General features: G+C 40.6%; 3 protein-coding genes across 4 annotated transcripts; 2 read left to right on the plus strand and 1 right to left on the minus strand.

The window, feature by feature from the left end:
• The first annotated feature begins 9,582 nt into the window (after positions 1-9,582).
• Positions 9,583-15,046, plus strand: LOC131694593 (uncharacterized). Its single transcript, XM_058983073.1, has 2 exons — positions 9,583-11,330; positions 13,909-15,046. The coding sequence occupies exons 1-2, from the start codon at positions 9,583-9,585 to the stop codon at positions 15,044-15,046; spliced, it is 2,886 nt and encodes a 961-aa protein (XP_058839056.1).
• Positions 15,047-20,786: 5,740 nt separating this feature from the next.
• On the plus strand, positions 20,787-22,890 carry LOC131694594 (mitochondrial genome maintenance exonuclease 1-like). Of its 2 annotated transcripts, XM_058983075.1 has the most exons (3): positions 20,787-20,892; positions 20,963-21,664; positions 21,722-22,890. In XM_058983075.1, the coding sequence occupies exons 2-3, from the start codon at positions 21,129-21,131 to the stop codon at positions 22,017-22,019; spliced, it is 834 nt and encodes a 277-aa protein (XP_058839058.1). In that variant the 5' UTR covers positions 20,787-20,892; positions 20,963-21,128; the 3' UTR covers positions 22,020-22,890. The 2 variants fall into 2 exon arrangements, with proteins under 2 accessions (XP_058839058.1, XP_058839057.1); XM_058983074.1 differs by having other exon boundaries at positions 20,796-21,664; positions 21,722-22,889.
• A 22,094-nt stretch (positions 22,891-44,984) lies between these two features.
• On the minus strand, positions 44,985-47,589 carry LOC131694592 (uncharacterized). Its single transcript, XM_058983071.1, has 9 exons — positions 47,407-47,589; positions 47,152-47,352; positions 46,696-46,983; positions 46,328-46,628; positions 45,931-46,144; positions 45,678-45,861; positions 45,478-45,618; positions 45,255-45,421; positions 44,985-45,184 (listed from the first exon to the last, which is right to left on the minus strand). Exons 1-9 carry the CDS (start codon positions 47,486-47,488, stop codon positions 45,065-45,067), a joined length of 1,698 nt encoding a protein of 565 aa, XP_058839054.1. The 5' UTR covers positions 47,489-47,589; the 3' UTR covers positions 44,985-45,064.
• Between the last annotated feature and the right edge of the window lie 24,500 nt (positions 47,590-72,089).

The raw sequence follows: 72,089 nt of genomic DNA on the forward strand, positions 1-72,089 counted from the left end.
TTCATTCGTCGTAAAATAATCAAAAAATCCAGTCATTAAGCCTTCCTGGTAGAAGGTACACATATTCGTAGATTTGATATCACTATATGATATCTAGCAAAACGTTTGAATGATAAAAGATTGTATTATCGCGAAGGACTCGAGCGTTTGTGCGTTAACGTTGTTAACGTGCTTGTCGCGTGTGCTTGCGTGTATGTGACCTCGCGTATATAAATTCGATTTTGTGATCGTGTAGACATTCATATAGAGCATGTGCTCTTGGATGGTCACGTGGACCGACATTGTGATATTTAGTTTTCGGTGTACGGTTCACATTCTTACAGGGAGTGAGTTATTCCATATCACTAGAGTTCCCGGTCATGTCGCCATGGAGCGTGTTGTCCAGTAGATATGAGAGCTTTCATTTTTCTAATTGGTCCAATTGAATGCATAGACCTAAACTGCTAGTACCGAGGATAGAAACTTCTGGAAATGATCGGTCCATGATCGTGTGAGCTTTACGTTGAAGACCACGTTTGAAAATTTATAAGTGCTGAGACGTTCACCTGATCACCGGGGTGTTATGTTTGCAAAAAACGCGGGTATAGATTACGTGGATGATCGCGAAGAATTCGAACATTTGTATGCTAACGTGTTTGTCGTGTATATGTCGCATTGCGTGCATAAATACGATTTTATAACCGTATGTCAATTCGCATATTCGCGTGTGGTTTTAGATGAGTGCACGGACCATGAATCTCATAATTAATTTTCAGTGTGCGGTTCAGATGCTAGAAGGATGTGAGTTCTCCCATATTACTAGAGTTCCTGGTAATGTCGCCATGGAACGTGTTGTTTAGTTGATATGGACGTAATTTTTTTTGTTTGACCCACATGAAGGCAATGTACCTATGCTACTAGGGCCGAGGGTAGGGACTTCCGGACTCCGGTTACCTCACACAAACACGGACGTTTGTAGGTTCACTCCTGAGACCGCTTTGTGCATGTATAAGTGTAAAAATGTTCACTTAGTCTCCGGGGTGCAATCCTGTTTGTGAGATCGCGAGCGTAGGTGTGCGTGGATGATGATCGCGAAGGACTTGAGCGTTTGTATGTTAAAGTTTTTGTCGCATGTGCTAGCGGCTATGTAACTTATAAACGTATAAAAAGTATTTTCCAAAACCGTATGGCCATACACATGTGCTTGAACGTTCGCGCGCGGACCGTGAATCTGATATTTAATTTTTAGTGTATGGTTCATATCGCTATGGAAGGTGTTGTCTAGTGAATACGAGCGTCATTTTTTGTTTGGTACAACTAAAAGCATGAGTCTATCCTGCTAGGATCGCGGATAGAGACTTCCGAACGTGATTCATGATCGGGTTAATGCTTGAGACCACGTTTGTAAGCGCTAAAACGATCACTTAATTATCGTGGTGTTACTGTTGGCAAAATCGCGAGCGTCAGTATGTGTGGAGGATTGCAATTTAATGTTCGCGCTTGTGGCCAGGTTTGTGTTATCGCGAAAGCCACGAGCGTTTGTACGTTTGGAATGGGAGAGATTGTAAGTGTATCTGAGAGAATATACATTTCATCGTGTTGGTGAGTGTTAGTATAAATCTAATTTAAGATATAGTAATAAAAAGAAAAATAACATACCGAATGAAGAAAAAGGAAAGAAATTAAGTAGATGCGTAAAAATTGGACAATATTACTTTTAGTACACATGAGTAGTGGAAAAGCGAACTACCAGAAGTACATCAAAAACACCCAAATGAAGTAGAAGAAAAGAACACATTAACATGCAATCAAACTACTTATTTTTTCATGCTATGCTGACCGAGAATAGATTATTCACGTGCGTCGGTAACTTAATCGTACTTCAATTTATCCAATCCGATCTTCCCGAATGAATCGAATCGAATGCAGGAATTGAACGCCGTTAAAAAGTGACCAACGAATCCTAGGAAGAGGCATCCACTAATCTGTCATATGCGTTCTGCATCCATTCTCTGACCCAGCTATCACAAATAAGTACTCAGACGAACGTATACACACTTAGTTGTACACTAGTGTTAAATATTATTCTTATTACAACACAACCACTAACAACTACATTTACATCTTTTTTAAATTACCCTGTGCATGATGACGAAGTCGATCGATAAATCGACACACAATGACCCACACTACAAGTCGTGCTCACAAACATTGCCATTAAGCTGTTGAACAATGTTTGCAAATACAGCCTACAAAAAAGTCAATCCACGGCGACTCGCCAGTCGGCCATGCCAGTGTGCACAGACTGTTGGCTGACCGTTAGTTTGGGCTGGTGCAGAGTATGAAAAAACACAAAACATAAAAAAGGCCCATAAGCCGTCTCGGTCTCCTCGATGCACCACTATCGAGGCGTAGTGCAATTACCATCTTAAAGCTGTTGTTTGTCAGAGGTTCTTTGAAACTAATGCAAAAATATACCGTCAACCTAGGGGAGGGACAAATTATTTTTTTAACGTTGGACTAAAAATTCTATTTTTGAAAAACATTTTTAATTATATTGAATAGATTGTATAAAAATTTCAGAATTACTTTCGAAGTTCTTTATTTCAATTATAATAGATCGAATACTGGTGTCTAGTGCACATACAATTTTTAATGTTATAATTGTAATATCTCGCAGTGTTTTAAGATCCGCTTCAAAAATTTTACACAACCTTTTAAGCATAATTCTTAATAATTAAAGGAAAAATGAGCAAAAAAATTGGCCCAACTTTAAAAAAAATCAATTTGTTTATAAAAATTGTAGAATACATAAGTTGTTTAAAAAACAAAACGTAATTTTTTCCGGCAAGGTCATGAAAAACGCAACTTTTTTCATTCAATATTTTTTCCATGCATCGAATAGTTAACAGTGATTGAATACTTTTCAATTTTATAAAGCATAAGCATAAGCATAAGCATAAGAGATCGCCCGTAGTTGCTACTCCGTTATTGACCAGAACCAAATTAGGTTGCAAAATGTGGATTGGAACAACATGCTTGGGAATAACATGATGAGCCACATTGTACAATCTATTCCGATCCCTGCATGCTGATCAATACCGACGCCGGCCACGTCCGAATGCAGATCTTCTGGGAAAGGAAGGAATGTTAGTCCGATACATGTTGCTACTAGAGACCGAGGAATCCTCTGCATCTCCACATGTATCACGGGAAGGGGAGAGTTGTTAGTAAGTGTGCCAATAGCGTTATCATGTAATAATTGCTCTGGGCAGCCGGCTGCCGAGAATTTGGGAAATTTATCATTTGTTGTATTAATACGATTAGCAAAATAAGCAACTTGAACTCCGGATAGCCGGCTATAAGGAGCACTGCTTATATTTTTTAATAATATTCAATCACGCGACGAATTTATTCGTGGTTTCTATCGTGTCGGTGCTGATTTTACCCGGCGATCGTTTGAATAAAATGAGGAATCTTATACCGGAGGTTCATCAGACTCTTCCATAGGTGTCGCGGAGTTGGTGGTTTGGAAGGAAATAGGGTCTAGGATTCGCTCCAAGCAAGCAATGCGACCTGTGAAGCATAGTTTATTAGGGATCATCCATAAATATTGAATACTTTTCAATTTTATAAACTTCAAAAACTCATAACTTGAAAAAAATATGATTTTCAGCCAAAACAAAAAATGTGTCATTTTTTTTAGCTATAGAATGCAAGAAACATTTTTGAAAGGGATTAAAATTTTGGTTGTAAATTTGACGCGGGGGACCCATATGTTATTCATATTTAATGCTTCGAGTAATCTCGATGTTTCGCGTTTAAGCCAATATAAAGCCATACGTGGATTTACATATTGTCATAACTGGATCACCAACCCTAATTATTACCTTAAGCTACAGGCAACGAAAGGCCCGAGAATTGCTTTCTTGGACATTTTTATTTCCGTTTGTTAAATTTCAACTAAAAAAACCCCTTGCAGTCATTTTACGGGAACCTTTAAGTAATCGTTAAACTTCTCTAATATTAATAAATTTGAATATTCAAACACAGCTGGTCCCATAAATTTTCACTAAACACGTTGTACTTAATTCCGTCCTCCTTAAAATTGACGCTAGCTCCATAAGAAGAAACATATTCGAACAATAAAGAAATAAATAATATATTGTTACAATCACTACCTCAAATGAATCCCCAGGGAAACATAGTTAAATCACATCATTTCTCCTCACCATAACGGAGAAAGCAAAAAAACGCTCACCATTTCCCGCACATGTTGCACTTTACGACCCTTCTTCCAGCGTCCGTAGTAGCGTAGTCAGCACACAACTTCCGAAATCCTAGCGCAATGATGATCCCTTTTCAAACACATTGAATCCAAAGTTCAAGCAGAAGAAAGGAAATCCACTGTCGGCGGCTTATACCCTGTACATATGTAAGCTACTTGAACGTTCCACCAATTCAGTTCACTAAAAAAACAATTTTCTACTCTTCGTCAGTAGATTCAGAAGAGCGCCAACGAACCACAGAAAATGTTATGGAACGAAACAGTAATGTAACACAAAACATATGTGACTCTGTTATCTACTTTATGGCCCGATCGTTTTTTCCCATTTTCACTTAGTTTTCTTCCATGCACCGTCTTCTTGTAAAACGCACAAAACTCATTCAGAATACTAAACTGGTCTTCCTTTCTTGGCCGGGGCACGTACGAAAACTTTCAATCGGTTTTTTGAACACAAATAAATTTCTAAACTCCACGCTTGCCCATTCATGCTAAAACATCATCCTGAACATACACTGTAGTTGTTATGTATGGCGTTCAAAACCGATCTTCAGCTTTGTTCACAGGAACGCACTCTCGCGAAAACCGAAACGCATAATTTGCCCATAAATCACCACCCAGAATGGTTCCATTGTATTCAAATAGCGTGAGCATGAAATCACAACCGGCATAAGTGACCGCATCAGCGTGAAATAAAACGCCCCGATCTTATACGAACAGCAAACACATCTACTCCGATCGACGGTTGCAACCGAACTGAAAACTGTTTCCCCTGCGTTGATCGTCACATGAGTGGTACGCAAGCATGCTTGGTTAGGGGGACGTGTAGCGTAAAAACAAAGCAGTGGTAAACAGCTGCGAATGCAGCATAAGTCGAGCATAAATTGAACAAGAAACTGGAAGCACAAAGCGGAATCAAAGAAAAACAGAGAGATAAATGCTACGATACTCTCAGTACAGCTCTGCTCGGCGATTGAGAGCGAGAGAATAAAAGGAAATGGAAGGGATGCCAAATAAAAAAAAATATTATTTATGCCAGTCACACAGAACAGACGTTCAACAGGTTAAAGACCTAAATGAAATGGCGACGGAAACGAAATGGTAAGGTAAGTAGAATCGTCGCGATCTAATATAGTCGTGATTTATTAGTTGGGCCACACCCCCTGATGAACTAGTTGGACCAACTGACAGATGTTAAAAACTCTTCAAAGAAGCAGTCTAAATGTATCTGTATACATCTACAATTTAGGCACAGACAAACAGACGTAACAGCTAGAAGAAAATTCTCAAAAAATCATCGACCACGGTATACTAGCGACATCTGTTGAACACATTGCACAAAATGGGTTTCTGGCAACTGTTGATACTGGCAACACGTCTCATTGAGCTACAGTAGGAGCTACGGACTGTCAGGTCGACGGGGCTATCTCGGTGACAGCCGGAAATACAACAGCAGACGGGTGTGAGGAATTACTAGGTTTGTTCCAGTACCAGGAGAAACTGGAAGTACTCCGGAGCAAACAGGGAGAAAAACGTTCCTGTATTATCTTCTTCCCTTTTTCTTCTTTTGGTAGCAAACCGGAGTGAAAAGGAGCAAGAATTTTTTGCTCCGGAGCAACAGGGAGTAACTTCCGTGTACTGGAACAAACCTACTGTCACTTTGATTTCATCACCAGCGCAGAACAAACGTGTCAGCTAGGAAAATCTTAAAATTATATTATTAAAACTAATGTTCTTACTCTAACTTATAAACTAAATGGAAAAAAACGTTATTGCTATCGGTTTGGTTTATAGGAAAATGTATTATTGAAATTTGTAAGTTCCTAAATTGAATTTAATGTAAACCTAACCTAACTTAAACATGCAGAAATAGTACGGATAAAGAAGCTAAAACTAATTGTTCCATAAAACTACACGGATAAACTGATTTGTAAGTAACACATAAAATGAAACAACAATGAAATTAACACGAAAATAAAATTTACAGCTAAAGCTACAGTTACAACAGACAACTACTGTCGTTGTATTCTTGCTCGAAACAAATCGGACCTATCAGAGTTTCTCGCTCTCAACGTTTGGGAACAAACTTTAGAAATCATTGCAGTAAAACAGATATGCAATCGACACCGGAGATGCCAACCGACAAACCTAGTCACAACCCGCCTACACCTGATGACGATCGACTAGATTGCTTCCGTTGTAAGCGCCCCAACGGTGTGGAAAGTATGGTGCAATGTGACAACTGTCAAACGTGGTGGCACTTCTCTTGTGCCGGGGTCTCGGATTCGGTTGCGAACCGTTCATGGTCCTGCTCGAAATGTCATGGCGATGACTCACTAAGTGTTGCCTCCATTTCTCGCGCATCTCACAACTCTGATGGTACGAGAAAATCCAACAGGGTGAATTTGCAGCTTGAGAAGCTGGAAGAGCTCCATGAACTACAAAAAAGGTTTGTCGAAGAAAAATACAAGCTGCTTGAGTCCCAGCTGGATTTGGAAGACGACAACGCAAGTGGAGGAAGCAAATGCAGTCGATCAGTAAGCGAGAGAGCATTGCCAAGGTTGTGAATTGGGTAAAAAACAGTGCAGAGCAAACAAAAGCCTTCCAAAATCCAAGCACGACGATGGAAGGTCCTTCATCATTGCCGCCAGTACCCAACAAGGACGATCGAAATGCTACGACCATAGAGAATCAACAGTGTCCCATCGAGCATCGTGATTTGCTCAACCAGCAAGCAACACAGCAACCACCGAGCGTTATTCCAGCAACAGGTGGGGATACAGAGACGGGTCTTAAGCAAAACTGAAATTTTTCGACCCGGCATTCTCAACAGAATCACAGGTACTCTGCCATTGGCAAGATCAACGCCAACGCATGTACTGCTTCCCGGACCGGTACCAACTGCAACGCAAGTTCCTCTACATGGACCAGCAACATTTCTTGTCCCGCCAGGTCAGCCTTATTATCCTGTGACTGGACATTTTCATGAACCAGCAACATTGCCCGTGCCACAAGGTAAGCCAGACTATTATACTCTTCCTGGATCTGTTCCCGGACCAGGAACATTTCCCGTACCACCCAGTGAGCCGAAAAATTATCCTCTACCTGCAAATATACCACCAAATAATGATATCAATCTACAACATCTGTTGAAGCAATTTGGTAGCATTGCCTTATCGCCATCGCAAGCACCAATGCTTTATACAAATATAGCCTGTTTTGCCCCCTCGCACTCGCAGTTAGCCGCTAGGCAAGTCATGCCGCGCGATTTACCAATCTTTTCGGGAAATCCCGCTGATTGGCCGGTATTCATAAGCAGTTTCATGAATTCTACACTAGCTTGTGGGTATTCCAGTGCCGAAAACTTATGCCGTCTTCAACGGTGTCTAAAAGGCGCAGCATACGAAGCTGTGCAAAGCCGATTGCTTCTTCCAGAATCGGTGCCTCAAATTTTGGAAACGCTGCATATGCTTTATGGAAGGCCAGATTTGCTAATATCAGCCCTACTAGAAAAGGTACGTTCTGCCCCTGCTCCGAAAGCCGATAAATTCCAATCAATTATCGATTTCGGGATGTCCATCCAAAGTCTCTGCGATCATTTGGTAGCAGCGGGACAAACCGCGCACCTATCAAACCCTTCCCTTCTCGCGGAACTTGTCGCGAAACTCCCTCCACATCTTCAAATGGAATGGGGAACGTACCTTCAGGCATTTCCGGAAGTTAATCTCAATACATTCGGAAGCTTCATGTCCAGCGTAGTAAAATCAGTGAGTCAAGTGACAGTGTATGCAAGCAGCCATGGAAAGTCTAGTTTCGTCGAGAAGAACAGAGCAAAACCCAAAGGAAATGTCAACGCTCACTTGAGTGTTTCGGAATCCAATACCGCTGCCAGCTCGTTAGCTAATTCGGATGACGGGAAACCATGTCCTGCTTGTAAGCACATGGGTCACCGTATTCAGGAGTGTCGAACGTTCAAATCGCTTTCCGTCGATGGGCGCTGGAAATGTGTGCAGTCCGGTGGGCTGTGTCTAAATTGTCTGAACTCCCACGGAAGAAGAAGCTGTAGGAAAGTTAGTTTCTGCGGAACGAACGGTTGCCAGTTCCGTCATCATCCGCTCCTACATTCGTCTCGCAGCAATAACGAGACGACTTCACAGGCAGTTGTAAATATCGTGTCTAGAGTGAATACCGCGGAAAACTACACGCTCCGTGTGGATGAACGGTCGTTACTCTTTAAGATTCTGCCAGTGACGTTGCACGGACCCAAAGGGAAGGTGGAAACCTTTGCATTTCTGGATAACGGGTCATCGCTAACCCTAGTCGAGGACAGTTTAGTCGAGCAACTAGGTGTTTGTGGAATAAAGAAGCCGTTGTGTTTGCTGTGGACAGCGAATGTAACAAGAGTGGAGAAAGACTCTAAACAGCTTTCGTTAGTTGTTTCAGCAGCTGGGGGAAGGAAGTATTCATTAGAGGGAGTGCAAACTGTGAAGGAGCTGTCCCTACCCATACAAACACTGTCATTCGGGCATCTAACTGAGCGGTATGCTTATCTGAAGGGACTTCCAGTTACGAGTTATGCAAATGCGGTCCCGAAGATACTGATAGGAGTCAACAATTTGAGTTTGATGGTCTCACTGAAGATAAAGCAAGGACTTAAACGTGAACCAGTAGCTGTGAAAACTAGACTGGGCTGGTGCATCTACGGAGGTGAGGGAGCCAGTGGTCAGCAATCTTCAGTCAACTGCCATGCTTGCGGCTGCGCATCAGATCAAGCTCTTCATGAGTTGGTCAAGGATTTTTTCACCAAGGAGGACGTCGGAATGCAACTAATCACTCCGCTACTTTCGGACCAAGAAAAGCGCGCTTCTCGGATACTGGAAGAAACGACAGTTCGTGTCGGTGCCCGGTATGAAACTGGTCTTTTGTGGAAGCATGACCACATAGAGCTTCCCGATAGCTACAACATGGCTCTTCGACGACTTGAATGCTTGGAACGAAAAATTAGCCGTAATCCAGAGTTGAAGCAAGCTTTACACAAACAAATAGAGGATTACCAACAGAAGGGTTATGCACATCGAGCAACCGTAGACGAGCTAGGCGGTGCAGATTTGTGACGTGTCTGGTATTTACCACTCGGAGTAGTAGTGAACCCACGGAAGCCGGGCAAGGTTCGGCTGATTTGGGACGCCAAAGCTACTGTAAACGGAATATCTCTCAATTCAGCCTTACTGACAGGTCCAGATCAACTCACGTCTCTTCCAGGCGTTCTAGTTCGTTTTAGACAATTTAATGTGGCCGTTTCAGCCGACCTAAAGGAGATGTTTCACCAGATCTTCATACGTAAGGCAGATCGCCACTCGCAGCGGTTCCTTTTCCGGGAGAATCCGAGAGATGCCCCGGATATTTATCTAATGAACGTTGCGATATTCGGCTCAACTTGCTCTCCAGCATCGGCTCAATATGTCAAAAACAAGAACGCTAACGAATTTAAGGAGCTGTACCCTCGAGCAGTGAACGGAATAGTTCAGAATCATTACGTAGATGATTCTATAGAGAGTTACGAAAGTGTAGAAGAGGCGATAAAGGTGTCCGCTGAAATGCGTTCAATTCATAAGCATGGTGGATTTGAGTTACGGAATTGGCTGTCGAATAGTAACCAAGTCTTGATCGGTTTGGGAGAACCATTGCCTCAACGTAATAAGAAATTTACACCAGATAAGACGAGTGACTATGATCGTGTCCTTGGAATGCTGTGGTCAACTCATGAGGACGTCTTCAGTTTTTCAATTGAGATGAAGCAAGAAATTGAAGCGCTGATCCGTAGCAATGAGCGACCCACGAAAAGACAGATGTTAAGGTGTTTGATGTCTCTTTTCGATCCGTTAGGTCTATTAGGCCTTTTCTTAGTACATGGCAAGATCCTATTGCAAGAAGTGTGGAGAGCAGGAATTCAATGGGATGAAAAAGTGAACGACGATCTACATAGAAGATGGATAAATTGGACGAATCTGTTCGAAGACGTTCGCAATCTTAAAATCCCTCGCTGTTATTTCCCAAACGCAAGCAGTATACGTTATAAGGATCTTCAACTCCATATTTTCGTCGACGCAAGCGAGTCTGCGTATTGTGCCACGGCATACTTTCGTACACTGAACTCTGCAGGTATGCCTGAAATTGTGTTGGTCGCGGCGAAGACTAAGGTAGCCCCCCTGAAGACGCAGTCTATCCCACGCTTAGAGTTACAGGCCGCAGTTCTTGGGGCACGGCTGAAGCAGTTTGTCGAAGAAAACCACACTGTGCCTATCACGAAAAGGGTTCTGTGGACTGATTCGGCTACTGTGCTTTCCTGGCTCCGAGCCGACCATCGTAGATATAAACAGTTCGTTGCTTGCAGAATAGGAGAATTGCTGACATTAACGGATGTGGAAAACTGGCGTTGGGTTCCCTCAAAGCAGAATCCGGCTGATATTGCGACCAAGTGGGGAAAAGGTCCCAACGTGGTTACAAATAGCGTTTGGTTCACGGGTCCTGTATTTCTACTGCTTACGGAAACTGAATGGCCGAAGCAAGTGACTCGCTCGTCACCGACAGAAGAAGAGCTCCGTCCTTGCTATTCTCACAAGTCAGTAAAATTTCCAACACGAATCGTGGAGCTCGAACGCTTTTCGCAATTAAATAGAGCTATTCGAGCCGTCGCTAACGTTTATCGTTTCGTCGAAATCCTGAAGCAGCGTACCAGCGGTCAGAAACCATCGGCAGGCCCGCTGACGTCTGAGGAACTACAGAAGGCTGAGCGCCACCTTATTCGAGAATCACAGTGGCAAAGCTTTCCGGACGAGATGGTGGTGTTGTCCCGCTACAAGCTAAAGCCGGTGGATGAGCAGATTTCTATTGGGAAAAGCAGCAATATTTATCAGTTATGTCCAACCTTGGACGAAAACGGCATTCTTCGCGTTGATGGTAGGATCGGAGAAGCTCCAAACTTGAAGAATGAGGTGAAGTTCCCAGTCATCCTCCCGAACAAGCATCCGTTTACTGTTCTGTTAGTTGATAGCTACCACCGAAGGTACAGTAGGGTGACCATATGTCCTGGTTTCCCAGGACATGTCCAGGTTTTGCATCGACTGTCCTGGTGTCCTGGGAAGTCGAAGAATATGCTTTATTTGTCCTGGTTTTTCTCCTGTAAGCCTAATATATCGCAGTTACGACCGACCGGAATCATAGCTGCAACGTATACTCATCCTCAATCGGAATGCGACAAACAAAACTCAATACAGTGGAATCTGCCACTGATACCTTCTGATGGTTTCTTTTAATCTCTCAAGAGTGTCTCGTCAACATCGATGAAACAATGGTTACCAGCGCTTCTTTTCGGCTTAATTCGTCTTTCAATCCGGGATCCGAAGAATTCCCTTTGGTACCTCTGAAAAGACACATCGATGTTTTGGTGTTTCTGCTTATACTTGAGTTCTCTTGCTAGTGGTTTTTTTCGTCTTACTGGAAACCCATTCCATAAAAAGAAAAATAGAAACTATAGTAGTATAATTTCATTGAGCACTCTCTCGAGCTGGGGATAATGGAATTATTATAGGGTCGATACCAGTGCCTATTCAGTCGCTCTGCTTGTTAACAGTGCAGTGAATCAAACGAACGTTTCTACCTGTAGTATGCTGTCTATATATACCGTGCCAGTACTATAAACAAGCAATGCAATCGAAAAATAAAAGTCGTCCAAAGCCAGTGTGAATACTAAAGCACCGTTACATGTACGATGTACAATGTACGATGTACATTTCAAGATGTTCGAAACTCAACAGCATATTTGCAAATGCAGTTTAGACTAACGGAAGTCGTCGTTATACAAGCCCAACCACACTCGTTACTGATAACGTTTAAAACTTTAGCCATAACGCTATGGAAGACAACATGCAATACGTCGTTGAGCATGATAATGTTAGGACCACGATACCCGTTTATATTGACAATGATTAGATTGATATGCGTCTGCGCGATCTACACCTGGGTACTATCAATAAATTTATTACCATCATGTCGGAATACGTAACGGTGGAATCCTTTAAGTTTGCCTAGAGAAATTTGAGAATGTGAGTGACGGAACCTATTCCTGAACTTTCAATTCAAAGCAAAAAGCGTGACCAAATCTCAAATCACGCTGTGCCCGTATGAAGGACAGACTCCTGCGTGCCCTACGTTGTTACACAAGAAGACACACTACGAGAAACCATGTACACAAACCTCTAACGAAACAATATCAACTGCAAGCATACCCATCACACAGCCCTTTATCAACATCAACTAAATCACGCACAGTGTGTCCGATCATTGTGATGCGCCTACTACTTCTCTGACAGCATCACTGATAATAAAGTAAATAATAAAGAACACGGATACGCGATTGTGACCCGCAGCCCCCACAAACAACTCAAACCAGGTAATCGTGAAAGCCCATACAACATCAACAGCGAGGTCAGCATGAACGAAAACGATAAACCGAGAGAAAGCGGACTAAGTGATCCACAAGCAACAGAGGCAATGAAGTTAATGGATCTTCAACAAGAAATAATATCTTTACGCAAAGTAACAAATCGCGTACACAAGATTCGATTGATATGCAATAAAATTTGATTTATTTATTTGTATTTACACATTGATAATATTAAAAGATCAAAAGATGAAATAGCTAATGGACGATAAACATATCCTCACGCATGGACGCTGAACAGCGACTAACCGCCGAGTGTAGCGTCCTACATAACAGGGAGTATGGAATGTCGCGCTCAAACCAGTGCTGCGAAATTTCAAAATCAGTTACTTATTTCTGCTTGTATTTACCGAAACCAAAATTCAGATTCACCGCCTCCCTCATTCATTAACTTTCCAACTGACTGAAATTTCATGTAGAATCGAATGCTTGAGTGCAGAGGAAATATAAATTCCTTCACCAACCAAAGCATTCATTTGATATTATGTGGACTGTTTGAACTGGCAGAAACTGGCATCTTCTACATTGCCGAGCATAAGTGAAACCAAACATGCCCGAACCTGAATGCGCTGTGTCGGGAGAACGAATGATGAGGGAAACGAACCAAACCGCGACGGACATGAATTGAATTTTGTTTTTTTTTAAGCTCTGGCTCAAACTAATATTATTTACACCAAGGTATCTGTCAGTTTTCATATAACAATCGATAAAACGGAGAAATTTGGTAACAATGGCAGGTTTTGCAGCTCTAAGATCGAGAGATAATGGTTGTCATTAGAGATTGCCAGACATAGCTCAGGGAAGCTACTTGGGATCGCTGATGTTTCTGATTTACGTCAATATCGTGTTATTAGTGCTGAAAACTCCTCGCCGGTCCTGCACAGACCATATCAGTATGAAACGTTTGCTGATGATGGTGTAGCAAATCCGAAAAAGTTCTTGGTGATCGAATTCCGACGAAAGACTTAATGGCAGATCTCTTCCTCCCAGAACTTTTTACTATTGATGCTCTACCTGCCGAACCCCAGAACCTTTTAACTGCCGAAAACATGCGGAGAAGGCAATTTCGATTGAGAGGTAACGGAGGGAAGTACTCTTTCGTCTGTCCTGGTTTTTTACTCGTCTGATATGGTCACCCTAGGTACAGACACTGTAATCCGGAGACCATCGTGAACGAGATACGCCAACGGTATTACATTCCGAAACTTAGGATAGCGGTGAGAAGAGCAGCCAAAGCTTGTCAATGGTGTCGAATCTACAAGGTTTCGCCAAAGGTTCCCCGAATGGCGCCGCTACCACTTGCTAGGATGGCGTCGTTCGTGCGACCGTTCACATACGTCGGAATAGATTTCTTTGGGCCGTTGGCTGTGAAAGTGGGAAGAAGTAATGCAAAACGATGGGTAGCCGTGTTTACGTGCCTGACAGTGCGCGCAGTTCACGTTGAAGTTGCTCACAACCTTACTACGGAATCCTGCATCAAATGTATTCGCCGGTTCATCTGTCGTCGCGGTTCTCCGGCCGAAATATATTCCGACAACGGAACAAACTTCCAAGGGGCCGCAAGACTGCTGAAAGAACAGATCGATCTGCTAGCTGTTACGTTCACTGGTATCGATACGAAATGGATATTCAACCCACCGGGAACTCCCCATATGGGCGGCGCATGGGAACGAATGGTACGCTCCATCAAAACGGCTGTGGAGCTGGCATACAATAATAACCGTAGACTGGATGACGAAGCGCTCGAAACATTCATGGTGGAGGCTGAAGCAATCGTGAATAGTCGTTCACTAACGTATCTACCGCTTGCATCTGAAGAACACGAAGCTCTCACACCAAACCATTTCCTTTTGGGCAGTTCAAGTGGCGTTCGCCAGCCGGCGATGGAGACTACCGGTTCTTCGAAGGCTTTACGATCTTCTTGGGATGAAATACAGCATCAACTCGACGTATTCTGGAGAAGGTGGACAAGGGAGTATCTCCCTACGCTGACCAAACGGCCGAAATGGTGCGGCGAAGCAAAACCAGTAACAGAAGGGGAGCTGGTGTTGGTAGTTGGCGACGGCAGAAGAAATGAGTGGACGAGGGGTCGTATAGCTCAAGTGATCAAAGGGGTGGACGGAAGAATACGGCAAGCTATAGTACAAACTGCGAGGGGGCTGGTGCGTAGGCCTGTGGCTAGATTGGTGGTATTAGAGGTTGATGATGGTGGTAAAACTGGACCTGGTGGCCAGTGTTACGGGGGAGAGAATGTTGATACTGGCAACACGTCTCATTGAGCTACAGTAGGAGCTACGGACTGTCAGGTCGACGGGGCTATCTCGGTGACAGCCGGAAATACAACAGCAGACGGGTGTGAGGAATTACTGTCACTTTGATTTCATCACCAGCGCAGAACAAACGTGTCAGCTAGGAAAATCTTAAAATTATATTATTAAAACTAATGTTCTTACTCTAACTTATAAACTAAATGGAAAAAAACGTTATTGCTATCGGTTTGGTTTATAGGAAAATGTATTATTGAAATTTGTAAGTTCCTAAATTGAATTTAATGTAAACCTAACCTAACCTAACTTAAACATGCAGAAATAGTACGGATAAAGGAGCTAAAACTAATTGTTCCCTAAAACTACACGGATAAACTGATTTGTAAGTAACACATAAAATGAAACAACAATGAAATTAACACGAAAATAAAATTTACAGCTAAAGCTACAGTTACAACAGACAACTACTGTCGTTGTATTCTTGCTCGAAAGAAATCGGACCTATCAGAGTTTCTCGCTCTCAACGTTTGGGAACAGGCAACCATAGTAAATAATTTTTTTCAACCGAAATCCTGGCATCAATGTCCACAACACTTGTCAAATGCAAGATGATAAATGAAAGGTAAGCATTGTTGCAGTTGTTAAGTTTGAAGAGCGGAATAGAAAAATCGGCTATGTTATGTATTTCAATTTTCCATGGAATAATGATTGTAATTGGCTGATTTACAGAATGTAGAGTAACGACTGCATTTTTAAAACTCAACACAACCATTTATTGTTACGGGAAATTAAACAACACCAAAATTATTTTTCTTCCGTGCGAAGTAATCAATTCTAGTCGTTCTTTGGCCGATTCTTGTCTCTGTTTACTCTTTTCCTTCGCTCTTTTACCACTGATATCTGACATACAAGTCAAGTTCTCAATGTGTGTAACCAAAATAACTGTCGTTTTGAAAGGACTACAGCAAGTAGATACTTGGCGCTGGTCGGCGCTACGATCGGTTAGCAGACTTCCAGCAAGCGGTATACGGACATGGCGTGCAAGCTTGGATACGATGATTATTCACGCATGCGAAACTGTGTACAACGGTGATTTGTAACGTATTTTTATCCGAATGTTTACACAGGTTTTCCAAAAAAAAGTTCTAGCTTATGGGCCCTATTCTCACAGTCACGTCACCTAGTGACTAGAAGAAAATTTCCTTCTAGTCACTAAGTGACGTGACTGTGAGAATAGGGCCCTATATGTCTATTCTCTGTGGTTTTACCGTCACCGACCGGTATCGTGCGGGACACTATGCAGTGATTTTGAACAGTTTATGCCTTGGACACTTTAACAGGAATACATTTTACGTTTCCGGATCATTTTGTTAGTTTTGGTTTGTATTAAAGATGCTAAACGCCTTTAGAGAAAGGCTTACCATCGTTTGTTTATCTGTCAGTGTCATTCCAATCAAGCGCGAGACCTGTCAGAAGCACTAAATCCTAAAAAAATCGCTTTGAATCCTTCTCGAACGAGGGCCATTGACAGGTCTCGTGCTCGATTGGAATCGATAGAGATGGCGAGTTGTTATCCAGAGGGATTCAGTGTCGATAGTTTGCATAAGATGAAAATGGTGATACCCAATGTTTCTATGTATAAGTACAGTTGTCATTTTTCTTCGAAAAAAACGATAAAACAATGAAGAAAAACAAACAAATGACGTTACAATTATTTTTATCGGTAGATTCGAGATAAAAATGTGTCCCTAAGTGTTCGAATCGGAATATCTGAGGTGAAGTTCGACCTTTTCTCATTCGGCTTTTTATGCTTACTTCCAGGGTCGCGGACGTCATGTTTAATTTTACGTGTATAAAAGTATTACACTTAAAAGTGACGAATGTTCCCACCTTTCTTTCCCTTCATCTTGATTTTCGGGTGGTGTTAAGTGACGCATTATGGCTACGTGTCAAAATCGCGTCACTAGCGCCACGCTCGGTGAGGCGTATTTTTCATAATTTAAATCGACCGTTTTTTCTGTGGGCGATGAAAATTCTTCTCGTGTTACGTCTGTTTGTCTGTGACTGTGCTTTGCAGCCTGAATCCAATAAGCCATGAATACAGAGATGCCAGATTTGCAGACATGTCTGCAAATTCGCAGACTTTTGATTTTAGCTGCAGATTTTTTCGAAGACGCAGATATTTGCAGATTTTTGAGTTTGGTTGAAGATATTTACAGATTTTTTCGTTTGGTTGCAGATATTAACAGATTTTTGAGAATAAAGGCGTTTGGTTACACTAGTTTTATTACAGATTTATCTACTTCAGGTTTTTCCTCCATAAACTATTTCTCTCTACTAATCTTGGGCGATAAATGCACTATTTTCATTTAATATAACTAAAGTGACTAGAAAAACAAAGAGACGCCATCTTAATTCAGTGAAAACAATTCAACTAGTAACCAGGCTATAGGTCACAAGCAACACTGCAAATGTGCAAGCCTCACAAGACTTTGTTGTTATTCCGTTTGTTTCTTCTAGCCAATAAAAAACTGATGCGTCTTCTGGTCTGCTGAGTTTCTCGATCAGCTAAAACATAGTTATATCCGCAGGAATGGTATTTTTCGGCGGCAAAACCATATTAGAACAAAATTAATCGTTTGCATCATTTAGTATTCGTTACCCTAGTGCTAAATTTCGTCCTCCCATGGAACCAAGCCATTTTCTCTTTAGCGTTTCTAAACACGATGATATTGTAACAAACTTGGTTTGAGGATATCATTTTTATCTTTAAAATATTTAGTAATTTTAATGAATTGCATAACAATACTTCCATAAAAACAATGCTACATAATGCTAAAAATTTACGATTGACAACTCTCTTGTTCGTTTGGAATGACATTGACAGTTAAATTGGAATTCCAAACGGAACATGTCTCTTTGTTATTCTAGTCTCTTTAAATATAAAAAGTTATTTTTGGTCGAAAATAGTTTTCTTGGCATATTTGGTACTTCCCAGACTTTTAAAATTATTATTGCAGACATTTGAAAAAAGTATCTGGCATTTCTGCATGAATATCCGTATGGTGATGTTGGTCAAGATAGGGGCTCGAGCAAATGCAAGCGTCTCCTACAAAAAATGATCGATCATTCAATGCAAGAAGTTTATGTGTTGGGGTGTTCAGCAACAGTCAACATGGCATTACGAGTTATCAGAACTAAAATCGGTTTTTTTTGTCAAATACATGCCTAATTACATCACTAAGAACTGACATCCGAATTGAGTTTTCAACGTAAGAAATAACTCTGTCACATTGAAATGACAACAGCAATTCGAGACTGCCTGTGCTGTAATCGATCAGCAGACTTTCAGCAACCGTTATACGGGTCTTGTGTGCAAACTTGAGTAGAATCCTGATCCACGCGAGCGGAATGGGTGCGATGCTGCTTTGTAACGTATTTTTATTTAAATATTTTCACAGATTTAGGAGAAATCATCGTGCTGGCAGCAATATCTTATGAAAACTGGAAAAACAGTATCATACAAAAGTATTATTTTCAATAAAGTAATTGTTTCACAAAGGGCATGCCTTATTTCATACACTCAGTGAACATTCAGGTCAAATATAAAATCGGCGCGTTTCAAAAAGGACAATCGGGGCGCTGATCATTTATTTCTGAATTCGGCGGCTTGTGAAAATCGTCGGCGGCGCTGCGCGGCAGCGCTCACCTCTACGGTATAATGAAGACTAGAACGCTTAGAGCATGTTCAGGAGTGTTTCAGTTCTAGATTCATAATTTTGATAGTTCTATTATATAAAACTGAAAATTTTAAAACTAAAACTTGCTGGCCCCAGCAGCAGTTTTAGCGGATGTTCTATTCAGTTTAAAATTCATGTCTCACCATTCCTTCAGCGTTACTGCATTCAAATTTATTTTTCCCCAGTCTATCGAGTCTAAGTGTCTGTGCAGCAAACTTTGCATGTATTTAAAACACAGTTCTAAACGTGTTTTAAAATCAGCAACAAATAAAACGGAGTCGTATAACAGTTTTATATTTTGAAACAAAACTGTTCGAAATTATAAAACAACACGCTCTGCGGGGGATGTGAATGTTTCAGTTCCAGTTCTACTTTGAAACTCCTATACAAAATAAAACGCTCCTGAACATGCCTTATACTGCTAACGGTTTATTTTCTGTGAATACTTACAGGTTAGAGGTGGAAATCAGACTGATCTTAAGCTTGTTAGTAGTTTTCCTTTTATAGCGTTGATGGTGATAAGTGGTACCAGTTTTTCGTTGGTGGGCTTTCCTTTCTGTGATACCGAACACTCTCAATATGCATTATGCCAAACCCCTACCTCTCAATAAGCATTATGCTAAATGTCCATTATGCCAAACCCGTTGTGCCAAACTTCCATTGTACTATATCGGGTACACCCTATTTGCAGCACATCATGTGATTATTGCATAGTTAACGAATATCGAAATCAAATCGCGCATTATACAAAAAGTCGTAAAATTTTCATGATCATGTTTTGAAATTTTGTACTCCAGATCTTTGAATGGACATACATGTGAAATATTTCAAAGCTTCCATGCAGCTGCACAGCTGTTCATATGCGTCTTTCAGAAACGACGCAAGATTCATTTCATTCTGTGTTTTTCCCACTGCACATAATTACCTACATATTAAATATACCTACACTCAAAAAAAAGTAAACGTTATGCCCATTGATTTTACACATAGATTTTTGCAAATAACGGAGGCATATAGACACTATTTGCTGGCACATAAACCTAATGTGTGTATTCACAAGAAATATTAATCTTACATTCACATTTCATAACTATTAGGCACATAAAACCCCATTCTATAATAATATGCACATATAACTTATGTGTGTGCATACATAGTTTATACAGTTGACACATAGAAGGTATGTGTGCGCGTGATAACAATAGCATTTCTTCTTCATATGAATTTTAAGCGGTTTGAAGCAAATAGAATTAACGTTTGGATTTCTTTCAGTGTATGCATCAGAAAAAAATGTTTTCTTTAGTTCGTGCGACCTATTTTCTAAGTTAAATTTGGCAAGTAAAATAACATAAATTATAATTGAAAATCTCATTTATTATGAAGTAACGTGTCTTTCATTGATTTTAACCACTCCCTACTTATGTTTATTTATTATAAACTAAAGTTTATCGCCAACTTTTTCCCCAAGGTTTAAATCCAATGTAACTATATGTACCATCGCAATATAGAACATTTGTAGTCCCGTGCTCGAAAATTTTAAAAATAATCAACATTCATTGTAAGTGCCACTTTCGGAAAAAAAAAAAAAGTCTTATGTGCAGCGCCACATGCGGCAGGATTCTTCGGCCCGAATAGTAGACGTATTTTTCATACATCTTACAATTTTCAAAAGGATGCATCTTACTGAAGGGCTTTAAAACTACATTAGCATTAGATATTGCATATGTATTATGTCCTTAAACAACATAGTCTATAGACCATCTTGGTACAGTTGTTCCATCAAAACACATACTTGTTCTCAAAAGGGATTTTTTAAGTCCATTAAACTTGAACCTCGTTTTTCTCACTTCGAGCTGAATGTGACATGACTTAGGACTTTTCGAATAGGTACTCATGAAATGTTCACATTCGTCACTCTTGCCATAAAATATGAACCAATTGCAGTGAGAAGCGCCTCGACGTGATGAACATTTGAACCTGATTTGACATTTTCGTTTTTGTTTTGTTTGCATTTTCGTATTGCCCAGTGCATTGTATTCATTAATGTTCGTTGAGTTTAAATTTTAAGTATGATTCCGGTAATAACTTCAGTTTCACTAAACCAAATAAGTCATCATTGTGAGTATCGTCACATAAGTAAAACTATGTGGAAATTGTTCAATGTGCGCCGTTTGGCAACATCTACCAGAAAGAAGCCTGCTCCAAAATTGCCAACCAGCCCCAGAGCGCGCGCCATTAAAAATCTGAACTATGAAAACAAGGCACTGTTTGGCTCGGTAATCAAAAGTCCTGCTAATGCTGTGACAGCGGGCCCCTCAGTGGACAGCTCAGAACATTCATCCGAATTATTCTGGATGCTTCAAGGGAACAGTGCGCCTTATACGAAGATCCAAAGCAATGAGTGCCGCGCTAGTATGGAAAATGTGTTAATACCGTTCAAAGAAGCAGAACTTCGTTCGATACCTTCATTTCCATTGACCCCCTCGGATTCCGGTATTCTGGAGCAACGATGGACCCGGCACCAGCAGTTTGAAAATGATCAGTACAAATCACCATCGGTCAACAAAATCCTCAGTGCAACTATGCCGGAATTTGCGCGGCAAGCACTTTTGAAGTGGAAAGCCTCAAAGATAGCCTTGCTGGGCGAGGCTGGTTTTGCCGAGCTACAGAAAGCAACACTGCAAAGGGGTAGCAATTTTCACTCTTGCCTGGAAAGTTGGTTCAGTGGGGAAACTCTGGATAACGATAAATTGCTAAATGCAGGTGAACTATGGACGAGTATAAACCCTCAGTTGGACAAAGTTCATAGACCAGCTCAAATAATTGAGCAAAAGATTTATCATCCATTTTTGCATTACAACGGAGTTGTTGACTGCGTGTCATCAATAGAGTAAGTATCGATTAACTCGGTGCATGTACCGAGAGAAACTAACAATTATATTTTCAGAAACAAAATGCACATAATCGAATGGAAGACATCAGAGAATCAAAAATTTAGTCTGTCGGCGACCTTTGATGCTCCACTGCAATTGTGTGCCTATCTGGGAGCGTTGAGGACCGACCCCCTGTATTCGGATTTGAACATATCCGACGGTGCTGTGTTCGTTGCCTACACCAACGGTAAGCCAGCACATGTTCATCTGATCAATCATGCTAAGCTTAGGAAGTACTGGTCAGCATGGTTGCAGCGGTTGCAGGAATACTGGACCCGATACCGTGACAATACCTTACCGGAACCGATTTGATGCGTGGAATGATTAAAATATATGTGCTGAAGCGTTTCATTGTGGGCATTTTGGTCGGTCAAGGAATACTGTCAAGGCAAATAAATGGAATGTTGATTCATGGTATGGCTGTCATGTCAATTCATGAATCTAGTCATATAAATCTGTAGTATTTTCAAAAATGGTTGCTGCACTGGCATAAATTCGTAGTTATTACTGGAAAATTGACCATATTGGCCACATAACGACTTTCCGGAAGTTCTGGAACATCCATACTCCTTGTCCTCAAGCTTTGAGAAATTTTCTTGTCCTGGAGCGTTGAGAAATTTTCTTGTTCTCGAGCGTTGAGAAATATCAGTCGCATAAATTCGTACTTATGACTGGGACAGGGGCCTATAAGGTTTTGTTCTGGCCACATATACGACTCTTTTGCAATAATAATTCTTTGAAAAAAAACAAGAACCTTCAGGAATACCACACACTTTCAGCGCCAGTTCCGGATATTTCGGAAGATCGCTACGTTACCAATTGGGTCCATATCCCAGCCACAACTACGAAATTACGCGAATGATATTTCCAAAAATAAAAAAAATTCTCGAAACTATGAACTTATGCCAATGAAGCGTGAATAGATGTTTTCGAAAAAACTTCAGAATACCAGAACTAGATCATGAATTAGCCAGTTTTACGAATGTTACAAATCTTCCGGATGAGTTTCACGTAGAATTCAGGGAGAGTATTTGAATTGATATTGTTCATTTTAGATGGGATGTTATATAAGCTTTCAAGAATATTATAAATTTTTGGAATCAGTTTCATTAATTGACCACATTATCGCTTGTTCAGTATTATGAGGAATACGATTGTATCGCTGGAATCGGAATCGTAATGCGGAACATCCAGCATGACCGATGTTTCATGTACAAGACTGTTATGTACATTCCCATTTTTGTTTTGTTTGTGTTTACTGTTAGTATTCTGTCAATAAACCTGTGATTTATGGTGAGGGTTCTGCATGTATCTATGTATGCCAAACATGACCCTGTTCGACACCAATTCCCACTGGCCGACCTGGTCAAATACGGTAACATTAACCAGAAACTGAAAATTGAAACACTAACAAACAATTTGGGTACAAGTACAAATAGATTTGGCTGGAAATGAGTTCGAAATCCGGGTCAATATGACCCGCTAACACCTTATTCGTAACTTTGTTTATACAGCCCATACGGAATGTCCGCAAATTTTGAACTCTATGGAAAATCGTTGCTCTCCACGAAATAGAAAGTCAAAAGATTCCAAACTTCTAGATGCAAAACTTAAAAAGTTATCGCATTTTGAAAGTTCATTTTGGGTCATATTGACCCCAACACCTCAAGAGGGTTTGACGTGACAATCGCGATGAAGTGCTCATTTTTGGAGAGATTTGATGCAGTCTTCTATAAAACTTCTTTTACTTTTTTTTATTATATGAACTTTAACCAAACAGAGCCGTAGCTCTTTTATATATCACTATCTAGCATCTATCCAACAATAGGCATAATAAAACGAGCTTTAATGGTTATCCGGCAGATTTTGCGCAAGCGCTTAGCTATAGCACCTTGCAGCCATTGCCTATTTACGAGACGGGGAATTTTTTTTTTTCCTCGCCAGCTGGGTATTGGGGGTCGTTTATTTCTATCTGGCTCTTGTACACTTCCGCGTCATCATCGTGCTTGCTGCTTTTACGTTCGTAAACATCTGATTTCTTCCTTCCTTGTTACCTTTACGACTATGAACTTCTTCAATGATTGTGCTGGCTGTAGATTTTGAGGTACTTGACGCAGCTTTTGTCCTTGTCAATATTACCTGAGTAGGTGTGTGTGTGCGTGTGTGTGTATACAATCCATTTCCCACTGTCCGGCAGTGCTTTTATGGAAGAAACTTATCTGCATCTATGTAATGATATATTTGTTTTCATCGATAGATGGCGCTGGAAATGAAAGGCGATAGCTCTATTGTACATCCAACGACCCATTTCAAGAATGCCTGTTCCTACACGTACATTCTGAGGCCGCCTTCATATACAATAAGCCCCGCGCAAATACATCCACCTATAAATTGGATATTTGCAATATATTCGCGTTTCCAGAATGAAAAATATTTTTGATTCTGGCACGTACAAAAAGGAAAATATTTATGAAGGTAGACAAGCATTGAAAAATGACATGAAACGATCTCACCAGTTCTGAATAAATAAATTCATGAGATTTCTGTGAAGAATTCTCCTTCATCCGTGAAATTGTTGCATCAGCTACTCAGGTTCAGGCGGCGCTGCAGACGCTAAGCGGAACGAACGGGCGTATTTTTTCGCGTCTTGCTACACATACTTCAATGGCAAAGTTGTGACGACAAACTTCTATGCAAAATTACACTTTTCTCGCGATATTTCAAACTACTAACACGTAACTTAACAGAAAAAAGTTACCTACTAAACGATTGACTTCATTTTCCTGGTGAATATATTGTATATCACTGAAAAACATTGGACGTTAACGACAAGACGTACGGGCGATTCGCCAGTGCTGCCACTTCCCCCTTATCAATATTATCTGAGCAGACGCCACAAAATTGGTAAATGTTTGTGTTCAGCACAGGCCAGTACGCAAGGGAAGAGTTTTGGGGGTTCAAACCCCTCCCATGAGGGTCTAGGATAACTGAGAAATAACCACGTGAGGGTGGTCGGATAGAGATGTAAGTCAAGTTGGTCGACATCTCTGGGTCGGTTCACGTTTTCACAAGTTTCGATATTAGTAATAGTTTTGGGCTGGATGTTGTTGGCTCGAATCAAAACTTGTCGAAAGTAAACAAAGTTCATTTCATATCGTCAACCTGGTGCCCAGGTGGTGAAATCAACGGGGTGCTGGAGCGTTGCCAAAAAATTTTTATTTCCAGATTAAATTTTACTAAACTTCCCAGTTTAACTCAACCGGAATGCTGGCTGGTTCTAATTCGTATTCCGGCTCCGGTGACACAACCGATTCAAGTTAGAATGTTTAAGGGGTACCATTTCGATGCGGCTTAGCCGCATAACCGAGGCCTAGGAACTGAAGCGGCGCAAAGCCGCTGAGGATCCGCAGGGCGAGGTGGCCACCGACCGGCCGTCGGAAGCAAGCGAACCTGTGATCCACTCGTTTGCCCGGCTCACTCAAACATAGGGGCTATCCCTAGTTTAAGTTCGACTGAGCGGTAGCGAAGTCGGACAGCACGCGCAAAAGCGATGTGGCGTAGCCACATTGGGTGGTGGACACAAAATAAAATTGGCAACGCTACCAAAATGTAAACACAAATGAACACTCCGGATGAACCTATCGTCAATTGACATTTCGACGAGTTTTGATTCGAGCCAATAATATGGGCCCATAGTTTTGAGTAGATCAGTTACATAGCAAAGGGCGGTCAGCGAGCTTCAACGGGAGCTAAGGAGGAAAAGCACGAAGTCGGAGAGAATCGGTATATCGTTGTCTGGCGAAATGTCAGCCCCGATGATCCCTCCATCGAAGTGGCTGACAGCTAAATGGCTCGCAAAAATGGGCATCGGTATCGGCAGAAATACCGACGCCGAAAAATTCTCAGCACCAGCTAGCAAATAAATCGGAACGAGTAGCGCCAAGATGGATAAGTAACCCTGCAAAGTAGGTTGAAACGAGAATAATTTACATCTCATGGTCGACACCTTCGGAACGTTTCGTGTCTCACCAGATGTCGATATTGGCAGCAGACCTGAGCAAGTCAGATATACCGCGAAGGTTGAACAGCAAGCAAGAAAAATCAGCAATGAAAAAATATGAACGATTAACACAACCTAAACGGAGCAAGAGCCCAATTACTGCTGAAGTAGTACCTAACGGTTGCCTCGGATGGACGAGGATGGCGAGATATAAGATACAAAGGTTTAGTCGGAAGGCATACTTAACCAGAGTCGAAAAATGTTTTTTTCGTTTACCAAAATCTGACGAAAATGACGAGCGAGCGATGCTAATTTCTAAACCACTAGAACATTACGAAACCGAAAATGAGACAACGGCCTACGACAAAGCATGCGGGGAAATTCAATTTCATTATTTCCTCCACACATTCGTTTTCGCTTCGAAATTGAGAACGACATTAGTCGCTTCGATATTGCACATAGCGCTGGCCAAACGAAAAGAAACTAGTAACGATATTTATTTGCCGTTGTTCGATTTGAGAGAATTACAAGCTAGCAATGATATTGGACGACTGAAGGGGCAGTGGTGTGCGTATTTCCTGTGTTTGCGACATTCTAGTTGCATGTTATGATGCACATTGCTATAATTTCATTTAATGAAAATAAAAATCAAAATTACTGATTTGAAATTTAAACGAGATTGAATTTTCGTATTGCCATAGGAAAACGAAAGTCACTACTTCTGCTACTCGCTTCCATAGAATCGAAAGAAGAAGGGGCGTTGTCGTTATTGTTTTGCTTTGTGTGAATTTAGTAACGAAGGAGGCAGCGAAAAGACGAAGGTGAATTCAGTGAATTTCATCGTTCATTGAATCGGTATGAGAATTTTAGGCCCTGTACTTAACTACTCGATAACAGATATTTATCCAATTTGTTGAGCTGAGTTGATTGCTACACAAAACTCTTCGGACCTTATAAAAAGTTGGAGGGTTTCTATACCTACCTTTCTTTTATAAGAAATGTAAAAAAAATCAAAACCCTCGCTTTGAAAATTTTCTGCGCACGAGCCTGGTTCAGCGGTTTGTGATTAGGGCAAACCGTAATGTACCGTTTTTTTCATGGAATGGATTTAATTTCTTCCAAATGTGACATAAATCTGCAAGTAAGCGGTAGCGATCTTGTAATCGATATATGGTCGGTGTTAAGTTAGACCGGACTAAGTCGCAAAACATAAAAAATGAGATATTGATGAGTTAGATTATAGATTTTGTCCATCGTGTGTCAGAGTGACTGCCTCCCGGTTATCGAAAGTGTGAATAACGGTGCAATTTAACGACTATACAAAGTAAAGTGGCTTATAACAAAGACTCCATATCAAGAAGACTGGCAACTCTGTCCAGAATCCGGAGACAGTAACAGCAACGCCACTTGCGGGTAAAGGTGGTACTTTCCATAGTGATGCACACACACATATACATTTTTACATAAAGCTTCCTCCCTTCTTCCAATAGAGGCGCTGTAACCTCTGTCGCTTCTCGTTTGTATGGGGGAAGGAAAGAGATATCAGTCTTCTTGATATGGAGTCTTCGCTTATAAACAGCCCCGTGAAAACTGTTTGTTGCCTGAAGCTGCCATCAAATACCAGTAGCGCTAGCTACGTTTCAAATGTTCAAGGTCTGTTCACATGAATTGTTTAAAAGTTGGAATCAAAACAAGTAATTAGTAACAATATATGAGAACTCACGCTTTCTCTTGCATCGCTTCTTCTCCACAAAATCCGAACGCTTTTATAACCTGAGTACCAATTAAGCACATCAAAATGAAGTTTGTTTGCATTCGAAAAGTTTCAGGTCGAGTTAACAACATTGGCTCGTAGGAATGTGAACGTTGCTTAAAGCGCGTTCGCTGTCATTTTTGACAACTAGCCGAGCCAGAAAGCCAGCTTATGTTGGCTTTTCAAAGAAACGTCAAAACATTCACCCTCTCGCTTATAAAAGCATTTTTCGGCATATTTTCGACAGACGCGAGTGGTGACAGTTTGTGAAAATCGAATTCCGGCAAATGAAAAAATATCTTTTCCTCGCATTACGGGCCGTCGATTCCCGATGCAAGGACAAAAAAAGTGCACAGAAAATGTCTAGAAACACAGTGTGCATTGTAAAAATAGTGGAAAATGGTTTTTCAGAGAAAAAAATTCGATCCAAAAAGTGAAAAAATATGGCAATAAGAAAAATTGACATATTCAAATAATTGGCGTTTCACCAGCGACTAGCGACTACCAGGTGTCGCCCCAAAATTCTACACCCGAAAAATAGGTGGCAAACCAGCCGGTTGGTGCTCAGCTAATTTCACCGCGTCCCTAGTCACCTATTTTTATTGGGTGTTTCATCGGCGGTGCTATCGTTGAAAATAAACCGCCTTGGATATTCAACTGTTTTTTTACTTTCTTATTGCAAATGAGTAGAGGTTTTGAATCTTTTATATTCGGGATTGCAAATATTTTGTCGCATGTAAATTTTGGGTATCCGGCGCTGTAAGGGAACACGTATCTGCCGGTCGGTAAACTAATTTCTATGTTTGTTTAGGGATTGTTTTACCAAGGGGGGAACTGATCCACAGAGCATTCAATGTGCTTAGGGAAAATACATGCCCTTATTTAAGTGGAATGATGACTTCAATCATGTATAAGGTTTGAGAATTGACAATTCGCGAGAGGGATCGGGGACCGGTTGGCAATTTCCTTCAGTTATGTTAGCACGAAGAATAAGTGTTTTGCTGTCATTTTCATTGGTTAGCTTTCAATTCTATCTCATGCCTTCACGCGAGTCTAAGTCTATTGATGTCATTTGGTCCTTAGACCGGCGACGACTGGGAGCTATCAACCTTCTGCCGATCGTAGCGGAATGGGAGTGTGCGGGCGGGTCTAGCCGAGAAAGCAATACCGTGAAAGTTGTTCGGAAATCAGCTCCAATTAGACTTTCCTCCAATCCTCTGTATTTCCTTTCAATGTTCGATATAATCGTTCGTATACGTGTATTTCACAAACAATCCGATATTAGAAATAGGAAATACTTTCGTTGATTTATAACATCTAGAGCTATCATAACTCTTTGTCTGTATAACGTGTTATCACTCGGTAGTTTGCAACCCAAAAAATATATCGTAGAGAAGGAATAGCGAAATTAGCCTAAATAGTGTCGCAATAAATGGTATCCGGCCCATTACGCAGATAAGATTGGTTTTCCTGGGCAGTACTCCAACGATCGGCTGTGTGGAGTTCCAATTGCTTTTGTTTAGAAAACAGGATACTCTCGGTAGCCGGCTACCCAGATTTTGAAAGAACAAAAAACTATACAAGATCTTATTTTTCGGGCAATCGTGTTCTCGAGAGCTAACTGAACTACTAACTAATAAACTATACTTTACAGGTCGCATCGCTTGCTTGGAGCGAATGCTAGACCCTATTTCCTTCCAAACCACCAACTCCGCGACACCTATGGAAGAGTCTGATGAACCTTCTGTATAAGATTCCTCATTTTATTCAAACGATCGCCGGGTTAAATCAGCACCGACACGATAGAAACCACGAAAAAATTCGGCGCGTGAATGAATATTATTAAAAAATATAAGCAGTGCTCCTTATAGCCGGCTATCCGGAGTTCAAGTTGCTTATTTTGCTAATCGTACTAATACAACAAATGATAAATTTCCCAAATTCTCGGCAGCCGGCTGCCCAGAGCAATTATTACATGATAACGCTATTGGCACACTTTTTAACAACTCTCCCCTTCCCGTGATACATGTGGAGATGCAGAGGATTCCTCGGTCTCTAGTAGCAACATGTATCGGTCTAACATTCCTTCCTTTCCCAGAAGATCTGCATTCGGACGTGGCCGGCGCAGAGTTAAAAATATTCAAATTCATTGAATGAAAATTGACCATATTCAGCCGCATTCATTTACAATATTCAGTGACGCAGCTGAAAACGTCAAACGAACAAACCGCCCATTCATCCATGCAGATTTTCATTCGTCTCCGATTATTACACGAAGCGACCGTGAACAACGAATCAAACGCATCAAAGTAGGCCCTGGCACAATGTACGCGATGATGATTGTTGTTTCATATGCTTTATCGGCATTTGAAAACATTTTCCTAAATAATTAGTGAAATGAATATATTGTACGATATTCAACTGAATGATTAACATGGATATTTGAATGAATATTTTTTCTACTCACCGCGAGTCGCATCAGATTCATTTTCAGTCGTCAAAAGAGAGATTCGATTATTTTTAACTCTGGGCCGGCGTCGGTATTGATCAGCATGCAAGGATCAGAATAGATTGTACAATGTGGCTCATCATGTTATTCCCAAGCATGTTGTTCCAATCAACATTTTGCAACCTAATTTGGTTCTGGTCAATAACGGAGTAGCAACTACGGGCGATCTCTAATGCTTACGCTTATGCTTATTAAACATAAAAAATGCGATATTGATAGCACTGGATAAAGAATTTCTTTGACTGCACTCGATTTTTGCCACATTTGAAATATGTAACAATAAACAACAAATTTGGCCAAAATATCGTAAAGGAAGCTGCGATTCAAACTTTGAACTCGTTTGTCTCGAAATCAATACTTTGTCACTTAGTCCGGTCTGACTTAACACCAATCATATATGAAGCTCTTAATTATAGCATTGTCATACACAACTATGTGTTTTAAATTATTTAAAATGAATGAGGGGTGGGCGTAGCGTAGTTGGTAAATCGATTGCTTTGTGCTCAGCGCACCTGGGTTCAAGTCCCGACCCCGCACATAGGGTTAGAAATTTTTCATGAGAGATTTTTCTAACCCGAAGAGACGAATGACCTTAAGGTTAAAACCTCTATAATCGAAAAAAATGAATGGTTTCGCCTAGGCCAATTTGTTGAACGCTACGAGCGCTGAATACCTGGCACGGTACAACTCGATAAAGGCGACTTCCATAAGTTTAACCTCCATTTTCACCTTCAGAAAATGTTCCTCACCACGAATGCTCGGTCTAATGCGAGTCATCACTAATCACCGTGTTCGGCTGGAGCACCACTTCTTGTTTCTGCCACTCACTCATCTCGACAGATTTCTAGTAGCAGTTTACTTTGTTCTTCAGACAAGGCACACAATATAAAAGTCACTATATTTGTAGCTTTCCTCGCACTGGCTCGGACAGAAGTATACCTACACTACACTGAGTTTTTTGACCATTGTTTTGGTGGTTAGAAACTTTGACTTTTTCTCAATAATTTGTTCACACCAGCTACAAAATTGTCAAAAGTCGCTGATAATAATGTTTTTTAATTCTTTAAAACATTTCGGGAGGGGCTTTAGCCCCTAGCCCCCCTCTAGCTACATGCCTGCATCAGATTTCCACCGCAAGTGAGGATAAGAAAGATTTCCTTAATCTAGAACTTTATACGACTGTAAATCAATCCTGCTTTGTTAGAAGAAGGTACTGAGCTTTTATCGTAGTAATATCTGCTGAGCCAGTTTTGCATGGGCCCCAAGAGCGCATTTTAATTTACCTACTAATTTTTAAAGTTTTCCAAACTATGTCAACCAAAAGGCCTACGGCCTACATTTCATAGGACTCAACCCTAGATGTGCCCATATCAAAACAAGCCCGGTCATAGTGCGCGATGCGTTACGCACTTTTGATGATGTACGACACGCCGATTGATAAATCTTCGGTGGGAGTGGGGCCTTATTTGAATACCAAACAGGTATCTGAAGAAGATTTTATGTTATTGTTGGTCCGTCCTTAACCAAATTAAAGCCACGGTGAACAGAACGTTGGATCGCAGTGCACGTCGAACCTTCGATTGTTTAACATCTTACATCGATCGCATAGAGAGCCATTAGAAAGCGTGACGATGACACCTGTACGGGGACTAGGTTGGGCAAGCGCTCTCCGAGTATGGATAGTTTGCATGCTGCTTGTGGCGATGGTGGAAATGCGTCCTCAATACTATCAGTACCAGCAATATACGCCTCGGGTGATTCGTGATGCTTCTTCAGGTGAGGGCAAAAGTTGTGGAAGTTTTCCAAATCTGTAATTAATCGTATTTTTTTTCTATTTTTGTTAGATTTACCAGAGAACAATTTAGTTCGAAAGGACTTCTACATTCATGAATTTCCACAAGAAATGATCGAAGATGAGGTTCAAGAGCAGGTGGACCGTATGTTGGAATTGAAACGAAGGAAACAAATTGAATTACACAGGATTGTGCTTAAGCTGTATCAAGAGTTTCGAAGACAAGAACAGGACGGGTCGCTGAATGTGTATCGTTTGTAGAAATAATTATAAAATTGTGTAAATAAATGTGTTAATACGGTGATAGTTAGTCTCAGGTGTCAGTAATACTTTTAGCAACTTAATGCGTTGGTACTACATCTCGCGGAATACGATATCGTAAACTCCAATTTACCGAGAAATTTTAAATCAAATCGTGTGGTATTTCTAATTACAGTAGCTGTTACTGAGATGAAAACAAGTTCATTTAGACAAAAATTTCAATTTTTAGGATAGGCAAACTCTGTTCATACGTGAAAACCATTTTCGAAAAAAAATTAAAGATCCATGCACTTTTTTACAAGCGCATACAAACATTCAAATATTATTTCATACTCCAAAATTGCTGATGAGAAAATGTATAATAAATGCGAATGATTAGTGTATTTTAGTAGTATTTAGTAGATTAGAACACGGAAAAAGATTGTTCCCAAAATCATGAATAAAGTGTCATGAATTCTGGAATAATCACGTTTTTACGTTACGAAAACAGGACCATGAACAAAAACATGTGTTTTTTAATTATGTTCAATATCCCTTCAGTGACCTCCGTAACGCTTTTATTAGTGGAAATGTTTGTTTATTTTATGAATTTAAGCCACTGTTTCCGCGATGTCATTACCGAATCGATTTTCTGTACGTGAAGTTGTCGCAGCCAACGATGCTGTTCTGATGGTGAACATAGTAACTTGTGCGTCATTACTGCAGTTTTATTTAATTTTTGTTGTTGTGAAATACAGTCTTATGGTGATTAAATTTGTGTTGAACAAGAAGCCAAAGTGAAATTAATTCAGATGAGATGTGTTTAAGTATGCTACTGTCTGTGTTGCGTTTGATTTAATTATAATTACAATTTCTCGATCGACCGTCGCACAGTGGCGGCTCTTCAAACAAAAGTCGGACAAAACCTCAAATGTTACCTAATTTGGCTGAAAATCACAATTTAAGCTAATTTTGAGGTGCTGAGCTCATTTTTGATGCCAAAAGTCGTAAAATATTAAATGCATTTTTCCATACAGTGTCATTGAACCTTTCTTATAACTATGATCCCGTTTTCATGGTAGATTTTCCGTTACTGTTCACCAATGTCAGCAATCTCATAAAAAATGAAGAACACTACTTTAAATCCATTGTATAATGTGTTGGTTTACTGTAGATTGTCTAACTATTTTACACAAAACACCATGTGTCTCCATATCAGCAACAAAGCTTCAAAATCGCCTTAAACCTTTTTGCGCACCTAGGCGCAGAACGAGACCATGCCATTCGAAAAGTAGAGGTAATTTCACGTAGAATGTATACTATGTGACCGTTCCGAAATGATTCCGAAATTTGTACAGAATACATTAGTGAAAAAAGTATTTTGGATCTGACCACCTTAAACATATTTAAACTAAAAAGTCATAGTTTCAAGCAAATTTACCAAATGTATTTTACCCATTAACAAAGTTCTTTCGTTCCTCTACACAATGATACTAGTTGTGCTAAAATCGGACCAAAATCAAAAGAGCAACATGCATTTGAAATGAACAGAGCAATGGTGGTTTCGGAAATGAAAATCATTAAAAAATCCGGACTTTGGTACGTCTAAACTCGTGTTAAAAATCGTGTTCTTATCCAATGATCATAAAATTTTGAATATATATCATTCAATACATGAGAAATTTAGGAAAAATATAAAATATCAATATTTCAAAAATAAATTTTTGAGGTTTTGGCCAGCCTCCGGCCACTGTGCGTCGCCCAAATATAGCGTCGTCGGTCGCAGAGTTCGTTTCATTGTTTTGTATTGTTCATTGTGCCGGTGCGTTTAATTTGTCTGTTTGGTATGGGGGAGTGCAGAGGCAATCTATCCGTATCATACAATGTTGCTTGCTCAATATGCCTTGATCGCTTCCATCAGCGGTGCTCTGGGCTGACAAAATCGATGGTCACTTGGGTTACCGACAATGAAAGTCTTTGCTTTAAATGTGCGAAATGTTTATCGGTCCAATCTTTTGGCGCGCTAGGTGGTGATTCGATCATCAGTGATTTGAGAAAAGAGATGGAACGACTTGCTTCCATTTCTGAATCTTTCGCTGCTGTACGAAATAACATCGATGCGCAGATAAACATCGCAATAGGGAACGGGATGGAAAAACTAATCAGATCTTTCAAAGAGACTCTAGAGAGTAAGGTGGCATGTTTGGAAAACAGTGTTACCAAAAAGTTGGAAGATTTGAAAAGTTGCTTGAATAGAAATGTTTATCACGAAAATGAATTAGCTATGATGAACAGAAAGCGGAATTTTACAGAGAGAAAGGTTCATTCTGAATCTGATGGTAATCCCAGTAGAAAACGAAAAGTAATAGCGAATAGAAACGATAAACCGATACTTATTGAACTTGATGATAAAAATGATGACGAGGTTTTCGCTAATAATTCAGTAAAAACTTACGCGAATGTTTTGACGGGAGCTTCTGGGATCAAAAGCCAAACGAAACGTAAGGCTCGTCCGGTCATTGTTATTAAACCAATCGAATCTTCCCAATCGAATGAAGATACGCGAAAAGCATTAAAGGAAAAATTGAATCCAAAAGTACACAAAATTAGTAACTTTAGAAACGGTAAAGATGGCTCGATTATTGTGGAGTGTGCAGCTGGGGATAACATTAACTTGATGAAAGAAAACATTGTAAGCAATCTGGGTGAAAAGTATAATGCTGTTATACCGGCACCCGGTAAACCAAAGTTAAAAATTACGGGAATGAGTGATCGATATTCGCCGGATGACTTCATTGACTTATTGAAAAGTCAGAATGAGGGCATTCCGATTCAAGAGGTTAAAGTAGTTGCCAATTTCCAAAATCCACGCTTCAAATATAACAAATACAATATTATAATTGAAGTTGACAAAGACATTTATAGCGGCCTAATGTCAGCCCGTACGGTGAACATTGGTTGGGATAGGTGTTCTGTTTTAGAGGCCTTTAACGTGCTGCGCTGCTTCAACTGTGGAGAATTTGGTCATAAGAGTACGGGATGCGTAAACAAAGAAACATTCTCCAGATGTAATGGAGCACATAGAACATCTGAATGCTTGTCAACTGATTTTAAATGCGTAAATTGTGTTAAAAAGAATAGTGAACGTAAACTGAATTTGGACGTAAACCATGCGGCATTTAGTAAGCAGTGTTCAGTATATCGGAGACTGCTGGAATTTAAAAAAAGTAACGTTTTGTCAAGTGAATAGCAACTACCAAACGGGAGGCTGTCTGAAATATTGTATTTAAATATAGCCGGGTTGTCTACAAACTTTGTTGCAATGCGACATCTTGTAGAAAACAAACGTCCATTGTTGGTTTTTCTATCAGAAACACATATAGTGGATGCAGATGCATTTGATCAGTATAGTATTCCGGGTTATAAAGTTGCTTTTTGCCTATCGCATTCCAGACACACTGGTGGAGTTGCTATTTACGCCAAAGAATCGATTAAATTCAACGTTCGGTTAAACGAAGCAGTTGATAATAATTGGTTCTTGGGTATATCAGTTGAAAGAGGCATGCAGATGGGAAACTTTGCAGTAGTATACCATTCTCCTAGTTCAAGCGATCGACGGTTTTTAGAAATTTTAGAAAACTGGTGGGAGAATTTCGTTGATTTAAGCAAAGTTAATGTAATTTCGGGCGATTTTAATATTGATTGGCTCAACGATCAAAATTCGAATCAATTGAAGCAGTTGGCTGAGTTTTTCAATTTCAAGCAAACGGTTAGTGAGTGTACAAGGATTTCCAGACACAGCAGAACATTGATAGATCACGTGTATTCCAATTTTGATGAGGTTCATTCGTATGTAGAGGCCAATTGTAAAATTTCAGACCATGAGACGATTTCAATTTTGCTGGAGAATGAGCCTAACCGTGAGGAGGATAAAGTTAAAATTAAGTGCTGGAAAAGATATTCGAAACAAGCCATGTCTCAACTTGTTTCGAGAAGCCTGGATTTTACGGAATTAAATGGAAATTTGGATAACAAGGCAGCTATTCTAACTAACGCGTTAAAAGAGTGTACAAATAGTTTAGTTTCTCAAAAATATGTTAACTTAAATAACTCGAACAGCTGGTACTCTTTAGATCTTTTGCGCCTGAAACGTAAAAGGGATAAAAAGTACAAGAAATTTTGCAGAACTAATAATGAACGTCTTTGGAATGGGTATACACACGCGCGAAACATGTATTCACGAGCTTTGAAAAAGACCAAATGTGAGTATATTCAAAGGAAGATCGATCAACATCAAAACAACAGCAAAGAGTTATGGAAAATTCTAAAGAATTTAATTAAACCTAAATCTAGTTCCTCGTAGTCCATAACTTTCAACGGGGTAGAAGAGCAATCTGAACAAACAATAGCTGAAAAATTGAACAATTATTTCGTTAACAGCGTGCAACTGATCAATCAAAGTATTGAGCTGGTCGGTGAACCTGTGGAAATAACACAGCCGATTAATGTTAACTGTAGATTTGATGGATTTCACCCAATCACTTTTGAACAGTTGAAGGATATTTGTTTTTCTTTGGGAAAATCGGCTGGTATCGATAATGTCAACGCAAAAGTGATACAGGATTGCTTTCATGTCATCGGACACGATCTGCTGGACCTTGTAAATGAATCGCTACAAACTGGGCACGTGCCGAAAGTTTGGAAGGAATCACTAGTGATTCCTATTCCCAAAGTTACTGGGACGGATAAAGCCGAAGAGTAGCGCCCTATTAACATGTTGCACACATTAGAGAAAATTTTAGAACTTGCTGTTAAGGGCCAGCTGATGAAATATTTGAATAGTAATGATTTGCTAATTCCGGAGCAATCGGGATACCGAGAGGGACACTCTTGCGAAACCGCTTTGAATCTAGTGTTAGCAAAATGGAAAGAAAAAATCGAGATTAAAGAGACTATTTTTGCAGTATTTTTGGATCTAAAACGCGCTTTTGAAACAATTTCGAGACCTTTACTTTTGCAAACTTTAGAACGATTTGGTATCGGAGGGATAGCACATAAGTGGTTTGAAAACTATTTATGTGATAGAACTCAGAAAACTAGTTTTAACGATTTTGTATCTAGTCCTCTCGGCAATCCTCTTGGGGTGCCGCAAGGTAGTGTTTTGGGTCCTATTTTGTTTATTATGTATATAAATGACATGAGGCGGGTTTTGCGATTTTGTGATTTAAATTTGTTTGCTGACGACACTGTTCTGTTCATTGCAGCTAAAGATATAAATGAAGCCGTGGCACATTTGAACGAAGACTTACATTCTCTAGCGCATTGGTTAAAGTTCAAACAATTAAAGTTAAATGTTGCTAAAACTAAATATATGATTATCTCTTCGGCTAATACTAGGACCGACGTTAACGTGGAAATAAATGGTGAGACTATTGATCGCGTTAGTGAATTAAAATATCTTGGAATAATCATTGATGACAAGTTAACCTTTAAGTCTCACATCGACAATGTCATCAAAAAGATTTCTAAAAAGTATGGTATATTGTGTCGTCTGAAAAATGATTTAACAATTAGTAGTAAAATTTTATTATATAAATCTATTGTTTCACCACATATTGACTTCTGCCCATCCATTTTGTTTCTTGCCAATCAAACACAAATATTGAGGTTACAGCGACTGCAAAATAGAATCATGCGATTAATTTTAAAATGTAACAGGTACACTTCCTCTTATTTCATGTTGGACGCATTACAATGGCTCTCTGTGAAGCAAAGGATTTATTATTTGACAATGGTGTTCATTTTTAAAATTATGAATGGAATGCTGCCTCGATATTTGTGTGATCGAATTGAAAGAGGAAGTGATGTGCATAGGTACAACACTAGAAACGCGTCTGATGCAAGAACACCGAATTTTTTATTCAGTAGATCACAGAACTCTTTGTTGTACAAAGGAATAAGTTTTTTCAATTCGATGCCAAGACAAATTAAACGTGCAGTAACATTGATGCAGTTCAAAACATTATGTATTTCACACGTAAAATCTGTTTTGTAGTCAGATTTTTATGATTTACATTTATTTGAAAAATATGTAAAATCATGAAGATTGTTTTTTTATTCCTTTTTAGGCGTACTAAGTTATTATGTTCTCTATGATGATGATGGATTTTGTTATTTGTTTTTTAACTTAAAAAAAAATATAATGAGATGTCTACAAAAGTCTGAGCCACGCGCGCGTAAATCAGATAGAGGCCATCCTGAAATTGACGTAGCGACCAGAACAAATAGCTTATCGGGTTGAATATAAGCTTTTGGACATTTGTAGTAATCGGGGTCTGGAGTAGATGATGGAGCTGTTTGGGCTTTGCTCGACAATATGGCTAATTTTGGCATCGCTGCGATGGTGGTAATACCGGAGTTAGTTCGTTGGGAGTGGCCTTGATGATTCTTTCTTATATGACAAGACTTCGGGTTCATTTCCCGATCAATCTAGGATATTCCCAGTTGGGAGTTTCTCTTGACTGCCTTGGGTTAGTGGTAGATTAGTTTAAGGTCTGACGTTGATGATATAAATCGGCTAGGCTCTGCACTGCCACCATACTCGATACTTTCCATCTTTGTATGTGGTAGTAGCGATATCTTGGTCAGGCGGGAGGAGTCTTGCTTGTTATTGTCGAAAATTTCGGATATTGGGTTCAATTCCCGATTCCATCAAGCATCTTCCCGGGATGGAAATTTGCTTGATGGACTCTGGTTGTTTGCGAAATATTTGAAGCCTATCTGGTTGCGGTCTTTTGGAGGAAAATCTATGTCTGAACTGTTAACCAGTCCGTATTTGTTTTGTTCACTGGTTTAGTCATGTGTAAAAATATCAATTATCTATTAGATAAATCGTCCAGCTCACACCTTTGTAGGGGTATGAGGTGGGACCATCATCATCATCATCACTAGTACACAACTTTATGAACATTATTCATAAAAGCATAAGTTGGTATGGGGCTTGAATTTTGCGGTACTGGTTTTAGAACCAGTCCGTTGGCATCCTCTCGTTCCGCTGCTACAGCAGAAGGCTGATAGCAGCCAGCCAATGCCGGTCTACGGACCAAATGTCATCAATAGACTCACGTAGACTGTAAATCATGAGATGGGAAACTTGTGAGTATCTCACCGTTTAATGTCCATCGGGGCAGAAACCCCGCCACGCAGCCCAGTTAAAATCAAGAATGCCTATTTTTGTCAAAAAAAAATGTTTGGCTGGATTAGGCTGACGATTTTTAGAGTGATGGTATGAAGTTTATGTATGAGAGGCAAAAATATGTCTAAACAATCAAGTCCAAAAAAGTCAATCTTCGTCAAAAAAAATTTTTCTCGAGATTACATCAAATCTCGACACTCAAAATTGCAAATTCGATTTCTAAATTTTCCTTTACAGCCCTTTTATTGCTAACTTTGGCTTTTAGTATGTATTTAGAAATGGAACACTTATCCTGTCTATGCTTTTAAAGCAGGTAAGGAGTTCAGTGCTCTCCCAAGGCTGGCGTCCGTGCCATGGGGCTCATATGATTTCACAATGTGTAAAATCGAAAATAAATAACTCCAATTATATCTTGTCTGATGGATGCTGTTTCTTGGTGGAGAAACCTTAGCAGCATTATCCACTACAACTTGGGTGTCAATCGGTCTGCCTTCTCTCGCGTTCTTTTCCATATCCTCATCGCGTCGACGTCGCTAAAAAAAAATTTACCGGCCCTGTCCAAAATTTAAAAAATTTATGACGTTTGTGTGGGTTTATTGTTCTTTCGAATCGCTATTGTGTAATGGTCTTCTTCGGCTTTTCCTGCTTTGGTTTTGCAAGTTTTTGCAGTCGTTGTTGAGGAAGTGTTACTTTCTGATCCACAATGAATTGGGTAATTGTTTGATTCTGTGCTGGTGTCTATTGAAGTTGATGAATTTTCCTTAACTGCTGCGCCCTTGGTTTTCCTTGTTGAGGCGTCAGACTACAGAATTAGCACATAGGGCTTTGCCTATACTGAGCTCCATTGAATTGATTAAAAGAGTCAGATAGGAGGGGATAGGTTTTGTCGGACGCAATCTCAATCAGCACCGCTAGAAGTACTTGAGAATAAGTTCCTTCAACGGAGATTACCTCACCGTAATTTGAAAAGAGTTATTCAATTACGGGATCAGAGGTCAGGTCGAACCTCGATTAAATCATCATCCATATATATGGGAATGCTGACTTTAACATTTCGTATTCATATTCACTTTTAACAACTGTTTCCCTTTCTGAAATAGAGTTGCGGAGTAGCTATTTGCTCAAGGTCGAAACTTTAATAGGTAGAAGCAACGATATTTTCTGCTACAAAGTAGACAAAGCGACCCACTGTTAGATCCACTTGTCTGCAATCTGATAGCAAATGGGGTTAGTTTGCTTCTGTTTTGAGCGAGATCTGATTGCAGACTGAAGTTGCGGCATTTGTCAACACTAACAGTATTTTCAGTGAATATATCGCAGTGAATATAAAGTCAATTGTCTGGAAGACAATTTAATAAATGTTACAATGTCCCTGAAAAAAAACTTCAGATTTAAAAATGATCAAATTAACATACATAAAGGAATATCACAAAAGTTGTATAGCATTACACTGACTGGATAAGGAGGACCAGTAAAAGTATCGTTAGCCTTGCTGTTATAAACAATTACTTAAGAAGTTTTGCTGAAAGCGAGGCAGTTTTGGTTAAAAATCATTTGGATTGACGCCCTTTGCAGACTCCCAGAATTAGGATTTTCTCGTACAATTTGCACAGAAGGCGAAACGCACGTATGTCAAACTGAGCAGAATTTACACGTTGCTCGGAGAAATTTCAATCAATTTTTATTCAAATTCGAAGTAGAAAATAGCAATAATTTAAAAAAGGCGGTAATTAATTTTCACAAAATTCTTCGCAAGCGATGCGGAATGCTGAAATTTCCCAGCAACTAAAGTGGTGTGACATTTTCAATATAAGTTCACTGTAGATTGGTCATTACTGCGTTATTTGAAGGCGACGCACGGAATATATTTCCGGGAGACAGTAAGTGCAGATCAACTTACTGAGCAGACGATTTATTGGGGAAAACAATCTGCATCGTCCCCGATGGCAAATATTCTTCGTAATCGAAGATCTCACCTTCTCGGTTAAAATCAATCAGATTGAACTCCTGCGAACCGAATCGGATGCTTTCGGATCAAGCTCGCTAAGTAGCATGTCTCGAAAGTACGAAATTCTCAGCTTAGCTACTGAAAGCAATTTATATTACTAGCGATAAATACACCCAAAACTCGGCCGTAATACTTTTACTGTAATAAGAAAAAATTGCTCAAATTACTGCTTCCAGCTCATCGTTCGACTCTCGCCGTAAGCTACTATCATCCCGTTCCTGCCTCCGCACAACACCAAGCGACCGCAAGCCACTCCAATACTGTTCGTGGGATTGAAGAAAGTATCTTCCAATACGCTCAAAACGGCAACATGGCTTCGATCTCTGCTGAACCTGATCCGTCGTACAATAGCATCGAGGTTTACTACCAGAATGTTGGTGGTTTAAATGCATCAACGGACAGCTATTTACTCGCGACTACGGGCTGCTTTTATGACGTCATTGCATTAACCTAAACGTGGCTCTACAACCGTACTCTGTCTCGACAGGTGTTTGGTTCAACATTTCATGTCTACCGATGTAACCACAACGCCCTCAACAGCCACAAGACATCAGATGGCGGTATACTTATCCCCGTATACCGTGGTATAAAAACCCGATGAGCTGTGGGCGAGCTCCGAGCAAGTGTGGATATCAATGAAACTTGCCGATCGCAATCCGTTTCTGTGTGTCGTGTATTTTCCACCTGACAGTGTTTACAGCCTGATCGATGTGTGTTTCCTCCGTTTCTTCCATTACCTCGGTCGCTGACCCGTCTGATGATATTGTCATACTTGGTAACTTCAACTTATCTGGCTTGACGTGGTGCCAAGCAAGTAATTTCTACGATTGGATATCGAAAAATCTGCGCTTATCAACAATGACAGTTATATCTTGGACAACTACAGCAGCGCAACTCTTCGGCAAATTAATAATATCATCATCGAGAATGGACGTACATTGGACCTCTTCTTTGTAAGTTCCCGGAACTACGCTCCGTACTACAGCACTGCTCAGACTCCTTTAGTCCAGCATGTTCGTCATCATCCCACTCTACAGCTTGTACTTGCTGGTAACCTAGGACTGAATTTTGAAGACGTCTCAAGCTCAATCGTCTACAATTTTCAAAACGCTGAGTACGACAGCATCGTTAGCACGCTGTTGGATATAAACTGGGACGAAAATCTGCCAAACGAGTTGCATTTAAAAAATTCTCGAAACAGAAGACACTTGCATCACGAAACTACTACCAAATACAAATTTATTTGTATTTGCTACTACTTTCAACTTTGCCACGAAAACAAACAGCAAAGCAGACGCGCCTTTTTAGACAGCAGCGAAACGTCGAGCGTCAACTGAAGTCTAAGCCCAAGTCGTTTCGGAAATATGTGAACGAGCACAACCACAACAAGTCGCTGCCACCGCCAATCAAACTATATCTCTAGGACGAATCATCAACCTTTCATGCAGCAAATTCCAAGCTGAATCATCTAGTTTCCGGGGCCTAAATGGCGTTCCCTCTATTTTTGTCAAAAAATGCCTTAGCGGGATCCTGAACCACTTCGGCGAGTCTTCATGCTATCATTCACTACTGGAACATTTCCTTCCTGCTGGAAAGCAAGGCACATATTTCCACGGAAACAAATCGAACAGTGATAATTATCGGGGAATCCCGAGTTTAAGTGCCGTATCTGTACTGCTCGAATGCACAATCATTTAGATCCCATTTTCTTTCATTGCAAACACTACTTCGCGGATGACCAACACGGTTTTATGCCTAAACGATCGACAACGACCAACCTGCTCTCGTTCAAAACATATGTACTCGATGGATTTGCTGACGGATTGCAAACCGATGCTTTTACATGGATCTATCTGTGGCCTTCGACAAAATCTATCATGATATCGCAATAGCAATGCTGAACCAACTAGGTATTCATGGATAACTCCTGCGCTGGGTTCGTTCCTACCTCGATGGAAGGCAACTCCAAATCAGTATTAAGACTGTCTATCCATTCTTCGCTACATCCGGCATCCCACGAGGAAACCATCTCGGTCCAGTGATATTTCTTCTCTACTTTAATGACGTCAATATCAAATTACCAGGACCCCGTCTTTCTTTCGCCGACGATATGAAATTTTTTCGACAAATACGTGATAAAACCGATTCAGAGTTTCTTCAGAGTGAATTGAAGAGTTTTAGTACGTTGTGTGATCTAAACAGAATGGTTTAAACCCGAGTAAATGCTCAATGGTCACCTTCAACGCCATCCGATTCAGTTTAACTACCACTTCTTCGACTCGAGCATTCCAAGACACTCTCGCGTCAACGATGTCGGAGTCATCATGGATGCGGCACTAAAGTTCAAACCACATATATCATTCAATGTGGATAAGGCATCAAGACAGCTTGGGTTTATCTTCGGAATAGCGAATAACTGCAGGGACGCACACCGTTGCCAGTTAATACAGTTCGACACTCTAAGCATCCGGAGGGACTGCTCTCGAGGCCTGTTCGTCACGGACTAACTAACTGCCAGGGTGGATTGCTGTACAATCCTCGGACGCTTGGATCTTCAAGCTCGCGTTCGAGCTCTACACAATAACTCTCTTCTGCGAGTCCCGTTCAGGAAAACGCTCGATCATTTGAATTTCAAATCTTAAGTTCACTGAAACTAGAGAACTATAACTAACCGGTCCTCTGAGACCTCTTGCGTTTTTGAGGGTTAAAGCTAAAATAATGTCAATTCTGAAATGTTATTAGTTTAAACATCCACCATGGGGGCCAAGGTGTCAGTTGGTGAAGGTACAACAAATAAACAAAATAAACATATTAGACACCGGGCCCTCCTGACCGTGATTCGGTTGACGATTTTCAGAGTACCGTAAAACGGGGTATCTTTCATCACCAGGGTAAGTTTGATCAAATGAGACTTTTTTCAGTAACGTACGATAAGATGCTTCCCTGTAACAAAATCATTGAAACAAAATACAAACCATATTCTAAACATGGTAAGCATCTCTCGGTAACGATTATGTCGTCATTTAATGCATCTTTTATGAACACAAATTCAAATTGAAAATGATGCAACTCTCGTGCATCGTTTCAATCTGCTCAAGCACTCCCTTGCATATTAATTAAATCAATAAACTTCAATCGAACTGATCACTTTTTTAGAAACCGTAAATATTTTTGTCCAATAATTCATTTTGAAAATCCGATATTTTTATTGCTATATATTTAATTTTAACTATTTTCTTGAATAAGTTCGATAAAAGTCAGCTGTTTCCTTCTAGGCAACTTTGTTCTCGTTCGAGACGTCACAATATAAGGCCATGAAATTGCTTGCAGATATGCAATTTACATAACATTTCGAGCGTTATCTCTCATTTCGTTACATAGATGTTGCTGATGAAAGTTACCCCGAAAACACAGGATGACAATTTACAACAAAGTAATTTTTTTATAGTAAAACGAAATAAAATACCCAACTATTTGAACATTTCCAATCTATGAGTACCAGCACTTGTTTTAAAAATGCAAACAGTTACATCTACTTGAATTGAAGATAGTTATTCGAAAAACTGTTGAAAAAATGATCAATGTTCCCACATTTTACGGTAATGGCACAACCTCTCAATATGAGATAGGCATAAGAAAACAAATAAATAAATAAATAAATACATAAATGAAAAAATAAATAAATAAATGAATAAATAAATAAATAAATGAATAAATAAATAAATAAATGAATAAATAAATAATTTAAGATTGCATATTGTTTTATTTTAGCAACCTAATGCAATATGTTCAGTTATTGAGTATATCTATTGCTATTTGGTCATCAAAAGATTTCCCTAAATGCACCTCGATGAAATCGTTCAGATCTTTTTGAAGCAGGCCGCAGCAAAAATTCCACCCATTATCACAAACACAATTCGGTCCAACACTTTTGCAAAGTCACGCCATTCCATATTCTTCCCATGAAGGTTATCGTAGCTCTGAAGAATGGACAATTATTTGTTAAAACTGAAAGCAACGCAGTAAATCACATAATCAGCAAGTACGTACCGAACCACCATCGAGCCGAAGGAAAAATCTCAAATGTGGATAGCTGAGAAATCGGGCCAACCACGAGTCCGGTGCCATCTTCGGCCCATAAGTGCGCAACCACTTGTCCAGTACAAATAGAAGCACACAGAACCAGGAACAGAGGAGAGTGTAGCGGAAAAACTTAACTGAAATCAAAGTGAATTTTAAGCATATTAATTTAAAGTAATTAGAAAATGCTCACAAATGGTAGGATCAGAGGTTTGTGGGGCATATCCGGACATTTGTAGAAACGATACAATAAGAATGATGATTCCGAGACCGTTGGTCCAAATTCTTAACATCCCGTCCAGCCAGAATGACAACAGAATCATAACATTTGACACTAGAATAAAATAAAGGAAATAATTTTTGGGAAATAAGATTCAACAAATCGCATCTTACTGAAGTATGGTGCGAAAAGAACGGTAACGTAAAATTCGTTATTTCGCTTAAGATGCAGTCTCACAATGGTCTCCTGCCGCGGACTTCCGTCGTGTAAAGCAAAAAGCTCGTGATTATTGACGTTCTCGTGTTTGGTAATCTTTACCACATTCCAGTCCGACTGAATCATATTGGGGTGGAAGCTCTGAAAGAATGCAAAAAAACGACATTCTTTTATAACGTGTCACGTGAAATGCATGTTCGATATTCTTACCACAGCTTCCGACGTCACTTTCAACGGCGATAGCGGAACGTCGGTACTGAGCACTAGATCACACTCGTTGGTTTCATGGGGCCAATCGGGAGATTCTCGAAGCGAGCAGAAGGTTTCCGTTGTGATTTCCCGCGAAACGAACTCGAAGCTACCGTCGTACGAAAAAGTCATATGGTCAATTCCTAACAGCTCGAGGGTTACCGATTCTGCTTCGCTGCAAATAAAGTGAAGTACAGAGAGAGCGTCAGTTATTGTATAGAAACATGTTCATTCAAAATTGCACAATTAAAAGGATGGGAATTAGTTTCTTCCGAAACTCTAATCACGTACGAATAAACACAACTTTCATCGTGAATATTTTTGATTATTTTCAGAACCATCCGGCAATCGTACTTACTCCTTAGCGACTAGCGTCGGTGTCCACAGTAGATACTGAAATCCGATAACTTTCGTTATGTTTCCGTGCTCAGCGGGTACCCAAGTAGTCCGGTTATCACGCCAAGACAGGCGAGTGATAGCTCTAGTTTCCAGTGAATTTTTCCACGAGTGGTACGCAATTCTTGTAAACACCAACTTCTTAAGTTCAATTGGTGTGTACCACTTCGGTGGATCGAAAGACACGTTCATTTGCAGTTCATAGAGTAACTTCGCCATGCTCGTCATATTTTTCACTGGGTCAAATTCTTCCAGTTGTGTTTCTGAAATAATACAGAGAACAGTTTGGTTGATTCACAATGTCAATCGATTATCCCAATCGGTACCTACCTGTTTCTTGAGTGTCGCTTGGACAGTCGTAGAACCACTTGGCCTGTGTTGATCCCCATGAGCTAAAGCTCAGATAGCGGACCGTTATTATGTTCTTGTCCGTTGCTGACAGCAGGGGTAGATCCTGTCCTTCAATTCCGACCTCGATCAGTCCATCCCTGGTGATACGGATCCGCAGTGGCAGCGGATCGATCGGTGAAAGAACACCGGGTGTCGTTTTCGTCTTGAGTGGATTCTTCTTGCGTTGTTTTCTTATCTCGCTAAATGTGTTAGCGCCGCCACCGATAACTGTAGAGCAAGTGTGTGGTGCGGTCGGAAAGTTCATTAATGATTAGAGAGGAAAGGTCTTTCCCGAGTGACGATGCTTTTTTTCGCTCTTTTCATTGTGGGAGTGAGAATCGATCATATCAGAAGATATAATCGTTTCATTTCAATTAAGGCGAACGTTATACTAACCTATTTCATAAACTTGTGCATCGTTGGATGTCGAACCGATGTCTGATAGAAGGACGTGGGCATCCTTGGCCGCCACTACGAATAAACGTAGGTTGACTATGGTTTCGTTATCGATGCTGTGATTTTCCAGCTCATCCAGTTGGTAGAAGGCGTGGTAGTTGTAGCCATTAACTGCGTTGTACTGTTTGCACTTGTCTAAATCTGTACGATCAAATTAATTTATGTTTGCCTTTTTGCAGCTGTGTGGCGTATTACCTCCATAAGTCACATTGTACTTGCTTTCGGTACAACCAAGATTGATGAGGTGAAACATTACTAATAGGGCTAAAAACCACATGATTATATGAATTTGGACAGGAACTTCGCCAGATTAAATGTTTTCGGATTGCTGTTTCAATGAGAACTAGAAGCACATAGCTCATGCTATGCTGTGTAAAGCTCTTGTCGAACTTCAACTGAAAGAGAAATTGATAAAAATTTCTCTAAGAACAGCCAGCATGAGAACTGCAATCTGAATAGTGATAAAAGTGACTGGGCACTTGAAAATATGTACGACTAACTCATTAGGGGAGAGTGAGGACACGTGATCCTTGGGGATATTTGATTACCTGGCCATATCTCCTAATCAATACGCATTAAGTTATCACAATATAAAAAGAAAATGAAGTATTTGGTTGTTTATGCAGTTTCAAAAACAAATCTGATGTATTACATTTGGTTTGGAAAAGTTGTATAATATTTTAGAAAATATGTGTTTAAATCCATCTCGAAGATCTTTTCGCAAATTTATTGAACGGTTGTATGAGATCGTCGAACTAATTATTTATGAATATTTTCAAGTATGATTACTTTCTAAGGGCTTTCGCCTAGAAAAACACGTTTTTCGAATAAAAAGTTTCACTACACATACAAAAAATTTAAATTTTGTTCACCTCATACAACAGGTATCTTTGATTCATTTAATACTGGCTATTCTTGATCCCTATCTTTAGTTCTCTCAAACATTTTCGAAATGTATAGAAATAGAAAAACATTTTGATAACGTACCTGGCACTATCAATTGATCTAAAATATTTTTAAATAATTTTTCCATGAACAAATGATGGTATCAGTTTTTGAAGGTTGAGAAAGCCAGTTAAACAGCATTAATTTATCGCAAATACTTGTTTCGACTTTCTACTGTGGTTAAAGTTTGTCATGCATCTAAAAAGGTTATCTTATTAATTAATTTGTCAGGATAGGTGGTTAGCTGAACTTTCGTATCTATAGGTCATAACGTGTTTTGTTTCTTTAGCCCTAGTTGGCGAGGGATCAAGTTACCACACGTTTTTACAAAAACCTCGTTTTGACGTGATTTTCAAAACTGTGCCTATTACCAACAGGGCATAGTAGTCGGATTTACACATTATTCATTGCTCTTACAATTCGAATTGACTACAAGATGGAGAATTTTGCAATTGAAATTTTTATTTCATTGAAAAGTTATGAGAAAAAAAAACAAAAGTGGGATTAAGCGTATCCACTCTCCCCTACTGACATATCATTCGCAATATAAAACAATCGCATATTTAAAAAACTCGGAAAACCTACAAATGAGAGAATTTCAAAAAAAATCTAAAATCAGTGTCAATATTATCTCTACTAATAATATTGCGCTATGATCACAACCACCAAAAATCACAACAGATTTTCTCTGGTGTGATAATGTGTAAGAAAAATCGTCCCATCATCACGGCTTGTAATCCCGATATGAGTTTGATTTTTTTCTCTGGTAGGATTATATAGTTGAGATAAGCAGGCATGAGATCATGAAAATAATAGATTAGTGGAGGTACTACCAATGTACACTAAGCAAGAAAGAGAAATAAGCAAGACAAACCTATAGCGCTTTGAGTAGTTATTTTTTGAAATGTTTTCAGCAAAGTATCTTGGATTCACTTGCGCTTTCTTTTGGTAAGGTAAGTTAGTTTTAATTTTAATCGCTGCGATGCTAACTTTCATATTTCGCATTTTAAAGGTTTGGACTCTTCTGTACAGTTTAAGAACGTTTGAAACTATGACAAGTTGTCAAAGATTCCTAACTAACAATAGTAGGTATAAAGATTCACGTTTTTGTAATATTTTCTCCAGTTCACTTACAATGTTGCCGACACCCCGTCATCAACCGCACCTTATTAGGTACATTCAATTTACCATGTATCGCCTCGATGTGGTTGCGTTAGCGCACGCCCTACCCAACCCGATCACGAGATCGGCACCAGTAGAAAGAACATATACCCAATCAAAAAACGAAGCCGGCGCATTTCCCCAACCAACACCAACAAAAACGGTCCTTTTCAAGACCACGATCATTTTAATAAAGTATAAATTGAAATATACCTCGCCCATATCACTTTTCATCCGAAAATTCCGATGAGTATCAACACATGTGCAGTACGGGATCCTTGTACATCTCTCCGGTTATGTAAAAGACATTACTCACCTATCTTTATATAATTTACATTCTACCACAGAATAAATTATTTGATTTGGATCCAGTCTCGTTGTTTTCGTAACAGTTTATAACCTTCTTTTAAAATGCCGAGAAAATCATCCAGGTCCGCACCGAATATGCACGCTTCCGCACCCGGATATACGGGAGGAGCCAGAAGCAATCTTGTTGCACTGACTACAGGTATAAATGTGAGAAGCACGCCCGCTGGTTTTGCCCTACCTTTTCCTAGTACCGGGAATCGGGAATCAGAATATATTGGCTCATGTGGCACGTTTATCGTACGCAGTCGGAGATTTGAGCCTTGTCGTGTCTTCTCATAATGTCCTGAGCGGATGGAAAGGAGAAGGAGGACGGAGGAAGTAGATTTGGAAGGGTGGATAACAGCACACAACAGTGGCGTAGTAGCGGGCGGTGAAATTTGAAAAATCTGAACATGTTCAACAAAAATCTGCCTAATACTTTAAATACTAAATACTTCTCTACTGCCCATAAACGCATAAGAGTCCCATGTGGATTTTTGTCGAAAATGAGTTATCCATTGGATTGTATTCTGTATCACCACTGAATCACACTGCACAAATAAGATTACCGGGTTCTGTTCAGAAAATATAAAAAAATACCAAAACATGGTTGTCCCATCCATTTGGCTCAATGGATGGGACAATCTTGAACAGCGTTTTTCTCGGCTTGCTGTTTTTCAACATGGGACTCTTATGCTGTTATGGGCAGTCTAAGTTTCATTTTCAAAAGATATCTTCTGAGCATATTTATTTGTAGTGAAAATTGGCGACATGCCTCAGGACTTACCGGTCGGCTCGTTGTGGAGGCTAGGTCTACCGCCGAGAACTACATCGAGTAGATAAATGATAAATGGAACTAGATGGTTCCCGATATCGTGATAAAACTGGGACCTAATTGATTCACGAAACGGACATCGGTACTGAGAGAAATTCCGCCACATTCTGTAGTCCTTCACTGACGGCGAACATGGACTGGAGAGTGTGCGAAAAGCATCCCCATAGCGACCATCTCAGGCGATTCCTCATTGGCCAACGGAACTATGCTACTGCACGGAGAACGACGACTAGCGCGCTAAAGTGGAAGACGAAAGCCTTCAACAAAAACTTCTTTCTTAGGGCATTTCGGCCAGACAGCGGGATCAAGAACGTTGATGCGGCTGATCTAACAAGGAGGATTGTGACGGCTTGTGACGCTACAATTCCGCGAAAACCGTAGTCACGCAGTAGACGGCGTCCAGACTGGGTAAATGAGTCGGTCGGTACGCTACACACTGCATGTCTCAGAGCCAAAAGGCGGAACTCCGCTAGCGAATGACGGATCCCAATAGTAGCATGTCTGTAATAACATACGTACATGGAACTATTGAGATCCAGAGCTACAGGTCCAAAGCCCTGGTAAAGGAGGATGGTTGTGATGATCCGGGCCGAGATCACCACGTAAAGCAAGGTAGGGCATAACCCCAATTCCAAGGCGTGAAGCGACCCGTGCCGAGGGATGAGTGATCGAGGGGGTGAAAAAGATGCTCGATCGTTAACGGAGCCTGTGGGGTACCTGGGCAACCCCCACAGTAAGCGTCCCTTACCACGCTAATGCGGAGCTCTGGCGTGGCGGACATATATTTCTCGCGCTACTCGTGGGACTATACATGGAGGCAAACAAAAATAAAAATAAACAGACGGAGGTGCCAAACCCCTTCGCAAGAGGTGGTTTGGCGAGGTCTCCCCCCCGTGGGGAGAGTAGTGGAGCGATGAGTGCTGCACCCGAAAGCACCAGTGACCCCCCAGCAGCGGTAGGCAATACCCCTACCAATGCATCGGAGGGGCCAATAGCTGCGATGCGCAAAGTAGCGAAGCAACTCGATGCTATAATCGACTTCGCTAGCGCAAAGCAGAACATAGCCAAGGAGTTGAAGTTGAGCCTTCTGGAGCTCCGGAAAGCTGTTCGTGTCGCAAGACAGGAACAGCAGGCATATGTTGAGAGGGTGGAATGTCGGGAGAGGCCCGACAGAGAAACCCAGACAGTGGCCTCCAATAGGGAGGAAAGAGAGAAGGTCAATAGAGGTTCACAGACAGTGGCCTTTACCTTCTACGGAGCAGCCACGTCGATCGGAGCGGCGACCGAGTTCCCCTCGAAGGGAAAAGGAAAGGGCAATCGCAAGACGGCATCGAATGCGAAGCGCCCTAGGAAGTCGCCAGGAGAGGGTGCCAAAACCGACACCACTCGGCGTGCAACCGTCAAGGTCAAACGCCGCCTGGGTGAGGTAAGCGAGGGCGAGAGTGACCTTGCTGTGGAGAGCGATGGTACCAGCAACCCGGCACGACCGGGGCAGGGGGGCTCAAACCCCTGGACGCTGGTTACCAAGAAAAAGCCGGCACCGAAACCGGAGGTACCGCGGCCTGCGAGGAAGGCCAAGGACAGAGGCGAAGCCTTGTGGTTAAAAACCGACAAGGACAAATACGCCGATGTCCTTAAATCGATGAAGGCGGCCGAAAGCCTCTCGGCCCTTGGGCAGGATGTGCGTAGCGTAAGACGCACCAACACGGGAGAGATGCTCCTGGTGCTGAAGCGAGGCGCACAATCAAGTGCAATATATAAGGCCTTGGCTCAAGAGGTCCTTGGCGAGGGCGCCCAAATCAGGTCGCTAGGTGCGGAAACAACTCTCCAGTGCAAGCACTTGGACGAGTTCGCGACCGCAGAAGACGTCGTCGCAGCCGTCAAGGAGCACTGCGGCGTCATAATCGAGCGGGCCTCTGTGCGATTGAGGGACGGACCCTCTGGCACCCAAGTAGCCTACCTCAGGCTACTCAATGCGGATGCCAAAAAGGTAACCGAGAAAGGGAAGCTGAAGATCGGCTGGTCGGTATGCCCTATTAGTATACCCCAGCCGCCTTCAGTGGACAGGTGCTATCGGTGCCTAGAATCCGGCCATAAAGCTTACGAATGTAAAGGCCTAGACAGGAGCAAGCTATGTCGTCGATGCGGCGAGGAGGGGCATAAAGAGCGGGGGTGCACTAAGGCATATAAGTGCCTTATCTGCACCAGCAAGAAGCAAGCCCATAAACATGCTATGGGCGGACCTTCGTGTCCCTTCGGCGAGTTAAATAAGAAGAAGCCGTGAGAGTCACACAGCTAAATCTTAACCATTGTGCAGCAGCCCAACAGCTGCTGTGGCAGTCGGTCTCGGAGTCGAGGACAGATGTCGCCCTCTTATCAGACCCGTACAGTATCCCTGCCGGCAACGGCAATTGGGTGTCGGACGGGTCTGGAATGGTGGCAATCTGTACAACGGGAAGGTTCCCGGTTCAAGAGGTAATACACCCCTCCGCCGAGGGTGTGGCGATTGCCAAGATCAATGGTGTGTTCTATTGCAGCTGCTACGCCCCACCAAGATGGCCAATAGAACAGTTCTACCAGATGATCGACAGGCTCTCGTCGGACCTCGTGGGCCGGAAACCGGTAGTAATAGCGGGAGACTTCAACGCTTGGGCATTGGAGTGGGGCAGCCGCTGTACAAATAGCAGGGGTCAAGCGCTAATGGAAGCGTTTGCGAAACTCGATACTGTGCTAGCTAATGATGGCTCCGCTAGTACATTCCGTAGAAACGGAGTGGAGGCGTGGATTGATTTGACCTTTGCCAGCCCGAGTCTGGCTCCAGGCATGGAATGGAGGGTAGACGAAGGCTACACCCATAGCGATCATTTAGCAATCCGCTTTAAGATCAACTATGGTGTGCAGCATCCGAGGGCGGGAGATCCCTGTCAGGTACGCGGGTGGAAGTCCAATCACTTCGACAGCGAAGCTTTCACCGCGGCCCTGGGACTGGAGGCCAACACCGACAGTCTAAGCGGGGATGCGCTGGTAGCTGTTCTATCACGCGCGTGCGACGCCACTATGCCGAGAAAAACACTGCCAAGAAACGGTAGATGCCCGGTATACTGGTGGAGTGCCGAGATTGCAGCTCTACGGTCAGCCTGTCTCAGAGCTAGACGTAGGATGCAAAGAGCTCGCACCGAGGATGCAAGAGAGAACCGCCGTGAAGCGTTTCGAGCTGCGAAATTAGCCCTTAACAAGGCTATTAAAAGCAGCAAGAGAGCGTGTTTCGACAACCTGTGTGAGAGTGCCAACGCTAATCCGTGGGGTGACGCCTACCGGATTGTGATGGCCAAGACCAAAGGGGGCTCCTCACCCCCTGAACGGTCTCCGGACCGGTTGGCAACGATTATCGAAGTACTCTTCCCGTCTCGAGCCACAAGCCCCTGGCCACCTGCACTACGAGACAGTGCGGGCACGGTCGAAATGGTGGCTCCAGTGACGAACGAAGAACTACTCGCAGTGGCTAAATCCCTAGCAATGAACAAAGCTCCAGGGCCGGATGGAGTCCCGAACAACGCTCTCAAGGCAGCGATCATAGCGAACCCGAACATGTTCAGGCTAGCTATGCAGAGATGCCTTGACGAGTGCCGTTTCCCCGATAGATGGAAAAGGCAGAAACTGGTGCTGTTGCCGAAGCCCGGGAAGCCGCCAGGCGACCCATCGGCGTACAGACCAATCTGTCTGATAGACACGACTGGCAAACTGCTTGAGAGGATCATCCTCAACAGGCTCACCCCGTACGCGGAAGGTACGGACGGTCTGTCAAGCAACCAGTTTGGCTTTCGGAAGGGTAAGTCCACAGTGGACGCTCTCAACTCAGTGATAAATACTGCCGAGATAGCGATCCAACTAAAAAGGCGAGGTATTCGATACTGTGCGTTAGTGACACTTGACGTGAAGAATGCATTCAACAGCGCAAGCTGGGATGCCATCGCGCTCTCGTTACACCGGCTTAGCCTACCGGTGGGTCTGTACCGGATCCTGGAAAGTTACTTCCAAAACCGCGTACTGCTATACGAGACCGATGCCGGTCAGAAAAGGGTTCCGATTACCGCCGGAGTCCCGCAGGGCTCGATCCTAGGCCCGGTGCTATGGAACCTCATGTATGACGGGGTTCTGAGACTGAAGTTCCCTCCTGGGGTCAAGATCGTCGGCTTTGCCGACGACGTAACCTTGGAGGTCTACGGGGAGTCAATTCCTGAGGTAGAACTAACCGCAGAACACGCGATTAGCACGGTGGAGGAATGGATGAGCGCGAGAGGCCTGGAGCTCGCTCATCATAAGACGGAGGTAGTTATCGTCAACAACCGCAAGTCGGCACAACATGCAGTTATCCATGTGGGAGAAGTCGCGATCACTTCACAGCGAAGTCTGAAGTCTCTCGGAGTCATTATAGACGACAAGCTGACCTTCGGCAGCCATGTCGACTATACGTGCAAGAGAGCGTCGACTGCTGTTGCGGCACTATCGAGAATGATGTCCAACAGCTCAAAGGTGTGCGCCAGTAGACGTAGGTTACTGGCAGGCGTTGCCGTATCTATCCTCAGGTACGGCGGCCCGTCATGGTCAAGAGCACTGAGGGTAACCAGTTACCTACAGAAACTGGAGAGCACCTACCGCGTGATGTGCCTCAGAGTGATATCTGCCTACCGCACGGTATCACACGATGCATCCTGCGTGATAGCGAGCATGATGCCAGTCGGGCTGGTCATTCGGGAAGATGAGGAGTGCTTTGAGCTACGTGGAAATAGGGGAGCCCGCGAGCGCACCAGGGTGACCTCGGTCGCCAGATGGCAGCGTGAGTGGGACAACTCCTCGAAAGGTAGGTGGACCCACCGGCTGATACCTAGCATATCGAGCTGGGTGGGAAGACCCCATGGGGAAGTTCACTTCCACCTGACACAATTCCTGTCAGGCCATGGCTGTTTCCGTCAGTACCTCCACAGGTTCGGACACGCGGAGGTCCCAGTCTGCCCGGACTGCCCAGGTGTAGATGAAACTGCCGAACACATACTGTTCGTATGTCATCGGTTCGACGTCGAAAGAAGAGCAATGCTTGACGTCTGTGGCTGGGACACAACCCCGGATACCCTTATCCAGTGGATGTGTCAAACGGTGGAGAAGTGGAACGCAGTCTCGGCTGCTACCATCCAGATTGCCAGTAGGCTACAGGTAATCTGGCGAACCGAGCAACAGACGGCGGGCACGGCTAACTAGTGATTGGTTAGCTGGAGCGAAAAAGGCCAAGCGCAAAATAAGAGAGTGAATGGTCTGTTCATGCCGAGGTAGGTTGGCGCAGCGAATGGCAACCGCGTAAGGGGTAAACCCAGCCACCCCGAAGCAAGACAGAAGAGTGAGTGTATAGGCGTATAAGTGGACTGCCTCATGCCAAGACGGGAGGGTCGTAGCGTAGTATGTTGGAACTAAGCTATCGATGCCTCATGGCGTGGCAGAGGAGTGAAAGGGTGAGCATCCAAGTCAGTCTCACACTGCATGTTAAGGGTGAGCATAAAAGTCAGCCTCACAGGTTGGTTGAGGCTAGCACAAAAGTCAGCCTAGCAAGGAATGAAAAAGGTGAGCACAAAAGTCAGCCTCGCATGGTATGTCAGAAGTGGGGCCTAAGAAAAATGTCCCACATGGGATGCCAGAGGGAGTGACAAAGGTACAATAGAGTGGCACGATTGAGAGTGAATCAGGTGATAGGGTGAGCACCCAAGTCAGCCTCACATGGATGGGTAGGGCGAGCACAAAAGTAAGCCTAGCAAGGAATGAGTAAGGTGAGCACACAAGTCAGCCTCGCATGGAACGTAAAAGGTGAGCACAAAAGTCAGCCTCATGTGGGAGTGTTTGAGAGTGAATCAAAGTGTGATTGAGAGAGCACCCAAGTAAGCCTCATACAGGATGTATGATCGCGCGAGTGAGAGTGAATGAGTACATTCAGTACAGCCATCCCCCCAGAAGTAATACCGAGAGGTAGTTCCTGGGAGGAATGATGGCGGAGCCCAATGGAGTTTAGTCGGTATTAATGGCTGGTCACCATTTGAGTCCGACACGCCCCCAGTGCACCCCGTGTGGTAGATTGGACCCTACCGTTAGCACGTGTACTGGGCTAGGACATAAAGGTCTTCTCCATTGTAAAAAAAAAAAAAAAAAAGAGCCAAAAGGCGGGCTCAGAGAGCAAGATCGGAGAGTGAGAAAGAAGCGCAAGGCGACGTTTCGGGAAGCTAGGGCCGCTTTAAAACGGGAGATGTGCTGAGAAGTAGACGCCAATTCCTGGTGTACGGCGCCAGCTGCAATGTGCCGGGGTAAGATAAAGATAATCATTGAGGGTCTCTTCCCGAAGCACGATGCAAGTACTTATTTACCGACACCGTACGGTTAAGAAGAAGGAGCAAACACAGCCGAAAGGCAAGTGACTAACGACGAGCCCAAGTAAGCGTCGGTACGACTTGAATCAAAGAAAATCTCTGGTCCGGATGGAATATGGAATATGGAACATGGTGCTGAATTCTTAACAGGCTGACGAAATGCACGGAAGTTGAGCACGGACTGTGCAAGATGAAGATAGGATTCCGCTAAGAAGTGCCGACATTGGAAGTAATTCGGACAATGCTCGTGAGTACTGAGAAGACATCTGAACAGAAGCTAAGAGGAGATCGATACTGCGCTGTAGTAATGATAGATGTGAAGAATCCGTTCAACAACGCTAGCTGGGAAGCCATCGTCGCAGTGCAGAACAGAATAACCATGCCAGATCCTGAAGAGCTGCTTCCAGAGTAGAGTGATGCTGTACGAGACGAACGAAGGGCAGAAGTCAATGCGAGTCACAGCTGGCGATCCTCAGGGATCCAATCTCGGTCTAACTTTTTGGGAAGGGATGTACGATGGGGTCTTGACTGCCCATGAAATCGTTGGTTTCGCGGACGACGTGTCCCTAACGGCAATGGGTTAGACACTAGATGGAGCGAACGTGTCGTTGACGGAAACAAAAGATGTGACTGAGAATTGTATGAACCGGGTCAAGCTGCAGATATCAGCTCACCACAAGATGGAGGTGTTGATGGTCAGTAGCTGCAAAGCAGTTCAGAGGATGCAGATCGATGTCGGAGGGCACGTGACGAGGCGTGCACTGAAGCAATTGAGAGTGAAAATCGACGACCGGTTGAGCTTCATCAACCACGTCAAAAACGCCTGCGAAAAGTCGGCGATGGCCACGAATGCAACAGCGAGGATCATGTCAGATGTCAGCGCCCCGAGAAGCAGAACGAGACGCCTGCTATCTAGTGTTTCGTCATCGATACTGCGATATGGGGTGGGTTCCTGCCTGGGGTGCAGTGCTGAAAACCAAGCGGAACCGGAAAAAGGCTTACGGACGTACGAGTCGCGAGCGCGTATAGAACAATATCGTCGTAGGCAATATACGTTATCGCCTGGATGATCGCCATTTGCATCACCAGGTGGAGGATTTCTATCCTTTTGTAAGAAATGACTAAGATGTAATTGTGGTTTACTGCATTGCATTGGGTATTTTTGATATTTTTCTTCATGCTAACTCAGTTTGCAATACTCAATACATTGTCAAAAAGTCGTAAAAATCGCCAATTTTAAAGAAATTTTCGGATTATAATAAAAAACTACAATGGGCAGCCCTATGGGGTTGCACGAACTGTAGACGTAGGACTATACTACTTAATGTAAAATATTTATTTTCTTAGTACTTATAGGGTTTTCAATTGATTGACACCGGTGTAGTGGAGTGCACTGATACTGCATCGTTTTTGCACTTTCTAGCAGAAGTGCAGAAAACTGGGTATGTTCCATTGACACTTCTGCTAGAAAGTGCAAAACCAGTGCAATCCACTACACCGGTATCAATCAATCGAAAATCCTATTAGTGTGTGGAAAAAAACACCCGAACCGGTGAAGAAAAATTAAATTTTAGACAATATAATCACATCTCATGTATAGAACAAGCTTTCTAGTTGCTCTCAAACAGATCCTAAAAGTTCAAACACCCATGGATAACCCCAAGTTTGTAGATGTGTTTCGATGCCACAGGATTGTAAAATGGTTAATATTACGTCATGAAAATTCAATTCTTCCGTGACAATTTTTTTTGCCTGCAAAATGCCCTGTGTGTATGCAAAGCTCATGATTTGTTGGGATATTAGCATTGATCGGAAAATGCTTTCCAACGCTGTGCATTGCATACATACAGGACATTTTGCAGGTCACCAGAAGCTGTTCATTTTACCCCCGCCCCATGTTCATTTTACCCACTCGCTATAAACATATCTCAGTTTTTGGACATGTTTAGAAATCAAGAATCATGTTTGAAAAAATGTGTTTATGACAAAGTATTTTTACCAGATATGTACAAAACATGTCTAATAAGAAACATAAGGTGATTGTAATATCTCATTCACTTATTAGTTAGAAAATAATGACTTTGCTTAACGTGTTCATTTTACCGCCAGTTCCCCTACCTACCAACACATTCGCCACAAACATTGAACCCAAGCGTACAATGCAAAATGAGTCAACGCTGATGATGATGGGTAGAGCGAAAGAGACAACTAGTACCACAAACGACACTATTTGCGCGTTTCACCAAAATTCCACGCTGCCTTTCCCGATTGAAAGGAACGGCCACGCTTAGCCCATCTGTCATAATATCGTGATTTTGCATAGCGAAGGGCTGAATGATAACACATTTTATTCCAAAAAACAGCCCTGCGTTATGCAACACTTTGTGCAGATTGATTATACCAGTTGCAAGTGGGGCCAAATTCACCAAGTTCCGTAAAATTCCTTTTAAATTACAGATTTGATAAAATTGCTTAGATTAGCTAAACTAATTAATCAAATCCTGTTTTAAAAACTGTCCTTGCGTTTAATCCAAAATGGGAAGCTTATTACTACCACTACATTACTTAATTTCAAGCGCAAATAGCAAATACATGTGCTAGTTAAACCAAAAATTTGCCGGCAGCATTACAGCGGCATTTAGGAAGCAGTTGGAGCGGTCGCCTGTTGGACGACGCAGGATAGCGTCCCTCCACAGCCAGTGTAACGGACTTCTAGCTCAGCTACACTGGCTGTAAAAAACACAGCGCAGCGATTTGCTTCGCTAGCCGTTCAACAGGGAACTGAGCGTGTCTGGCCAAGTCCGTTCTTTAAATAGTCGATAATGACGTCATTCATAGAAGCGTTGCGCGCTAGGTATACCAATCTGTCGTACAGGGCTTGGGAAGCGCTATCTTCTGTGTGTTAATGCGCGATATTTTGACAAGGTTGTATATTATTTAATTTTTTAATGCTATGCTATCAAAAATCTTTGGGTTTATCTATTGGAATCGATTCTTAGAAGTATTTCGGGGCGATTTGCGCAAAAAATTTGAAAATTTATCGTGAGATGGCTGAATTACATGCGTTTAAAATTGGACAACTTTTCGTTACATACCATTTTTGTAAAATTTGCAGAGTGCACCCCCATATCGAAAACAAAGACGTAGTCCTACGTCAAAAATTTTTTCCTGAGCTAAAACAAACCCATTGTTTTGCATAAAAACACGAATTTCACATCAATATCCAATATCCATCATAAATGTTCATATTTGTTCGTAAAAAACGTTATTGACGGTATTGCAAACAACGGCTTTAAGATGGTTATTGCATTACGCCTCGAAAGTGGCGCATCGAAGAGACCGAGAGGGTCAACACACGAAGGCTTAAGCCCTTCGCAATCATCTACGCACACCTACATCCGCGAACGCGCAAACTTGATAACACTCCGGTAATAAGGTGAACGCTATAGCACTTACGAAGTTACAAAAGCGGTCTCAAACGCAAACCCGCAAACGTCCGTGTTCGCACTATCATGAATCGGTCACATCGGGAAATCTTCATCCTCTGTCCTAGCTACTTAGGTCCATACGTTCAGTGGTACCAACCAAAAAACTCTAATCATTTGGAAGAATCTATTTTGTTCTAAACGCACACGCGATCGAACACGTTAACGTACAAATGCTCGAGCCATTCGCGATGATACACGCGATCGCGAAGTCCATACAATGAATATCACATTCAGAATCACGGCCCGCTGCAATTGGCTTTAAGCAGTGTTTTAGTGGGTGCCATTGCCTGTCTCGTCTGCAGTTGTAGTGAGTGATTCTGACGGGGAGCCCTTCCGAGAACCTAGTTCTACGGCTCCAGTAGAACAACTCTAAAAAAACTTTAGTTTCGTTTTTTTTATTAAAATTGGTTTCGGTAAGGGGGGTAAAGGTTTCAGGGTTTTTTTTTACAATTTTTTTAGAACTTTGTGTGAAGCAAATTTATCAACACTTATGTACATTATAGTGAATTATTTCAACAACATGCTGTAATTTTTCTAAGCAAAAATATCGACAAACGACTTAGTGACAAAGGTTTTGTACAACGTCTCTGGAAAAACATGCGGAGCCCCTACGTTGAGTTTTAGAGATATTTTTTTTTATTTAAGGGGGTGTTTACTCATAAAATAGCGGAATTTTTCGTGAAAAAAAAGTAATTTTTATTTAAAATGGGTAAAAAATCCCCTTAATTGAAAATTTATCTCCAAAACTCAACGTAGGGGTTAGGTATTTTTACATATAATGTGTATGCAAAGCTCGAAAAAATCGGTCATATAATTTTGGAATAGCAGGTAACACCGCAAGTCATGTTTTTCCAGAGATGTTCTACAAAAAGCTCCGTCACCGAGTCGTTTGTCGATATTTTTGCATAGAAAAATTACACAATGTTATTGAAATGTTATACTATAACGTACAAAAGTGTTGATAAATTCGCTTCACGCAAAGTTATAAAAAATCGCAAAAGAAGTGTTTTTTCACACCGAAACCGTTACCAAACACCCACCCCCCTCCCCTTAAAGCAGTTCTGAAAATTCAATGATTTTATAAGTTAAAACTAGTCTTTGTCAAATAGTTAGATAGGTATGGTTATTCCATGAGTTTCATGGGGTGGAGACCATGTTACTATTGAATAATATTCTTGACAACCCCTAAAATTATGGGTATTTTTGGAACGGGCTAGACGAGTAAATGATAAAAATTGTAGTTTGATGCCATTTTTTTTGAAAAAAAAGGAAGCGACTTCCGATTACGCGAAATTCTGTAAAACCCAACTCATGAGGGTATTTTTGAAACGGGTTTTACGAGTAGATGACGGAAATCGATTAGTGATGACATTTTGAAGGCCATGATAGCGACTTCCGGTTGAGCAACACTTTCTCTAACCATATCATCACAATATCTATATCACAATATATTTATCTCATTCCGAAAATATCCATATTGCTTAGGTTACAAAGAATACCGGTAGTCACCGACTTAGTTTTCAATATAGCTTCTGGAATCGATTTCCGCCATCTACTCCCCAAGTAAGCAATAAGCATTATAACGTAACCTAATAACTGCTTTAAATCTACACATAAGGCTGTCTTAAAGGGCTGTTAAGCCCTAAATTCTGATATATGCTGATATGCTGATATTTTGCCAGGCGAAATATTGTGCTATTACTTTGCTGCAGTCTGTTGCAGCGTCAATTTTGAAAGCCTGATATAAGAACTACTCATGCTATTGGAAAGCTTCAATTGGCTGCCATTTTCCGCAATGGGTTTGCAACGATTTCTTATGTTTCCTATTCGGTATGAACGAAAAGGAAAAAAATTAAAATACTGCTTAGAAACGTAATTGTCGCAATGCATTGTAATGAATATCGTTATCGGAATTTCGTTTTCACACGATATGAATAATGTTTTATGAAAATTACCTTCAGTAAGTCGAATGAAATGAAATATACCGAATATAAATTTCAAGATGGGTTGCACAACAAATAAACCCGCAGCATTGTGGCAAGATTATATCGCCTTGATATTTGCTCTATAATGGCACTAAATGTATATGTAAAGCATACATGCTTTAAAGATCCTGGAAGCATTTATGCGTTATGTCAGTTTTATGTACGTATACAGGACAAGTGATAATGCTATATTTAGTCTGTGCCTATATGCATTTATTATGCTAATATAGTGCTTATAAATTCTATAATAGAGTTTCAATGCAACATTAATGCAAATTTATAGCCAAGATTGTGCAATGGCTTAATGCTTATGGTTACTTGTTACTTGTGCCGTCAATCCCATTCTGAAAATATACACATTTTGGATGTTATAGAGAATTTTCATAAACCGAAAGTCGCCATCTTGGATTGTGAAAAGATCTGACATCGATTTTCGTAATCTAATCGTCAACCTCATTCCGAATGTATCCATATTGTTGAGGTTATAGAGAATTAATCTAAATCGAATGTCGCCATCTTGGATTTCAAAATGGCTCCAAACATCGATTTCCGTCACGTACACGTCAACTCCATTCCGAAAAAAAAACAAGTTTTATTAGTAACAGATAGTTGACAAAATATTAAATTGTAAACAGCTTCATACTGTGCTGTACATAGTCAGGTTCGCAAAAAAAAAGAGTTCGTAAAAGCAAGTTACGTCAATCGAATATTACGTAAAAAAGAGTTTTTAAATGAGGAGTTCAGTGTACTTCCAACAAACAATCATTTAGAGCAATTTTTCATATTTCAATGTTCACTGTTGGTAGTTTATTAAACATAGGTTAGTGAAGAAACATAAAATTACTCAACTCGAAAAACTTTTTAGATCATGCTACTGCGCACTGTTGTCAGGAGTCGCCTTCTTCAGCGGGTAAAGAAGCGCAAAAATTAGTCCTGGTCGGCGGCCAGGGGTGGATCCACAAGAAGGGTCCTGGGGGTCTGAACCCCTTCCGAAATATTCAACTTATTCGGAAAGTTTAAATGGATGTAGTTCTGTAAATCTGTAACTACCCAAGCAACCAGAAGTTCGGAGAAACATGTAAAGAAAGTTTGAATTTACGTAAAGGCATAAAGCACGTCAAACTTATAGTATTTTTATAGTAAATTTTTCAGTGAAATAAACAAGCATAAATTTATAAACATATATTGATAATTGGCATAGTTATCGCTTTTTCCCAGAAACCTTTTTTTATTTAAGAGATTTGCGGTAATCGCGATTGAAGACCAATAGATCATCTAAAATCCCAAAACTCAAAAAATTCCATTAGTATATGAGTATTCCTCGTACTTTAACGATTAGTTGAATAAATAATATTTTTTCCTGCATTCGGGAACGCTGTTTTAAGCTCTAAAAATTGTATTAAAAAATTCTGATCTACAAAAAAAAATTATGCATGAAAAAGGAATCGTTAAGGTACGAGAAAAACTAATTACAAACAATTGAAAAAAAAATCGAAGAAAACCGGTTGAGTGGTTTTTCGGCAATCGTGATCACCGAAAAACCATTTTCGGAAAAACAACATTTTGAGGTAATCGAGTTCTAAATTTGAAGTTACCACTGCTGTTGGTAGATGAGGTGCGCTTCGAAGTGCTGTAACTTTCGATCTATTGATCAGATCGCTATGAAAATTTGGGATAATATTCTCAAGGAGTTGTACTTTCAGATAAAGCAATAAAAAAATTCGATTGTTTGAAAAATGAAAAGGTGTGTAACCCCTCAAATTTTAATGGACTTGAAAGCTGCATAAGCCGCTATTAGAACAGAATCGTATCGCAAAATTACTTAAAACGAGAAGATTATGCAGCTCCCTTAAACGTACTTTGGTTATTTGGGTATTAAGTTAACAATACATTTTTTTATTTTCAAATCTTGATTTTCGAAGAAATTTTTCATTGATTTTCCTTAAAAACACGCAATAATTTTCACTAAATTCAAACCGTCCCTCCATTTTTTCCTGGATCCGCCCCTGTCGGTAGCATAACTTTCTTTAACATTTCTGCAACCAAATGCTTAGAGCGTTCCTTGTTCTCGCACTGCTGTTTAACGATAGGGTACGACGAGAGGTCCTGTGGCAGCATTCTGTTTGGTTTTGTGTTGTTTCGATCCAGCACACGGCTGTTGTCGTTGCTAGAGTGTGAACTCAGATAAATACGCGAATTCTGTGTCACCAATAATTATACAGCTTATAATGATATCGAAAAAAACTATTTCAGTCCGGTTGAGATGAATAAAATCGCATTGAAAAATAAATAAAAATCTTTGAATTGGAACAATATTTTCTTCCTAAGTTTGAGGCATTTAGAAGCATCCAGATTTACACTTAACCAAGCACTACTACATTGTATTATTGAAAGTATCTATCCGGAATATTCTAGTTTCACTAAGATACACTCAACATCTCCATATAATATTTCATCCAACCATCGTTTTGTTGACATATTTGTTGACTACAGATCTGGGTCTCTGAACTTTCAACCTCACTGCAACTTGCCTTTGGCAATGTACACTAACCCACTGCCGTCCATTTGCACTGGTAGGCCTTCACCGAGGCACAGTAGTTTACATCGAACCATAACCTAGCGCAACAAGACCACTGACTGGCCGCGTTGTCCACCCGTTTTTTTTTCGAGGAGAGTTGATCGATTCGTCGATGAAAATAACTCGTCGCGCTCTCTTTGCTCTTTTAACTACATACTAGTTAGTATAAGCTCATGTTTTTTTCTTCACTCACTAGCCATCGTATTTTTCCGTCACGTTTTCATATAACGACTGCGACATCGAACAGAGCTTGGCGATCGCCGTCCCATTGGCGCACGATCGAGTTGAGCTTTCCAACCATGGTACGGAGCGAACGGGCGCTCAGTTTTGCACCAACTGTTGACCGAGTGGCACACGATCGAGTTTAATTTTTTCGCGCGGGTAAGACGATTCAGTCACGAAACAGGGTAGGAATTTACATTCTTTTGAACACTTCTGCGTGGTGTAATATAATTTAAAGCAAATCGAAGTGATTGTTTTTCCTGTTTGCTCTTTGCTCGGTCGGTTACTGAGTTTGTGTTTCAATTTGTGTTTTTTTTATTTTCGTGTGGCTCTTTCAAGCAAAACGTGCTGCGATTTTTTAAAAGATCGTTCCTCCAATACACACACACTTGATCGGGCATAGTTTTCACCGTAGCAGTTGCGGAGCCACCGTACGCTGGCCCGCCCACCGGCGTATCAATCCAATTGGTAATTGTAATTTCAATAATTATCTGCAGAGTCTGTCTGTTTTGAATTTAACGTAAAGTGAACGATTATCTGCAGCATCGCTGCAGACTGTTTATGTGTGTGTTGCGCAGTGGTATGCAGTGATTGGCGGGTGCCGTGCAACTCAAAGAAAGCGCTGAAAAGGTGAAAGTTACTCCGAAATAGAAATTCCTGATTCGTAGACCCGCCAAAGGGCTAGCTGAAATGTGAAGAATCACCCACTTAATCTGGAAGGTGGCGAAGGAAGGGAGTGTGTAGTTACAAGTGTGCTCAGATAATTGAGAGTGCGTGAATCGCGTCCAAACAAATAAGTGATCAACAATCATCTAATCGTTTCTGTTGACGTAAATACGACCAGAAGCGACTACTGCTGCTGTTGTCGGGGAAGCATTCCGGAAGCGGATGCGGAGTAGTGGAGCCTGTCAGAATCAAGAGTCATCTGAACGCCAATCCGAACGGTGACTGCCGTTTGTTACGTGAATAAAAGGTAGATTTCATGAGTATCGATAAACTATACATGCTGTAACGAATCGTAGTTGAACTGAGCTGGGGTTTCATGTTTGAGAGTGCTGCTCAACTCAACAGGTCTTCGATTGGTCGATAATTGGCCTCCTCGCATTGCGCTGCATATAATTCTACATAAACACACGGGCTCTAGTGTCTGTGCCTACCTTGCGATGGGAATCACATTACGGGCAGACCGGTTGAGTAACTTTGAATCTTCGATGGTGCGCTTATGAGATGCTTATTTGCTGAATTTACTTCCAATCAAGGAAGATCCGTTTTTTATGAACGCGCTGAAAATCAGTGATTTTCCATAGTTTTTTAAGTGGACAGCCTTGTTTCCAAGTTCTAAGTTCAACACACGCAAAACATCTTCAGATCAAGTGTCGAAACGAGGCAATACAGTAATTGGGTAGGGTACTGAGCTTATCCTATTGCTATAACGCCCATTTGAACCAGTTAGTTACGGAAGCGTTCGCAATTTCTGTTCAACGTTGAACGGAGATAAATAAATGGAATAAATACCCCATATGCAATCGGACTAGCAAACATTGACCAAAATCACCGAATAAATAATGATCCGTATCAGCTATATATGCAAATGCAAATAAACAGCACTGTAAGCACTAAGTTCTGAATTCTTTCGCGGAAACTTGCCGGTTGAGACGCACAACATCTAATCCGGTTAGAAAAATGTCCAATAAAAGTCTTTATGAGTAATTCAGACAGCATCATGACGCCATTCTAGCCATTGAACTTGTATGGCGCTGGCTGAAGTCCTTTTTTGTATGTTTCTCTGATGTGCCTTAATTACCTCGTTGTTAATGTTTTCATGCCAGATAGAGGTGCGTGCCGTCGAGCCACTCCGCCGCCGCCGATTATTTCTTCAAGTCGTCGATTTAAGAAAAAATGGCGGCGGCGCTTATTGTGATGCGCCGCCATTTTTTTTTAATCGCCGGTGGCAAGGATATGGCGATGTACAGGGTTTGTCAGTAGTCAACATATGATGGACCTATAGACTAGGACCCATACTCTTACATTGGGTTGTTTGATTTTTACGAAGGAATCCGAAAAAATTGTCGCCTGGTAGAGGGCTCATTTGAACCTGTTGGCCACGCATTCGCCGACATAGACTTTGTGCTAAAACTTACCGACACTTACCTTGGACGACATAGAGTTCAGCGGGTGCAGTTTTCTAGCTCTGTGAAACAGCTTGTCTGCCTTCACCTCCTCAGAACCCAGTTTAGTACGTACCTGCTGCAATACAGTACATATTGTCGGGGATATGCGAGTGTATACCATTCGCGGGTTCAGAACTTTGTCACTATCAAGCAGCGATTGCATCAATAAAATGCCAATAACTTTCTTGGATAAACTGAGATCGTGTTGCGTTCTGCAACAAAGTTGCTGAGAATAAAATTGCCAATGAGAATCTTAACCGAGATCGTTCTTAGAAGAAATTGAAGCTACCTAGGAGGCCCATCGAGAGGGGGTAGAGTCAGCGGGGGCAATTGTCCCGGGGCCCGGATTCTTTTTGGGGGTCCGCAATTTTATCTGAAATAAGACTTGATGGATGGAGGTTGGGAGCAATAATTTCATATTAATACTAAAAAAATCGCTTTACTAAGCAAAATTGGATAAGAAGCAAAATTTCTCAAAGGGGAGAATTTTTTTTTTGGTAAAACCAGTGTGCGCCAAGGACACAAATCCTGACTTAATAGTCATGGATGCGTTTCGACTTCGTCTCATCAGAAACAGACACTAACTTTTTGTCGGAATAGATTAGCGCCGGCTTACCGGCATAAACAGAACTTCTGCTCGGACGGGACATCACGTTTGACCAGTCGTTCGATTGAAACATAGTGTGTTAAAGTTCCAGAAATTTAGCGTCAAGCCGGCGCTAATTTATTCCGACAAAAAGTAAGTGTCGGTTTCTGATGAGACGAAGTCGAGACGCACCCATGACTACTAATAAGAATATTCGAGATCAAACTCCTAACATCATGAATAATTCACCTTATACTCATGAAACTATTTGTGAACTAGTTCGAGACCACTAAATGTATGACGCTACAACCAAACGTTTGGTTTAAATCATGGCAGGGGCGGATCCAGCCAAAAATTTAGGTGGGGGACGGAAATTTCGATTTGTAAATGTTCATTGCACAATTCGTAATACGTAATATCCTCATCATTTAATGAAAATCAATTTTGTTGGTCGAATTTGGTTTGGAATGATTTTGGAATTATTCTGGAACTATTGGATTTTGGAACGAATTTAAAATTGGAACTTATTTAAAATTTCTCACCAAGTTGAAATATTTTGGAGGCGATCTGGACTCCCAGGAGTTTTTTTTATATTATGAACTTAATTATGCACCGTGAATCTCACTAATACTTTGTTAAACATGCTTCGTTTTTGTGTTTGCATTTCATATTTTGGAGAACTCTGATTTGTGTTAAATATTAGAAACTTTAACATTTTTAATCAAAAAAGCTATGAATTTGATGATTTCAGGAAGTTAATCATGAGTTTCGTACTTACGATTTCCGGAGCAGAATCTCAATTTTTGCAATAGGTATGTGCATTATCGTGATATTTTATTCTTGATAATACCATAGCATTTCTCACGCGGATTAATGTGGCTTGAGAGCGAGTTTTTCAAAATTTTGTCACTGGCCGTAACGATGTTCTCCGATATTTTAATTTTGAAAATTTCAGTGTTTGTGAGACGGACTGTTGTCAAATATTAGATTCCTACTATGACACGAAGGAGGGTCAAATTTTAAAATCTCTCAAACTCTATAAAATTTTATTTTGTTTAGCTTTTCTTAAAGAAATTTGAGAGGGGTTGAAAATAGGATATACTTTTTCGGTTTATAATCGATATATTGAAAAGTATGAATTTTTTAACTTAGAAAAATCACAATTTTAAAAACCGACTTAATCCACGTAGCAGTGATATTTGATATTTTTACGCATATCACTGTTGGATTATTCATTAGTTTGCAGAATTAGGCACCCAACTAGAGGTGATGCACACAGATTTTAGTCGTGCATGAATAAAACCTTGAATAATCTAAATAAATTATTAAAAAAATCAATAAAACAAAGGAAATTCGAAAAAAGTAATGGAGAAAAAATAAAAGTTATTTCATTCATAAAATGATTAATTTAAATCAAAATAATAAAATAAATAAAAACAAATTGTTCAGCTCATTAATTGAAAAATATGAAAAGTAAATGGAATAAATTACAATAAGTCAAATTTAAAAAATGGATGAAGTGAGTAAAGAGAATGACTGAACAGAACTAGCAGTATTATTAAAATGAATAAACAATAAAATGTATGAATTGAAAAAAGGAATGAAATGAATAAAGTATGTTAAATTAATTAAATTAGTTTGATTAATTAAATTAATTAAATTAATTAAATTAATTAAATTAATTATATGAAACAAATTAACCAAATTATTTAATCGGATTGATTAATCAAAACTAATCCGAAAAATCTAATTCATTTCATTAATTATATTAATTAAATAAAATAAATGAATTAAATTAATGAAATTATTATATAAAATGAAAAATAAAAAATCATGAAAATAATAAACTTACAAAATTATTAAAATGAACAACAACAAAAAATAAATAGACGAATTCAAATAGAATAAAGAAAACAAAAAATAAACGAGATGTAAAAACTATAAAACTAATGAAATGACCAAATTGAATAAAATGGATACAATGAATAAAGTTCGTGTCATTCCCCTTCAAATATACAACCAAAATTTTAATTCATTCCAAAATGTTTTCTTGCCTTCTTCCGCTAAAAATAATTGACACGTATTTTTTGTTTTGGCTTAATATGATATTTTTTCAAGTAATTAGTTTTTGAACTTTTGTAGTTTATAAAATTGAACATTTTTCAATCACTGATAACTCGGAAACGATTTAATATATGGTAAAAATATTAAATAAAAAGTTTCGTTTTTAAATAAGCTTACCGAAAAAAAATTACATTTTTTTGCTATATAACTTATAAAATATGCAATTATTAGATACCAATTGATTTTTTTAAAGTTAAGCCAATTTCTTTTTAACTTAAAAATATTGTGTTAAAACATGGAAGTCGATATCAAAATACTTTGCGAAATTATAAAATTATAAACTTAAAACAAGGCAATTTTACACCAAACGCCCAGTGGTAGGCCTGTTATAATTGGTATATCTAGTTATATCGAGAAGATTGTGTGAAAAGTTCGGAATGAAATTCGAAGTATATTGAATTCCACTCCGAAATTTTCACACAATCTTCTCGATATAACAAAAAAAAATTTTGCTCGCTCTCAAAAAAAATTATTTGCTTCTAACATTTGCAGAATACATGAGTGACACAACAAAAACGTGTATAATAAAAAAAATCGAGGGAATTAAAATTTTGATCTTTTAAATCGTGACGTGACGTGAAATGACCCTTATAGAAACTAATAAAATGAATAAAATACATTGAATGAATAAAACCAATAAGATGAATAAAATGGATCAAATTAAGGAGTTTTCCTCATCAGCCTGCTTCAAAAACTCGATTCTAGCCTTTCTCATATAGGAAGGCTATGCAATCGCTTTGCAAACCTTTGCCCGGAGGGCCGAGTTTCCTGTACCATTCGGCACAGTTCGTCGAGTTTGGAGAATATATGTATGTATCAAATAATCTCACTAATTTTTGTCAGAGATGGCCTGGCTGATTATCAGAAAGCCATCATCTGCTAATGATTTTTTTATTGATCGGACTTCCGGTTCCGGAGTTACGGGTTGAAGAGTGCGGTTACACAGCAAATTGCCATATACACTGATACCACCATGATGTCCAAATGGTGTAATAAATATTAAAAAAAATCACCATTGCTTTTATTTGCGGGCGAGGTCACTAATGATAATTTAAATTAGCTTTGACCACATTAGTCACCTATGACGGTTTTCGGGTACTATGTCACCTTTTTCTCACCGAATTCTTGACCGACTTTCACAAAATTGATTTCAAATGATAAATACAATACACCCGTTGACTGCTATTGAATTTGATTCAGATCTTACTTTTGGTTCCGGAGTTACAGGTTGGTTACTACGGCTACTTAGGAATACCCCATATAAACCGGTACAATCGAAATATTTCAATGGTTTAAAATCCATTAAAATGGACATCAAATAACTTCGAGTTGCAAAACTAAATCATTGATGACCAATTAAAGAGTCTTTGAATGTATTATCCGCTATCGATAATTCTGAAACCCCTGGGTGCAGACTATATTCCAAAATTAAAATCATATTGTGTATTCGGTGATGACTGAACCTATTTTTACCAACAAAGACCCTACTAGACCACACTTCCCCCTTTCCTCTACTGCATTCCAAAATATGTGAACACGAAGACAACATTTAAGTCTGATTTATCCACTAAATATAATATTTTTGTTCCAAGCGTCATAGTCGATTAGTTGCTCATCAGGTTCGTGGCAGTCGTGCCCTTGTAAATATGTGCCAAGTGTAATAAGAATGTATTAGACATTTCCACATTTATTTTGAATATAACCAGCTATTAGATAAATGAAAAAGGCACTATTTCACCATTGGGTGGATTAACTAGGTTTTTGATAATTAAATTTTGCACAGACTGGCCTAAAAAGCATATTAAAATTATTTTTTTTTTCAAAAATGATCTAGACTGTCTTTTGAAAAGGGTCAAACTTTTTTACCAATTTTTTTAAATGGCTATAGTCTAAAAATGACAAATCCTACAGAAAATGTTATAGGAGTGGTTTTCACAAAATTAGTCAAATTATTGAATAAAAATTAGTTCATTGGCTTTTAAACTGAAAAACAAATTAAAAGTTTAATGTCAATTTACAAAAAATCCA

This window comes from Topomyia yanbarensis, unplaced genomic scaffold, assembly GCF_030247195.1.
Source record: "Topomyia yanbarensis strain Yona2022 unplaced genomic scaffold, ASM3024719v1 HiC_scaffold_103, whole genome shotgun sequence".
In the NCBI taxonomy this organism is placed as follows: Eukaryota; Metazoa; Arthropoda; class Insecta; order Diptera; family Culicidae; genus Topomyia; species Topomyia yanbarensis.

Excerpts from the sequence above, each read along its gene's own strand:
- LOC131694593 (XM_058983073.1), top strand. The coding sequence starts at position 9,583 with ATGTTTCACCAGATCTTCATACGTAAGGCAGATCGCCACTCGCAGCGG. Across the intron at positions 11,331-13,908 it reads GTTGATAGCTACCACCGAAG|GTACAGACACTGTAATCCGG; the intron begins GTACAGTAGGGT and ends TGGTCACCCTAG.
- LOC131694592 (XM_058983071.1), bottom strand. The coding sequence starts at position 47,488 with ATGTGGTTTTTAGCCCTATTAGTAATGTTTCACCTCATCAATCTTGGT. Across the intron at positions 46,629-46,695 it reads AAGCGACACTCAAGAAACAG|AAACACAACTGGAAGAATTT; the intron begins GTAGGTACCGAT and ends GTATTATTTCAG. Across the intron at positions 45,862-45,930 it reads AAGTGACGTCGGAAGCTGTG|AGCTTCCACCCCAATATGAT; the intron begins GTAAGAATATCG and ends GCATTCTTTCAG.
- LOC131694594 (XM_058983074.1), top strand. The coding sequence starts at position 20,844 with ATGATTCCGGTAATAACTTCAGTTTCACTAAACCAAATAAGTCATCAT. Across the intron at positions 21,665-21,721 it reads GACTGCGTGTCATCAATAGA|AAACAAAATGCACATAATCG; the intron begins GTAAGTATCGAT and ends TTATATTTTCAG.